Raw genomic sequence first — 70509 nt, 5'->3', positions numbered from 1 at the left:
ACTCATCGGATTTGAATATTATCATAATTACCAGGGCTTTTATTTTGATTATTCTATTCTGTATTTTTAATTCGTTTTGTGAATATTCATGTGAGATCATAGCCGGATCAATCTGCTGATTAGGTGAGGTCATCATTACGACTCGGACACCAGTGGTTAAATGGTAAAGGCTAGTAGTACAGCTTAAAACAAGTCTTCGTACACACACACACACACACACACACACACAAACACAGGCACGGGTGCGTGCACACACACACACACACACACAAACACAGGCACGGGTGCGTGCACACACACACACACACACACACAGGCACGGGGGAGCACACACACACAGGCACGGGGGAGCACACACACACAGGCACGGGGGAGCACACACACACACAGCACACATATTATAAATACTTTATCTGAATCCACAAATCATACTCGAGAAGGATTTCCAAGGTCTTTGTATGCATGGACAGAGAAACCATCAAATATCCAGGCTACCCATAATACACACCGACACCGAGAGTGGTAAAACAGCTTAATGAAGTGGTTGTTTTTTTTTGCTGAGGGCTATAACAGTAGTGTAATGTTTACCTGTCTGTGTCGGGGCCTCTACATCTCTCGCTCCTCCTGTTATGTGTTCTAGACGATTTACACTGGAGCCTGTCGCGTCACCTCGCTCACTGTATCATTCATTACATCAGTGCTGCCAATGCTTAAAGGAAAACTCTACCCAAAAACGATATTTTGGTATTCGTTTCATTGGTCCAAAAACTTTCCAAAAGATTCGTTTTGGGGTGGAATTTCCCTTTAAATAGATAGACAATCATACAGACGGACATGTTTTTCCAGTGACATTTCACCTGAAAGAACAACTAAGATTATCGCACTGCACAGCACCAATGGCTTCTTCTTAGACGGACAGTGTGTGGGGGAAAAACGTCATGCCGCATTTCATTTTTATGGGACTTCCTACGCTAGGCTAATGTCTGTGTTCAAAAGATAATTGCCATCTTTCTCATTCCCCCCGCATCCATTTGTGCTGTATCAGTTTCCGTCTCGTCTTTGAACTCCCATGTTGTTATTTTGCATTTCCACTAAGCCGCTGTGTGGCCTTCAGAAAGCATGACTCATCATTGCAATGCAAAACGCCAACCAAGCAGCAACAGTAGCAACTAGCAAAAACAAAAACAAAATGGCCACCTATAGAGAACCACATCCTGCAAGGTCAAGAGTCAAAGAGGCTCCTTATCCTTCATCACACAGCCCACACAGTATAATGCATTCCTCTCTCTCTCTCTCTCTCTCTCTCTCTCTCTCTAATGTACCTCAGCCTACTGTTATTGCTTTAGGAGGGAGGATTTAATTGTGTACCTATTGGCCATGGCGATAACTCATCTCCTCTATGCAATGAATGGTTGTATAAGGACGATCTCAATGGCGCATGTTTATTCACGGTAGTCCGTGAGGGCGAGAGAGAACAGTTAGAGACCCAGCTTTTACAACTGGAGGAAAGAAATGACAGTGATGTGAAAAAGTACCCAATTGTCATACATGAGTAAAAGTAAAGACGCCTTAATAGAAAATGACTCAAGTAAAAGTCACCCAGTAAAATACTACTTGAGTAAAAGTCTAAAAGTAGCCTGATTTTAAAATGTACTTGAGTACAGTGGTGGAAAAAGTACCCAATTGTCATACTTGAGAAAAAGATATACATCAGAGTGTATTATTTTAAGTCTGCTTAGCAGGGAAATTGTATGGGAGTAAAAAGGAAATATTTTATTTAGGAATGTAGTTGAGTAAAAGTCAAACAAAATATAAATAGTCAGAAAGTTAAGTACAGATAGCACATAAAACGACTTAAGTAGTACTTAAAAGTATTTATTTTACCAAAGTACGTTATACCACTGAGAAAGAGACTGACTGTCAAGGATCTTCTTGTTGGGAACACACGGTTCAGTCTTTAGTACAACATCTGAATGAATAAGCAGACACAGAGTTTCAGGGCGTAGGGTTGAAAAAGATCAACCCACTTGGTTAATTAACGCTAATACACAAAGCTATGGAGCAGCCTTCGGCGGTCTGGATGGCTGTGTTGGAGCCTGCAGATGGAGACCGGACACACAATTCAACGTCTGAATGAATATGCAGCTCGGAGAGATTCAGAGGGTTGGAATGGTCCAAGAGAACGACTTCACTGACGTACCTGGTTAAATAATGGCAATACATAGAGAAGTGGTAGCAGCCTTTCAGACGGTGGCACACAACATCTGAACGTACATTTTAAATAAGATTTAACACGTGTCTTGGTGACACTAGTATGGTTTCATAACTCCTATACCTCAGCCTGAGGTATTTCACAAGGACCTTTCCACTGTAAACTTGGCTGCTTGGCTGTTAATTGGTGTTTAGCGGTCATTGAGTTATTTCATTGCTCTAAACAACTTATATCTCACTGAAACACATTTCCTCCGGGTTGTAGTATACAAAGCCTTCCGCTTTCAGAAAATTACGCAAATTATGTTCTGAATCTGTCTGCAAAATCGTAATCCAACTTTCTTGGAAACCGGAGGCTTGTATGTATTTTGGTTCCAGGAACGGTTGTGACTGAGGAAAACATGAGTGATTTTAATCTGGTTCTTATTTATTTCAGTTCAGTTCAGGGCTCAGACACAAACCAATCATCAAACAGCTTGACTCCTTACGTTTCCCGGAGTTGACTTTCAGGGTGACGCTCAATGAAGCGCAACAGCGCCATCTAGCAGACCGTTTGTGGAATTGCTGCATGTGTCAGCAATTCCACAAACGGTCTCCTAGGTGGCGCTATTGCGCTGCATTGCTTTTTTTTTCTCACTTTACTCGAGCAGAGGTCTACGTCGCAAAAAACACAGCAATTTAGTATTGATCAGCCATTAAAGCACTAGAAGGCAGATGAGTAAGATATGCTGATACCAAAGCACTGTGTGCAGTCTCTCTATCTTTATCCCTCTTACTGACAGTTGTGGCTGCTTCATGTGATGTATTGTTGTCCTCTACCTTCTTGCCCTTTGTGCTGTTGTCTGTGACCAATAATGTTTTGTACCCTGTTTTGTGCTGCTACCATGTTGTGCTGCTACCATGTTGTGTTGCTACCATGCTGTGTTCTATATTTGTATTTAATTTATTAGTATCTCTATTCCCAGCCCCCGTCCCCACAGGAGGCCTTTTGACTTGCCTAGTTAAATAAAGATTAAATAAAGTAAATGAAAAGATATCCTGACACTGACCACAAGCAGGCCTAGCTCATGAGGACCTGCTCAACAGTAGGGTTAGAACCAAAACCTGCACACACAGAGCTCCCCAGGAGAAGGGCCAGCCCTGCTTAAGGCTACACAATGAAAGTGAATGTGTTCCCACTGTCCAGATACTCCATTAACTTCATCAACGCTCCAACAAGATCTGGGACAGATATATATATAACCACCATATATCTCCCTCTCTCTCCCTCCCTCAGTGCACCGCCCATCTCTCTCTCTCTCCCTCAGTGAACACCCATCTCTCTCCCTCCCTCAGTGAACACCCATCTCTCTCCCTCCCTCAGTGAACCCCCACTTCTTTCTCTCTCCCTCGTTCCCCCTCAGTGAACCCCCATCTCTCCCTCCCCCTCAGTGAACCCCCATCTCTCCCTCCCCGTCAGTGAACCCCCATCTCTCCCTCCCCCTCAGTGAACCCCCATCTCTCCCTCCCCTTCAGTGAACCCCCATCTCTCTCCCCCTCCCTCCCTCAGTGAACCCCCATCTCTCCCTCCCCTTCAGTGAACCCCCATCTCTCCCTCCCTCTCAGTGAACCCCCATCTCTCCCTCCCCCTCAGTGAACCCCCATCTCTCCCTCCCCCTCAGTGAACCCCCATCTCTCTCCCCCTCCCTCCCTCTGTGAACCCCCATCTCTCCCTCCCCCTCAGTGAACCCCCATCTCTCTCCCCCTCCCTCCCTCAGTGAACCCCCATCTCTCCCTCCCCTTCAGTGAACCCCCATCTCTCCCTCCTCCTCAGTGAACCCCCATCTCTCCCTCCCCCTCAGTGAACCCCCATCTCTCCCTCCCCCTCAGTGAACCCCCATCTCTCCCTCCCCCTCAGTGAACCCCCATCTCTCCCTCCCCCTCAGTGAACCCTCATCCCTCCCTCCCCCTCAGTGAACCCCCATCTCTCCCTCCCCCTCAGTGAACCCCCATCTCTCCCTCCCCCTCAGTGAACCCCCATCTCTCCCTCCCCCTCAGTGAACCCTCATCCCTCCCTCCCCCTCAGTGAACCCCCATCTCTCCCTCCCCCTCAGTGAACCCCCATCTCTCCCTCCCCCTCAGTGAACCCCCATCTCTCCCTCCCCCTCAGTGAACCCTCATCCCTCCCTCCCCCTCAGTGAACCCCCATCTCTCCCTCCCCCTCAGTGAACCCCCATCTCTCCCTCCCCCTCAGTGAACCCTCATCCCTCCCTCCCCCTCAGTGAACCCCCATCTCTCCCTCCCCCTCAGTGAACCCTCATCCCTCCCTCCCCCTCAGTGAACCCCCATCTCTCCCTCCCCCTCAGTGAACCCCCATCTATCCCTCCCCCTCAGTGAACCCTCATCCCTCCCTCCCCCTCAGTGAACCCCCATCTCTCCCTCCCCCTTAGTGAACCCCCATCTCTCCCTCCCCCTCAGTGAACCCCATCTCTCCCTCCCCCTCAGTGAACCCCCATCTCTCCCTCCCCCTCAGTGAACCCCCATCTCTCCCTCCCCCTTAGTGAACCCCCATCTCTCCCTCCCCCTCAGTGAACCCCCATCTCTCCCTCCCCCTCAGTGAACCCCCATCTCTCCCTCCCCCTCAGTGAACCCCCATCTCTCCCTCCCCTTCAGTGAACCCCCATCTATCCCTCCCCCTCAGTGAACCCCCATCTCTCCCTCCCCCTCAGTGAACCCCCATCTCTCCCTCCCCCTCAGTGAACCCCCATCTCTCCCTAGCCAAAATGAGCACATTTTGTTTTTGTGACAGAAGGATGTCCTCCATCCAGGTGCTGTCTCCTTTATAAACTCCATGGCAGCAGCTGCATGGTGTCCAGTGTGAGCGTGTGTCACCGTCATTACTAATTTATCCCATCTTTCCATACAGAGTCCTGACAAGCCACCTTTGCCACTTGTTCACTCGATATACCCAACATATCGGGTTCCTCCACCAAGATCCTATTCCAGTTTCTCCCACCTCTGCCATCATCCCAGGGCTGTGGTGACAGGACTTTGCTCTTGTTTTTCTACTTATTTGTATTGTCATTGGCTTTGTAATCCTATTTGAAGTGTGACAACAACAACATGACTTTTAGGATGGATATACTCTTTTATTTACTGTTGGTTGTCGGCAAGGCTGTTTCTAAGAAAGGTGAGCTTTTTCCATTTAATATATATATAACATTTGCCTCAGCAAATTCAGTTACAACGCTCACAGAGCCTTCGGGAAGTATTCAGACCTCTTAACTTTTTCACATTCTTTTTTTTTTACATTACAGCCTTATTCGAAAATAGATTTTTTTAAAAAATATATAATATATATATATATATATATATATCAGCAATCGACACAATATACCCCATAATGACAAAGCGAAAAACATGTTTTAAAAAAAAAAAACATCTTTGCAAATGTGTTACAAATTAAAACCAGAAATACCTTATTTACATAAGTATTCAGATCCTTTGCTATGAGACTCGAAATTGATCTCAGATGCATCCTGTTTCCATTGATCGTCCTTGAGATGTTTCTACAACTTGATTGGAGTCCTCCTGTGGTAAATTCAATTGATTGGACATGATTTGGAAAGGCACACACCTGTCTATATAAGGTCCCACATTTGACATTGCATGTCAGAGCAAAAACCAAGCCATGAGGTCAAAGGAATTGTCTGTAGAGCTCCGAGACAGGGTTGTGTCGAGGCACAGATCTGGGGAAGGTTACCAAAAACATTTATGCAGCATTGAAGGTCTCCCTCGGGGGAGAAGGGCCTTAGTCGGGGAGGTGACCAAGAACACGATGGTCACTGTGACAGAGCTCTATAGTTCCTCTGTGGAGATGGGAGAACCTTCCAGAAGGACAGCCATCTCTGCTGCACTCCACCAATCAGGCCTTTATGGTAGAGTGGCCAGACAGAAGCCACTCCTCAGTAAATGGCGCTTGACAGCCCGCTTGGAGTTTGCCAAAAGGCAACCAAAGACGCTCAGACCATGAGAAACAAGATTCTCTGGTCTGATGAAACCAAGATTGAACTCTTTAGCCTGAATGCCAAGCGTCAAGTCTAGAAGAAACCTGGCATGATCCCTACGGTGAAGCATGGTGGCGGCAGCATCATGCTGTGGGGATATTTTTCAGCGACAGGGACTGGGAGACCAGTCAGGATTGTGGCAAAGATGAACAGAGCAAAGTACAGAGAGATCATTGATGAAAACCTTTGGGACACATCTCTGAATGTCCTTTAGTGGCCCCGCCAGAGCCCGGACTTGAACCCGATTTGAACATTTCTGGAGAGACCTGAAAATAGCTGTGCAGCAACGCTCCCCATCCAACCTGACAGAGCTTGAGAGGATCAGCAGAGATGAATGGGAGAAACTCCCCAAATACAGGTGTTCGAAGCTTGTAGTGTCATACCCAAGAAGACTTGAGGCTGTAATCGCTGCCAAAGGTGCTTCAACAATGTTCTGAGTAAAGGGTCTGAATACTTATGTAAATGTGATTTTTTTTTTTTTGAGATTTTGAAAAATGTATAAAAACCTGTTTTTCTTTTGTCATTATGGGGTATTGTGATGTCATTATGGGGTATTGTGATGTCATTATGGGGTATTGTGATGTCATTATGGGGTATTGTGTGTAGATGGATGAGGGGAAAATATTATTTAAATCCATTTTAGAATACGGTTGTAACGTAACAATGTGGAAAAAGTCAAGGGGTCTGAATACTTTCTGAATGCACTGTATATGTGTGTTGTAAGTAACTGTTACTAATGTGTAAATTATAAACTAATACATAACAGTAAACTAATTACAAAACCCTCAGTCTACACTATATATAAAAAAATATATAATCTATAAAACTACACCTTTTACTCATCTAACTTATATTTCACCAAGGGGTGAAATGTGGTGGGATCCTCTCTGCCTCTTCCGGCAACATCTCCAGCCCCAACTACCCAGGTCAGTACCCGTACAACATGGAGTGTGTGTGGCTGATTGTAGTGGCCGAGGGGTCCTCCGTCCTGCTCACCTTCCACGACTTTGAGTTGGAGTATCACGTCACCTGCTCCTATGACCACATCAAGATCTATAACGGTGTATCCGAGGATGAGGGGAACCTACTGGGGACGTTCTGTGGTGTCATGTCCCCTCCTCAGTTCACCTCCTCCTGGAATGTGATGTCGATCATTTTCCACTCCGATCGTCATGTGACTCACAGAGGGTTCTCTGTGAGCTACAGGAAAGGTGAGCTTTTACTTTCTCACACAGGATAACCAAAGCCATTGATATGCATGTATGGCTTTGCTGAGTACAGCCACTCAAACCTCACAGTACCCACAACTAGGAACAAGACAAGGTCTTGAGTAGTTGAATCAGGTGTTTTAACTTAGAGCTGGGCTGGAACAGAATCCTGCACACCCTGTCTCTCTCTCTCTCTCTCTCCCACCAGACATGTGTGGTGGGGTCCTAACCGGTCTGTCTGGCATCATCTCCAGCCCCGGCTACAGTCCAGATACCCAGTACAGCAACAACGCCGACTGTTCCTGGACGGTCCATGTATCCAACCGCAGCGTGGTCAGTCTGGTCTTCCTCGACTTCCAGGTACGTTCTCTAACATGTAAAGACAATCGATGCATCCCAAATGGTACCCAATTTAATCAATATAGTTCACTACTTTGGGCCAGAGCCCGGGCACTATATGGGGAATAAGGAGCCAATTGGGATGCACATACTGGAAGTTTCTAAGTATCCCGACTGGGTCATAAATATGACAAAATAAAAATGTAATTCATTCCCTCCAGCTGGAGAACAACGAGGGCTGTAACTTTGACTTCGTGGCTCTCTTCGACGGCCCCACCATCACTCACAGACACCTGGGGAACTACTGTGGAGGGGAGACACCTCCTAAAATTGTTACTACCTCCAACCAGCTGCTGGTGGTGTTCAAGTCTGACTTCAACATCGGGGGACGAGGGTTCAAGGCTTACTACTACTCAGGTAGGTAGGAAGCTGGGAGTCGTATACTATAGGTTTACAGATCACTAAATCACTCCCTCGTGACTAAAATCACTCCCTCGTGACTAAAATCACTCCCTCGTGACTAAAATCACTCCCTCGTGGCTAAAATCACTCCCGCGTGGCTAAAATCACTCCTGCGTGGCAAAAAAAATCACTCACGCGTGGCTAAATCACTCCCTCGTGGCTAAATCACTCCTGTGTGGCTAAATCACTCCCTCGTGGCTGTCCTGTACTATACTGAGGTACACGGGGAGGGATTAAACTGTCCTGTACTATACTGAGGCCCACGGGGAGGGATTAAACTGTCCTGTACTATACTGAGGTTCACAGGGAGGGATTAAACTGTCCTGTACTATACTGAGGTCCACGGGGAGGGATTAAACTGTCCTGTACTATACTGAGGTCCACAGGGAGGGATTAAACTGTCCTGTACTATACCGAGGCCCACGGGGAGGGATTAAACTGTCCTGTACTATACTGAAGTCCACGGGGAGGGATTAAACTGTCCTGTACTATACTGAGGCCCACGGGGAGGGATTAAACTGTCCTGTACTATACTGAGGTCCACGGGGAGGGATTAAACTGTCCTGTACTATACTGAGGTCCACGGGGAGGGATTAAACTGTCCTGTACTATACTGAGGTCCACGGGGAGGGATTAAACTGTCCTGTACTATACTGAGGTCCACGGGGAGGGATTAAACTGTCCTGTACTATACTGAGGTCCACGGAGAGGGATTAAACTGTCCTGTACTATACTGAGGTCCACGGGGAGGGATTAAACTGTCCTGTACTATACTGAGGTCCACGGGGAGGGATTAAACTGTCCTGTACTATACTGAGGTCCACGGGGAGGGATTAAACTGTCCTGTACTATACTGAGGTCCACGGGGAGGGATTAAACTGTCCTGTACTATACTGAGGTCCACGGGGAGGGATTAAACTGTCCTGTACTATACTGAGGTCCACGGGGAGGGATTAAACTGTCCTGTACTATACTGAGGTCCACAGGGAGGGATTAAACTGTCCTGTACTATACTGAGGTCCACGGAGAGGGATTAAACTGTCCTGTACTATACTGAGGTCCACGGGGAGGGATTAAACTGTCCTGTACTATACTGAGGTCCACGGGGAGGGATTAAACTGTCCTGTACTATACTGAGGTCCACGGGGAGGGATTAAACTGTCCTGTACTATACTGAGGTCCACGGAGAGGGATTAAACTGTCCGGTACTATACGGAGGTCCACGGAGAGGGATTAAACTGTCCTGTACTATACTGAAGTCCACGGGGAGGGATTAAACTGTCCTGTACTATACCGAGGCCCACAGGGAGGGATTAAACTGTCCTGTACTATACTGAGGTCCACGGGGAGGGATTAAACTGTCCTGTACTATACTGAAGTCCATGGGGAGGGATTAAACTGCACATTCACTGACACCAGGACTGTATTCGGTAGGGAGAAAATGTTTTGAAACAGGAAGGTACTAGCAACACATTTTTTGTTACATTTTGGCTACTGTGTGACCTACTTAAGACAACCCTGTTTTGCCTCGTATGTCCATCTGTCTGACAGGTGAATGCCAGCAGGTGCTGTCTGTACCAAGTGCAAATTTCACCAGCCCCCACTACCCTAACATCTACCCAAACAACATCAACTGTCACTGGATCATCAACCTGGCCGGGGGCTACCGCATCAAACTGTTCTTCAACGCTATGGAGCTTGAGGACAGGAACAGCCTATCAGACGAGTGTGACTATGACTCTGTAGCAGTGCATGATGGGAGCAGGGAGACAGCCCCGTTGCTAGGGCGATGGTGTGGCTCGGAACAACCCGGGTCTTTGATCTCTAAGAGCAACAACATGCTGGTGGTCCTCAGTACAGACAGGAATTATGCTTATAAAGGGTTCTCTGCTTCCTATGTTGGAGGTGAGTCTGAACTGAAGCACGGCTGGCCGAAAGCTATCCAAACTATCAAGTTTATACTTGTTTAAATCATTCAAGAGACAAATGCAATTACAAACGTGTGTGTGTTCGTGCTTGTGTTACGTCTCCACCTCAATCCCAGTGGTACCAGTTAACATCAGCTGTACGAGGACAGAGTTTACCATCCACATCGCCCAGCAGTCACTGCCTGGGCTGGAACGTGAGAGTATCTATCTGGGGGACCGCTCATGTCCCGCCCAGCTGACACCTACCACCTATAAGATACTGGCACGTTTTGAAAAATGTGGCACTGCAGGCCAGGTAACTAACTACCCACTGGTTGATTCAAATTGTTTCCATTTTAATTCAATTGCATTGAGCCAACGTGGAATAGACGTTGAATTGTCATCTGTGCCTAGTGGGTAGAGACTGGCATGATGATGACGTCAGTTTATAGCGGTTAAAATTTTTCTTCTTAATTTGTCAATTTTATTGAAGCAACAAGACAGTGTGTAAGGGAATTAAGGATACTAGAGGATGTGACAAAATAGCAGTGGGACCGGGATTTGATCCCACACGGTCACAAGCATATGTTGTCTGTTTGTTGTCCATCTGTATAACCCTGACCCTTAACCTCTAACCCCTAACCAGCCACGGCGTAACATCACCATGCTGGTGAACACGCTCTACATCGACTTCTCCGACGGGAAGGGGAGGAGCATCCAGGAGTACGAGGTACAGTGCGACGCCCAGCGCAAGATGGCCACCATTCACATCGTCTCAGCCGAGGAGCGCCAGAGGATGAACGAGCTGGCCCGACGCCAAGCAGAGGGGTCTGGGGGAGGGGGAGGGAAGGAGGCAGACCCAGAGCCTCACGACCCCAGTGATATAGTGTTTATTAGCATCTGTGTGCTGGCTGTTGTACTGATGGTGATCGCTGTAATCTGGCTGGTACTGCTTTAGTAGAGATGGGGGTACGAGGAGGGAGAAGAGGGCAGAGGTGGGCGACGCAGTCTGTGAGCCAGGACACGTTGAGGTTTATAATGAAAACTGACAGATATATTTTTGTAATAAAATGTCTATATTGCTCATTTCAATTGTATCAAAACAATTATTTAATATTGTCGCCACTCTTGGCATTCATAACGACATTCAATAAAAACACAGGCAGAGATCAACATTTGATTTACTTCAATATATAAAATCTAAGATGAATACAAAACAGCTCAATTAAAAGAGGTAGGCCTAATTCATACGATTAATAACCGTGTGCTCCAACTGTCTTTCACCATTTTATAAAAAGGCACCAGTCCAGTATTTGCCAGAATGTCCCAGGTTTCCAGACAGGTGTTCGGGGCTAAGTGGCCAGCTATATATATATATATATATATATATATATATATACAGTACCAGTCAAACGTTTGGACACTACTCATTCAAAAGGTTATTCTTAATTTTTTACTATTTTCTACATTGTAGAATAATATTGAAGACTTCAAAAGCATGAAATAACACATTGAATCATGTAGTAACCAAAAAAGGTGTTAAATATAAGATTCTTCAAAGTAGCCACCCTTTGCCTTGGTGACAGCTTTGCACACTCTTGGCATTCTCTCAACCAGCTTCATTCTCAACCAGCACCTGGAATGCATTTCAAATAACAGGTGTGCCTTGTTAAAAGTTGATTTGTGGAATTTCTTTCCTTAATGTGTTTGAGACAAGGTAGGGGTGGTATACAGAAGATGGTCATTTACCAAATAGGGACAAGTCCATATTATGGCAAATAAGCAAAGAGAAACTACAGAAATTAATTACTTTAAGACATGAAGGTCAGTCAAGACGAAAAATGTCAAGAACTTTGAAAGTTTCTTCAAGTGCAGTCGCAAAAACCATCAAGCACTATGATGAAACTGGCTCTCATGAGGACCACCACAGGAAAGGAAGACCCAGATGTATCTCTGCTGCAGAGGATATGTTAATCAGAGTTAACTGCACCTCAGATTGCAGCCCAAATAAATGCTTCACAGAGTTCAAGTAACAGACACATCTCAACATCAACTGTTCAGCGGAGAGTGTGTGAATCAGGCCTTCGTGGTCGAATTGCTGCAAAGAAACCACTACTAAAGGAAACCAATAAGAAGAGACTTGCGTCGGCCAAGAAACACGAGCAATAGCCATTAGACCGGTGGAAATCTGTCCTTTGGTCTGATAAATCCAAACTTGAGATTTTTGGTTTCAACCGCCATGTTTTTGTGAGACGCAGAGTAGATGAACGGATGATCTCCGCATACGTGGGTCGCACCGTGAAGCATGGAGGAGGAGGTGTGATGCTTTGCTGGTCAGTAATTTATTCAGAATTCTTATCCAGCATGGCTACCACAGCATTCTGTAGAGATACGCCCTCCCATCTGGTTTGCGCTTAGTGGGACTTTAATTTGTTTTTCAACAGGACCCAACAGACCTCCAGGCTGTGTAAGGGCTATTTGACCAAGAAGGAGAGTGATGCATCAGATGACCTGGCCTTCACAATCACAATCACTTCTCAACCCAATTGAGACGGTTTTGGCATTTGTTTTTTTACCTTTATTTAACTAGGCAGGTCAGTTAAGAACAAATTATTATTTACAATGACGGCCTAGGAACAGGGGCAGGGGCAACATGGGCTTTGTTAAGGGGCAGAATGACAGATTTTTACCTTGTCAGCTCGGGGATTCGACCTAGCAACCTTTCGGTTACTGGCCCAACGCTCTAACCACTAGGCTACCTGCCATCCCAAAATGAGTTGGACCGCAGAGTGAAGGAAAAGCAGCCAACTAGTGCTCAGCATATGTGGGAACTTCTTCAAGACTGTTGGAAAAGCATTCCTCATGAAGCTGGTTGAGAGAATGCCAAGAGTGTACAAAGCTGCCATCAAGGCAAAGGTTGGCTACTTTGAAGAATCAAAATAAATTATTTTGATTTGTTTAACACTTTTTTTGTTACATGATTTCGTGTGTTATTTCATAGTTTTAATGTCTCCACTATTATTCTACAATATAAATAAAAACCCTGGAATGTGTAGGTGTGTCCAAACGTTCGACCGGTACAGTGTGTGTGTGTGTGTATATATATATATATAGTTCTAGGTGGAACCCTTTCACCCACAAAGAACCCTTTAATATATTTTTTCCACAGAGAAGGTTCTGAACAGAGTGCATTTACTTCTTGTGGGTGGACACCAGCTGGTTTACTGGGATCTTACTCTCCTTGACTTGACCCCTGACCTCTGGCTGGTGTTTGAGGGCGAAGACCAGCTTCCTGATAGTTCGCCTGTAGGAGCCGCTGACCAGCCGAGAACTCTGGTGGAACACCTCTCTCTCTATGTTCTCCGCCAGACCACTGTCTGTCTAATAGATCACATATAATGAGAGGGAGATTACTATATTGTCCAATGTTCTAGAATGTCCAACAGAAATTTGTGTTCTGTGAGTATGTGTTCTGTGTATGTGTTCTCCCAAAGACAGAGCATGAGACATCGAGACAGAGGGAGAGACCAAGGGATAGAGCAAGAGACACAGGCAGAGAGAGCGAGACAGAGAACGGAAGAGAGACAAAGAGACAGAAAGGAAGAGAGACAACGAGACAGTGAGAGAAAGAGAGAGATTGGTGTATTGACAATCCCAACACACAGTAAAAGCCCCCTCACCTCCACTTCCAGAGCTTCAGACAACATTCTCCTGGCGTTGTTCCTCAGTCCCTCAGTCTGCTTGTCACAGCGTACTTCTATGGAGGGCTTGTTGGAATGCTCTTCAATGAAGCGCCTCCATACAGTGTAAACTTCAGCCGCTAGGGAACTCACCTCAGGGTCGGGGTGATGCTTACGCATCTTGTTAACAGTGTGGCCTAAGAGGGAAAGAGACGAGCGGAGTTATCTGTGAGTGTGTGTGTGTTGACTGTGTTTGGTCGTATTTGTGTACCAGAATGAGATGAACTGAACATAGAAGACAAACTTTTAACAGGTGTAGGTTTTGAGGAAATGAATGAATACACTACTAGACTGTTTTGATAGATGAAGTGAATGGGGAGGGAAGCAATGCCATGATCCAAGTTCACAGACAGTGTGCTAAAAGACAACTAAGGAATGACTCTCCTTCCAGTTTGTGTGATTACCTCAAGTGAAGCGTCCCCATTGGTAACAGGGTTGTTGGACTTTTGCCTTACCTATTCTGGTTGACTTGAGCACCTCCTTGGACGGCATCTTCTTGTTGAGCTCTGCCAGGGCTAGTAGCAGATTCTCCTTGGTCTGGCCAGGCAGTTCCAGCATGGACTTGTACCTTTCAATGTCTTCAATCACCACCACTCTCTGGTAGGAAAGGAAGACAGATCATAGATGTGTACGCATGCTTATTAGGCAGGCCTAAGTGCACAATATATCATGTTTGACTTGAGAAGCGGTTGGTAACAAACACTTACGCGTAGAGACTCAATAGTTGCTTGTCGATACACCTTTTCTTTACCCTTCGTTTCCTTGGGTACTTCCCCGTTTGGTAGACGCACCACGAATTTGTCCATTTTCCAAGGTGTCTTGGATTTATTTATGGATGGGGGGGGAATCGATCATCGAAAAAGTATTTTATTTGTAATCATTATGAATAGTTCGTAAACGAACAGGGAAAACAACTCTTCCAAATACTTGTTCTCCTGCGAAGAAAGCGAGTTTTTTTGTTCGGTTGACAAGCGTCTTAACTAAGCGGCGCGAGTTCACGTACTACCTACCGGTAGATCGATTTCAGTGGCATTGACAATGCGTAAATAGCTCCAAATTCAGAGTGTTTTCTAGTATTATCCCCGTATGGTGTAAAAATAAAATAAAAACGCTTCAAGAAGATTGGTGGACTTTTATTTTCTCTTTGAAATCTGCGCCGCTAGGGACTAGTTGTAACATCCACGACCCAAACATCCCGAATCATGATTTTATTCTCGCGAGATTTCCACGAACGAGGAAGAAGAAGGAGCACTCGCTTGTTGTTTGTTGGGATTTTTCGCAGCAGGCTAAAATGAGGGCATTGAAGTCCTTTCGTGTGTTCGTGAGTCTGTGCTTCGTGCTCGCATACACCTCGGCAACTGCTGATGTTTTTGATGGAGTTTTGGGAAATACTGCGTCTTGCCATAAGACATGTCAAATGACTTACAGTTTGCACACATATCCTCGGGTGAGTTACTGCAAGCTAGCTAGTAACGTTAGCCGTTTTGCTAGCTAAGCAAGTCTACTAACCCCCCAAAAAGCTGGATAAGCTAAACTGTCATTCAGCAACCGAAAAAGGACTCTGTGGCACCTACAGTGTATTGGGCTGTTGTAGACTTCTGTCCTGTGCATGGCTGTAATGAGTGATTCAGATTGGAGGTGCCGAGTGGGCTTTTTTTTCCCCCCTCGTTTGTTTGTATCTTAACGTTACATTTTTAGTACGACATTTTTTAGAAGTACGTAGCGACCGTGGCGGGAGTAACGTTTAAAATGTAGATTACAGTAGTTGCTCAGCGAAATGAACGTACTTTTGACGTAACTCTTGTGGAGCTGGTAAATGGGAGTTTGAATCGGAGCTTTCTGAGCGTTAGAGAGAGAGAACACAAAAATACTGGTTCAGTCTTGTCCATGACTGTGTTCGTTTGTGTTTGTAGGAGGAGGAACTGTACGCCTGCCAGAGAGGTTGTCGCCTGTTCTCCATTTGCCAGTTCGTGGGCGACAGCGAGGATCTGAACCAAACTAAAGTCGAGTGTGACTCCAGTAAGATTCTCATGCAATGTCTTCAAAACAGATAGCTAGCAACATGACCAGTACTAAGTATATAGACTCATGTGCAGAAAACAGATAACACTATTGTAAAGGCAGTTTACAGTTGAACCAAAAGCTTTATTACAAGATTTCAGGGAGGGAGAAAGAAGGCAGAGGCAAATAAAATGTCTAACGGGCCTCTTGGAAACAGGCCCTTTATATTCTAATCAGAAAGTACCAAATGTCCCCTAAACATCAGCTTGAGAGGCTTGTACGAAGTCAGTGACTTTTCTAGCTGCTACAGAATCAGTGTTCGTAATGTCATCAATACAATAATAATCAGGGTGTCCTTGTCGAAGAATCTAAACCTTTTTTTTTTTTAAATGGCATGGCATGGGGGCCCACATTGATTTTGTTATCATCTTAGTTACTCAGATAGCCTAAACACGGCATAAGCCATAACAAAATGTTTAGAATGGCAGGAAATTAGCTTTAAAACTATAAAATTCTCTCTCTGCCCCCCCCAAAATGTGTCTGGGCCAAGAGGACAGTGCCATTGGCCACGCCCACTACCCCATTTTGATTCAGAAAACAACATAGTGACAAGTTACAACGTACATTGAGTATACCAAACGTTAGGAACACCTTTCCTACAATTTAATTGCTTTTTACCCCCAGAACAGCCTCAATCGATTTGAATTCGTCATGATATACCCAATCATGTGTCCTTGCAATGTCTGACTAAATTATAGAAAACCACCTATACAGTTCTTCACTCAAATTAGTTAAAATTACACCATTTAGACAGTCTTCTGGTTCCACGAGACAAGTGTTATCTGATCTGTCTGTAACCCGTTTTATTTTATTTTTTTAACTTCCTGATTCTCCCCAGCTTGTCATGAAGCGTACAGCCAGTCAGAGGAGCAGTATGCCTGTAACCTGGGCTGCCAGAGTCAGCTACCGTTTGCTGAACAAAGACAAGAGCAGGTAGTGTTCTACACCGCTCCCTCAAACACACTCAAGTGACTGCCATTGTTTTGTTGAAGACTGATATTGACAACAGAAATATTGTTGGTGAACTGGGTGATATGCAGGAAAATAAACTGGAGACAACCTATTGGAATAGAAATGTTGTTAACCAAGTGTGTGTGAGGAGCCTGGTCCCAGATCTGTTTGTGCTATATAGCCAAGTCTTGCACCATTGACCATAACATTTGTCAAAAAAAAGCACAAACATTTCCTGGTCCCAGATATGTGATTCCTACCTGACCCCATGAACAAGGGATGTGTGTTTGACCCTTGACCCCATAATACTATCATCCTCCAGTTGCTGGCCATGATGCCCCGTATCCACCTGCTGTACCCTTTGACTCTGGTGAGAGGGTTCTGGGATGATGTCATGAGTCAGGCCCACAGCTTAATCTCCTCCTCTTGGACCTTCTACCTCCAGGCTGACGACGGGAAGCTGGTCATCTTCCAGGTAGTGTTTTTTTTTTTTTGTGTGTGTGTGTGGAGCGACTTCATCCCTATTCATCCAAACTGGCACTCCTTTAGGATTGTTTTTCACTTCCTGTTGCACATTGCCACTAATTGACTAACGGAACTTATTTTTTTATTTTGTATTTAACCTTTATTTAACTAGGCAAGTCATAAACATAAGTTACCAAACAATTGACCTTTTATCAAAGTAATTGTTGGGTAACTTGAGTATGTCATTTTGTTTTTTGACAGACTGAACCACAGATCCAGTTTATTCCTGCGTTTGAGCTCCAGAAAGACGATGTCAGGGGAGAACCACAGAAGAGATGTAAGTCCTCTTTATCATTTTTTTATTTATTTATTTTTTATTTTTTTTTATTTCACCTTTATTTAACCAGGTAGGCTAGTTGAGAACAAGTTCTCATTTGCAACTGCGACCTGGCCAAGATAAGGCATAGCAGTGTGAACAGACAACACAGAGTTACACATGGAGTAAACAATTAACAAGTCAATAACACAGTAGAAAAAAGGGGAGTCTATATATACATTGTGTGCAAAAGGCATGAGAAGGTAGGCAAATAATTACAATTATGCAGATTAACACTGGAGTGATAAATGATCAGATGGTTATGTACAGGTAGAGATTGGTGTGCAAAAGAGCAGAAAAAATAAAAATAAATAAATAAAAACAGTATGGGGATGAGGTAGGTGAAAATGGGTGGGCTATTTACCAATAGACTATGTACAGCTGCAGCGATCGGTTAGCTGCTCGGATAGCAGATGTTTGAAGTTGGTGAGGGAGATAAAAGTCTCCAACTTCAGCGATTTTTGCAATTCGTTCCAGTCACAGGCAGCAGAGAACTGGAACGAAAGGCGGCCAAATGAGGTGTTGGCTTTAGGGATGATCAGTGAGATACACCTGCTGGAGCGCGTGCTACGGATGGGTGTTGCCATCGTAACCAGTGAACTGAGATAAGGCGGAGCTTTACCTAGCATGGACTTGTAGATGACCTGGAGCCAGTGGGTCTGGCGACGAATATGTAGCGAGGGCCAGCCGACTAGAGCATACAAGTCGCAGTGGTGGGTGGTATAAGGTGCTTTAGTGACAAAACGGATGGCACTGTGATAAACTGCATCCAGTTTGCTGAGTAGAGTGTTGGAAGCAATTTTGTAGATGACGTCGCCGAAGTCGAGGATCGGTAGGATAGTCAGTTTTACTAGGGTAAGTTTGGCGGCGTGAGTGAAGGAGGCTTTGTTGCGGAATAGAAAGCCGACTCTTGATTTGATTTTCGATTGGAGATGTTTGATATGGGTCTGGAAGGAGAGTTTAGAGTCTAGCCAGACACCTAGGTACTTATAGATGTCCACATATTCAAGGTCGGAACCATCCAGGGTGGTGATGCTGGTCAGGCGTGCTGGTGCAGGCAGCGAACGGTTGAAAAGCATGCATTTGGTTTTACTAGCGTTTAAGAGCAGTTGGAGGCCACGGAAGGAGTGCTGTATGGCATTGAAGCTCGTTTGAAGGTTAGATAGCACAGTGTCCAAGGACGGGCCGGAAGTATATAGAATGGTGTCGTCTGCGTAGAGGTGGATCAGGGAATCGCCCGCAGCATGAGAAACATCATTGATATATACAGAGAAAAGAGTCGGCCCGAGAATTGAACCCTGTGGCACCCCCATAGAGACTGCCAGAGGACCGGACAGCATGCCCTCCGATTTGACACACTGAACTCTGTCTGCAAAGTAATTGGTAAACCAGGCAAGGCAGTCATCCGAAAAACCGAGGCTACTGAGTCTGCCGATAAGAATACGGTGATTGACAGAGTCGAAAGCCTTGGCAAGGTCTATGAAGACGGCTGCACAGTACTGTCTTTTATCGATGGCGGTTATGATATCGTTTAGTACCTTGAGCGTGGCTGAGGTACACCCGTGACCGGCTCGGAAACCAGATTGCACAGCGGAGAAGGTACGGTGGGATTCAAGATGGTCAGTGACCTGTTTGTTGACTTGGCTTTCGAAGACCTTAGATAGGCAGGGCAGGATGGATATAGGTCTGTAACAGTTTGGGTCCAGGGTGTCGCCCCCTTTGAAGAGGGGGATGACTGCGGCAGCTTTCCAATCCTTGGGGATCTCAGACGATATGAAAGAGGTTGAACAGGCTGGTAATAGGGGTTGCGACAATGGCGGCGGATAGTTTCAGGAATAGAGGGTCCAGATTGTCCAGCCCAGCTGATTTGTACGGGTCCAGGTTTTGCAGCTCTTTCAGGACATCTGCTATCTGGATTTGGGTAAAGGAGAACCTGGAGAGGCTTGGGCGAGTAGCTGCGGGGGGGGGGGGGGAGCTGTTGTCCGAGGTTGGAGTAGCCAGGCGGAAGGCATGGCCAGCCGTTGAGAAATGCTTGTTGAAGTTTTCGATAATCATGGATTTATCGGTGGTGACCATGTTACCTAGTCTCAGTGCAGTGGGCAGCTGGGAGGAGGTGCTCTTGTTCTCCATGGACTTCACAGTGTCCCAGAACTTTTTGGAGTTGGAGCTACAGGATGCAAACTTCTGCCTGAAGAAGTTGGCTTTAGCTTTCCTGACTGACTGTGTGTATTGGTTCCTGACTTCCCTGAACAGTTGCATATCGCGGGGACTATTCGATGTTAGCGCAGTCCGCCACAGGATGTTTTTGTGCTGGTCGAGGGCAGTCAGGTCTGGAGTGAACCAGGGGCTATATCTGTTCTTAGTTCTGCATTTTTTGAACGGAGCATGCTTATCTAAAATGGTGAGGAAGTTACTTTTAAAGAAAGACCAGGCATCCTCAACTGACGGGATGAGGTCAATGTCCTTCCAGGATACCCGGGCCAGGTCGATTAGAAAGGCCTGCTCACAGAAGTGTTTTAGGGAGCGTTTGACAGTGATGAGGGGTGGTCGTTTGACTGCGGCTCCGTAGCGGATACAGGCAATGAGGCAGTGATCGCTGAGATCCTGGTTGTAGACAGCGGAGGTGTATTTGGAGGGCCAGTTGGTCAGGATGACGTCAATGAGGGTGCCCTTGTTTACAGAGTTAGGGTTGTACCTGGTGGGTTCCTTGATGATTTGAGTGAGATTGAGGGCATCTAGCTTAGATTGTAGGACTGCCGGGGTGTTAAGCATATCCCAGTTTAGGTCACCTAACAGAACAAACTCTGAAGCTAGATGGGGGGCGATCAATTCACAAATGGTGTCCAGGGCACAGCTGGGAGCTGAGGGGGGTCGGTAGCAGGCGGCAACAGTGAGAGACTTATTTCTGGAGAGAGTAATTTTCAAAATTAGTAGTTCGAACTGTTTGGGTATGGACCTGGAGAGTATGACATTACTTTGCAGGCTATCTCTGCAGTAGACTGCAACTCCTCCCCCTTTGGCAGTTCTATCTTGACGGAAGATGTTATAGTTGGGTATGGAAATCTCAGAATTTTTGGTGGCCTTCCTGAGCCAGGATTCAGACACGGCAAGGACATCAGGGTTAGCAGAGTGTGCTAGAGCAGTGAGTAAGACACACTTAGGGAGGAGGCTTCTGATGTTGACATGCATGAAACCAAGGCTTTTTCGATCACAGAAGTCAACAAATGAGGGTGCCTGGGGACATGCAGGGCCTGGGTTTACCTCCACATCACCCGCGGAACAGAGAAGGAGTAGTATGAGGGTGCGGCTGAAGGCTATCAAAACTGGTCGCCTAGGGCGTTGGGGACAGAGAATAAGAGGAGCAGGTTTCTGGGCATGGTAGAATATATTCAGGGCATAATGCGCAAACAGGGGTATGGTGGGGTGCGGGTACAGCGGAGGTAAGCCCAGGCACTGGGTGATGATGAGAGAGGTTGTATCTCTGGACATGCTGGTTGTAATGGGTGAGGTCACCGCATGTGTGGGGGGTGGGACAAAGGAGGTATCAGGGGTATAAAGAGTGGAACTAGGGGCTCCATTGTAAACTAAAACAATGATAACTAACCTGCACAACAGTATACAAGGCATATTGACATTTGAGAGAGACATACAGCAAGGCATACAGTAATCACAGGTGTTGAATTTGGAGAGCTAGCTAAAACAGTAGGTGAGACAACAACAGCTAATCAGCTAGCACAACAACAGCAGGTAGAATGGCGATAGATTAGGCAGAGAGGGTCGGATTAACTACACACAGAGCCTAAGTGCGGCTGGGGCCGACAGATAAAACATAAACAAGCAGAATGGATTACCGTGAATTAATGGACAGTCCAGCCTGCATCAGCTATGTAGCCAAGTGATCAGTGTCCAAGGGGCAGCGGTGGATGGGGCAGGGAAGCTGGACTGGCGAGTGTTATCCAGGTTAGAAAACTAACAATGGCTAAATAGCTTGTAGCCAGTTAGCTGGTTAGCTTCTGAAGGTTCTTGAGTGTGTTCTAAAAATGTAAAGATAATAGCGGTTCCGTATCACATTGGGTGAGGCAGGTTACCGGAAGGTATAAACAAATTAAAAATCGAAAAGGGATAGAAAGTAAATATGGGTTCAGTGAGTGTTTGGGACGCGGCGATTCAGATGGTTAGCAGGCCTGTGCTAACAAGCTAACAGTTAGTAGACGGTGCTAAACACGGTAGCAGTTAGCGGACCGGGCTAAACAAGCTAGCAGTTAGCAGGCCGAATTTGCAAGCAAGGAGATAGCAAGGGCTAGAGAGTTAGCCTTTGGGGACGTCGCGATGGGGGGAGTCTGTTTATTCCTCTTCATGCGGTGACATCAATGGACCGGTCGTGGGTCTGGATATTGTAGCCCAGGAGCTCAAAATGTTCCGTTTGCGATGGGAATCCGGAGGTGAAAAATAAAATAAAAGATAGGTCCGTTATGCTCTGGTTAGAGTCGCGTTGTTCGAACTGGCGAGAGCTTTCCGAGCTAAAGGTTAGCTGATGACCGGTTAGCTGACCGGTTAGCTGAAGACCGCTAGCAATGTTTTGCTGAAGCTGGTAGTTAGTTGGCTAGTTGGCTAGCTTCAGTTGAGGGGTTCCAGATCCGAAGTAAATATAAATACTTTAGGAAAAAAGCTACGTTGGGTGAGGCGGGTTGCAGGAGAGTATTTAGAAGAAGTTGAGGTTCAGCAAAAAGTTTTAAAGATATGTGAAGAAAAAAAACGAAAACGAAACGAAAACAAACGATATATACAAGGAACACGACAACACGTCCTACTGCTACGCCATCTTGGAACAATACATATTAACAGTCACTAGCCGGCTACCATCCGGTACTCTACCCTGAACCCTAGAGACTGCTGCCCTATGTACATAAGCCCTGGGTGTACAAAACCATTAGGACACCTTCCTAATAGTTGAACTCCCTTAAGAACAGCCTCAATTCATCGGTGCATGGACACTATATAAGGTGTCGAAAGCGTCTATGCTGGCCCATGTTGATTCCAATGCTTCCCGCAGTTGAATCAAGTTTGTTGGATGTCCTTTGTGTGGTGGACCATTCTTGATACACACAGGAAACAAGTGACGTCGATAAGGGATCGTAGCTTTCACCTAAGTCAGTCTATGTTATGAAAAGAGCAGGTGTTCCTAATGTGTTGTACACTCCGTGTACATGTACATACATAGTCATTGGACACAAGTCACTTCAATAATGTTTACATACTGTTTTACCCACTTCATATGTATATACTGCATTCTAGTCAAGGTTCATCCTATATAGCTACTGCTGTACACACCTATTTTATATTAATATACTGTATATACACATCATTATCTATATCATGAACGAATTAGGTGGACGCCTACTTGTTGAACATCTCATCCCAGAATCATGGGCATTAATATGGAGTTGGTCCCACCTTTTCTGCTATAACAGCCTCCACTCTTCTGGGTAGGTTTTCCACTAGAGGTTGGAACATTGCTGCGGGGACCTGCTTCCATTCAGCCACAAGCTTTAGTGAGGTCAGGGACTGTTGGGTGATTAGGCCTGGCTCACAGTCGGCAATCCAATTAATCCCAAAGGTGTTCGATGGGGTTGAGGTCAGGGCTCTGTGCAGGCCAGTCAAGTTCTTCCACACTGATCTCGATAAACCATTTCTGTATGGACCTTGCTTTGTGCATGGGGGCATTGTCATGCTGAAACAGGAAAGGGCCTTCCCCAAACTGTTGCCACAAAGATGGAAGCACAGAATGGTCTAGATTAGAATGTCATTGTATGCTGTAGTGTTAAGATTTTCCTTCACTGGAACTAAGGAGCCAAAACCATGAAAAACAGCCCAAGACCATTATTCCTCCTCCACCAAACTTAATGTTGGCAGTATGCATTGGAGCAGGTAACGTTCTCCTGGCATCCGCCAAACCCATACTTGTCTGTTGGACTGCCAGATGGTGAAGCGTGATTCATCACTCCAGAGAATGCGTGTCCAATGGCACCACTCCAGCCGAAGCTTGGCATTGCGCATGGCGATCTTAGGCTTGTGTGCAGCTGTTCGGCCATGGAAACCCATGAAACTCCCGACGAACAGTTATTGTGCTGCCAGAGGCAGTTTGAAACTCGGTAGTGAGTGTTGCAACCGAGGACAGACAATTTTTAGCACTTGGCGTTCCCGTTCTGTGAGCTTGTGTGGCCTACCACTTTGGGACTGAGCCGTTGTTGCTCCTAGACGTTTCCATGTCACAATAACAGCACTTACAGTTGACCGGGGACAGCTCTTGCAGGGCAGAAATGTAACGAACTGACTTGTTGGAAAGGTGGCAACCCAAGACGGTACCACATTGAATGTCACTGAGCTATTCAGTAAGGTCAATGTTTGTCTATGGAGATTGCATGGCTGTGTACTCGATTTTATACACCTGTCAACAACGGGTGTGGCTGAAGTAGCCGAATCCACTAATTTGAAGGGGTGTATATATGCAGCAATATTCCAACATCTAGTGGAAAACCTTCCCCAGAAGAGTGGATGCTGTTATAGCAGCGGTGGGGGGGGGCAAATCCATATTAATGCACATGATTCTGCAATGAGGTGTTCGACAGAGCAGGTGTCCACATACTTTTTGCCATGTGGTGTTCTGGACTGACATGGCTTGTTCTGATATTTTTTAATTTTGGGGATTTGTGTGTATTGTTAGGTATGCTGCCCGGTTGGTGCTAGAAACATAAGCATTAAACTTCACCTGCGATAACATTTGCAAAATATGTGTACTCTGCTGATTTTAAAATTTGATTAAAAAAATATATATTTATCAAATTGACAAACTGGAAAAACAAACTAAATGCTTTGTGTGCATTTAGTATTTACGTATGAACTGTTACACAATCACGATGTTTACTGTGTAATGCAAAAAAAAAACAACACACAATCGGTAAGGAAACATGTCCATCTCTCCCGCTCCAGATCCTGGCCTTGGTAGCCCGGTGTACAAGGACTACCAGCGTAGTTTCGTCCAGGAGAGGGACAGGGACATGTATGTGGACCGCAGCATCAACGAGGACAACTACAACCTCTTCAGCTGTCTCTCCAGGTCAGTGACAGAAGGACACGCCTTGTACACAAACTATTAGGTTTAGATGGGTAGGTTAATCAGGCAGTACAGCTGAGGAAGCAGGAGGCAAAGTTCAGGGTGCTAAAATAGAGTCCATGGTTTATATACTGAAGATTAAGATGTCAAGAAGGAATTGTTTATGGAAAAACACTGAGCTCCTGATTTGAATGACTCATGGATGTGTATCTGACATCCCTCTCTCTCCTCTCTCCAGGAACCCCTGGCTCCCAGGCTGGATCCTGACCACCACTCTGATCCTGTCTATTCTGGTTCTCATCTGGATCTGCTGTGCTACTGTGGCGACCGCTGTTGACCAATATGTCCCAGCTGAGGTAACTCTTCCCTCTAGGTCAAAAATGATGAAGGAATATTCTAAAATCCCATAAATCTTTGCAGAAATGCAAAGAAAATAAATAAAGGGACGATCTAGCAACGACACTGGTCCCACGAATCCCACTTAACCTGGGTACAGATCTTCATTTGTCACAGGAGGATTTGATTGAATATTTAGAATCGCCACAGGGGGGCAGCTGGCAGAGGTGTTTTGTAGGCTACACAATGCAGTACCTACCGTACCATAGTTTCTAAACCCAGGGGCGCAACATAGCGAGACTTCCAGGAACGCTTGTCAAGCAGATCACGCCAGGGTTTGGTGTTTGATATGTCAATAAGGGAAGTTATTATATATATATCATTCGTTAATTTTCTCTCAATTTTGAAAGGCGCAACCTAGATTCGAGCCATTTTCTTCAGTAGTTGAACATGTTGTTATTATTCAAACATCGTGGAAGTGACAAACTGACACGGTGTATCCTATAACTCAAATACATATGTAGGTTATGCTACAGTTAACACCATCTGCTATAAAATTCACTCACTTTAGGCAACGTCATTCCAAACAACAATGTAGGCTACTTTAAACACTATAATTAAACCAGATCTAAAGGCATATCCCCCCGACACAGCAGCCTGTACCCGTCTCCTATCCCCCCGACACAGCAGCCTGTACCCGTCTCCTATCCCCCCGACACAGCAGCCTGTACCCGTCTCCTATCCCCCCGACACAGCAGCCTGTACCCGTCTCCTATCCCCCCGACACAGCAGCCTGTACCCGTCTCCTATCCCCCCCCGACACAGCAGCCTGTACCCGTCTCCTATCCCCCCCCGACACTGCAGCCTGTACCCGTCTCCTATCCCCCCCGACACTGCAGCCTGTACCCGTCTCCTATCCCCCCCCCCGACACTGCAGCCTGTACCCGTCTCCTATCCCCCCGACACTGCAGCCTGTACCCGTCTCCTATCACCCCCGACACAGCAGCCTGTACCCGTCTCCTATCCCCCCGACACAGCAGCCTGTACCCGTCTCCTATCCCCCCGACACTGCAGCCTGTACCCGTCTCCTATCCCCCCGACACAGCAGCCTGTACCCGTCTCCTATCCCCCCGACACAGCAGCCTGTACCTATTCTGTTGGTCAACTTGTCCTTCTGTGCGATAAATAAATATTCCAAACAGTTGTGGGATGCGATAGATCCCAAATGAATACAACCACTAGCATTTTAAAAATAAATAATAATGATTGAAGCAGTGAGGCGGACGCAAAATGTTGATAAACCATTAGTTTCTTCACATTATAAGCGCAGCAATGTCACAGTAGGCTATTATCGCGAATGTTACAAAATGCAATCAATTAGCATTTGAGAACCGTGTTATCCTGCTGTCATTCATGTAATAATGCTTTATTATTGGGGTGAAAGTTGTCTTCACTAACGCGCTGCCTATGTTTGCCAGTTAGGCTCTACACCGGTTGTAAAGTTATTTGGCCACTTTAGTTGTGATACAAACCGTATCACAACATAGATAAGCCTTGGCTAGGCTACATGAGGTGTGCGACTATGATTTTGGAAAAAGTCCCCCCCCCCCCCCCCCCCCCCAAAAAAAGGCATGTACTGTTTCTTGCCTTTACTGCACAGAAGCTGGGCGTCATTCACAAGTGATAGACTAATATTGTCACCCATATCAGACTTCTTGATTTTAATCTTGTCTTTTTATAAATACTAAATAATATACTGTATGTAAATTAAGTTTTGATTTAGCCTGGACCTTCACCTGTCTCGGGAAACAGACGCTGGAGATAAATACACTTAAATAGCGAATGGAAGACACTTCTGCAGGGGTTTATTTTCATGCCATCTAGGTAGGCTATAATACTGCTTTTGTGAAGCGACGCAATGTGATTCATCAAACTGTATTTGTCACATGCGCCGAATACCACAGTTGTCGACGTTACCGTGAAATGCTTAGTTACAAGCCCTTTAACCAACAATGCAGGTTTAAGAAAATATTTAATAAAATAAAGTTGGGAAAAAAAGTAACACAATAAGATAACAATGGGGGTATGTATATACAGGGGGTACAGGTTAGTTAAGGTAATGTGTACATGTAGGTAGGGGGTAAAGTGACTATGCATAGATAATAAATGGTGAGTAGCAGCAGTGTAAAAACAAAGTGGGGGGGGAGGGGGTCGACGTAAATAGTTTGCGATGCCATTTGATTAATTGTTCAGCAGTCTTATGGCTTGGGGGGGTAGAAGCTGTTAAGGAGCCTTTTGGATCTAGACTTGGTGCTCCGGTACCGCTTGCCGTGCGGTAGCAGAGAGAACAGTCTGACTTGGGTGACTGGAGTCTTTGACAATATAGTATATGGGTTCTGGATGACAGGAAGCTTGGCCCCAGTGATGTACTGAGCTTTACGCATTGCCCTCTGTAGCGTCTTGCGGTCGGGTCAGGATGCTCTCGATGGTGCAGCTATATAACTTTTTGAGGATCTGGGGACCCATGTCAAATCTTTCCAGTCTTCTGGGGGGTGCGGGAGGCGGGCGTTGTCGTGCACTCTTCGCGACTTTCTTGGTGTGTTTGGACGATGATAGTTTGTTGGTGATGTGGACACCAAGGAACTTGAAACTCTCGACCGACTCCACTACAGCCCGGTCGATGTGGTTGGAGGCGTGTTCGGTCCACCTTTTCCTGTAGTCCACGATCATCTCCTTTGTCTTGCTAAATATTAGGAAAGTTGATCATAATAGTGGGCCTAGCCTATGGAAAGCTGATGGGATCCTCTCTTTAAGAGGGCATCAACTTTGTTTTCTCACAATTGCATAGCTCATGGGCTCTCATGCAGTGTTGGATTATATTTGCAATGATGTCAGAGTGATTAGAGGGACAATAGAGTGCTGAGTACCAGGCGGTTAGCCAGTTTGGTAGGTTACTAAGGACCATCAGCAGCATCGGAGCTTGGAAGAAGCCTAGTTACCTTGACTACACGGTCACATGGCATTCGACTGCCTCCATGACTCGTGACCGCCAGTGTGGCGGGTAATATAGTCACCGCAATAGCCTTAGTCCAGGTAGCTACTTGGTTAACTACACTGCTCAAAAAAATAAAGGGAACACTTAAACAACACAATGTAACTCCAAGTCAAACTGTCCACTTAGGAAGCAACACTGATTGACAATACATTTCACATGCTGTTGTGCAAATGGAATAGACAACAGGTGGAAATTATAGGCAATTAGCAAGACACCCCCCAATAAAGGAGTGGTTCTGCAGGTGGTGACCACAGATCACTTCTCAGTTCCTATGCTTCCTGGCTGATGTTTTGGTCACTTTTGAATGCTGGCGGTGCTTTCACTCTAGTGGTCGCATGAGACGGAGTCTACAACCCACACAAGTGGCTCAGGTAGTGCAGCTCATCCAGGATGGCACATCAATGTGAGCTGTGGCAAGAAGGTTTGCTGTGTCTGTCAGCGTAGTGTCCAGAGCATGGAGGCGCTACCAGGAGACAGGCCAGTACATCAGGAGACGTGGAGGAGGCTGTAGGAGGGCAACAATCCAGCAGCAGGACCGCTACCTCCGCCTTTGTGCAAGGAGGAGCACTGCCAGAGCCCTGCAAAATGACCTCCAGCAGGCAACAATTGTGCATGTGTCTGCTCAAACGGTCAGAAACAGACTCCATGAGGGTGGCATGAGGGCCCGACGTCCACAGGTGGGGGTTATGCTTACAGCCCAACACCGTGCAGGACGTTTGGCATTTGCCAGAGAACACCAAGATTGGCAAATTTGCCACTGGCGCCCTGTGCTCTTCACAGATGAAAGCAGGTTCACACTGAGCACATGTGACAGACGTGACAGAGTCTGGAGACGCCGTGGAGAACGTTCTGCTGCCTACAACATCCTCCAGCATGACCGGTTTGGCCGTGGGTCAGTCATGGTGTGGGGTGGCATTTCTTTGGGGGGCCTCCAGAGGTAGCCTGACTGCCATTAGGTACCGAGATGAGATCCTCAGACCCCTTGTGAGACCATATGCTGGTGCGGTTGGCCCTGGGTTCCTCCTAATGCAATACATTATTAAAGTGGAAAACCACACTACAGGCTGATCCAACTTTGATGTAATGTCCTTAAAACAAGTCAAAATGAGGCTCAGTAGTGTGTGTGGCCTCCACGTGCCTGTATGACCTCCCTACAACGCCTGGGCATGCTCCTGATGAGGTGGCGGATGGTCTCCTGAGAGATCTCCTCCCAGACCTGGACTAAAGCATCCGCCAACTCCTGGACAGTCTGTGGTGCAACGTGGCGTTGGTGGATGGAGCGAGACGTGATGTCCCAGATGTGCTCAATTGGATTCAGGTCTGGGGAACGGGCGGGCCAGTCCATAGCATCAATGCCTTCCTCTTGCAGGAACTGCTGACACACTCCAGCCACAAGAGGTTCCCTTTATGTTTTAAGGACATTACATCAAAGTTGGATCAGCCTGTAGTGTGGTTTTCCACTTTAATTTTGAGTGTGACCCCAAATCCAGACCTCCATGGGTTGATACATTTGATTTCCATTGATAATTTTTGCGTGATTTTTTGTTCAGCACATTCAACTATGTGAAGAAAAAAGTATTTAATAAGAATATTTCATTCATTCAGATCTAGGATGTGTTATTTTAGTGTTCCCTTTATTTTTTTGAGCAGTGTATTTATCAGTCTTATGGCTTGAGGGTAGACGCTGTTCAGGGTCCTGTTGGTTCAACTGACTGGTTTTAGTGAAAGGGTACTTAACAGTGGTTTATTAACACACGATAGCAATCAAGACAGAACTAAAATCTCCCTATCAATATTGAAAATCAAACTTTTACGTCTTTTGTCTTTGTAGAAACTGAGTATCTATGGAGACATGGAGTACGCCAAGGACCAGAAACTGCTGACCCCTTACCCAGCATCCTCTCTGGTCATCATCACCACCTCTGGGCAGGAGGAGGAGGCTGGACCCCTCCCTTCCAAAGTTAACCTGGACCAGTCCAACATCTAAACATCAAACCAGCTAGCCTGGGCACCAGTCGGTTTGTGCTATCTTTCCGCTTCTTGCCACTGGCAAGGACACAACCCGACCTTTACCCAGGCTACAAACCAACAGGGGGGAGATGATGATTAAGAGTAAAAGGCCTTTTTATGGAGATTTTCAAGACCTCGATTAATCTGGGTCCGGACTAGTGAATTGAAACATGATTGTGCAGGTTGAGGAAGGAAATCTAAGAAGATTTATGAAAAAGCATGCTAAATTAGGTGTTTTTCAGTCCAGGACTAGGTTTAATCTGGGTCTGCAAACTGAAGCTGGCCCTTGTTTTTTTTTTGTTCAGAAAGCCCAAGTCAGTCTTACTTTTTCACCCTGTTTAGAACCCGTTTTAGTCTAAAACTGCTTCCAGCACATTAGTTTTTGTATTGGCTGTTGTCTTGTCCCTCTCTCAAACTCTAGAGATTGGCATAAGAATTGGGGGGTGTTTGTTGTTGTTCTGTGAATTGGCATAGAGTGATGCACTATCACGACGATGGCAGCGCAGTTACATCAGCTTCTTTTTAAGACTTTCTTTGTTGGTGTGTGTATTCCAGACCCTCATTTGATGTGTTATTGAATAATAATTATTGTGTTTGAATTCTCTTCATGAGTCCCCAATGGCCCCCTATTCCCTAGATAGTGTTGTCAAAGAATACTGCACTATAAAGGAAATGGGGAGCCATTGGGGGATGTAGCACAAGTTTTATGTGCCGATTTTCATTTGGAATGTAGAAACCCTAAATACATTTTGGTGAAATGACACGGGTCAGTAACGGGCTATGTGCATCTACCACTACCGCTGTATCTATCCCTTTCTCTTGTTGTGGTTGTGTTTAATCTGTAGTGGTTGGGTGGAGGTTTTCTGTTTTATAAGCAGCTCTTTGTCACAACAGAGATTTTGTTTTCAAATATGATACAATTTAACGCTGATAAACGTGACTTCAGATTTGCTTTAGACATGACAGCGCTGTGGGTAGTTGTAACTTTACTTTTCTCCTGATGAGGAATGGTTTTGAAATAAACAAGATTGAAGCGGCTGTTTGTCTAGATGTTATTTTGACAGCGTGATACTTCGTATTCTTTAACTTGTAGTTATGTTTACCATATTGACCGTTTAGGTCTGTCCTAAATCCTCTAAATCACAGCAACATGGCAAAAAGAGAACTTTGGAAGGAAGGGGTGTAAGTATCCAAGAAGTGCCTGCGTCACCCACAAATGATTTCCCTGTCCTCCTCCCTCCCTCTCTGTCTCTTCACTCTCATTAGTCTGGGCCTCTCCTTCTTCCTCCTCCTCCCTCCCTCTCTCTGTCTCTTCACTCTCATTAGTCTGGGCCTCTCCTTCCTCCTCCTCCCTCCCTCCCTCTCTCTTCACTCTCATTAGTCTGGGCCTCCTTCCTCCTCCCTCCCTCCCTCTCTCTGTCTCTTCACTCTCATTAGTCTGGGCCTCTCCTTCCTCCTCCCTCCCTCTCTCTCTCTTCACTCTCATTAGTCTGGGCCTCCCTCCTCCTCCTCCCTCCCTCTCTCTCTCTTCACACTCATTCGTCTGGGCCTCTCCCTCCCCCTGTCTCTTCACTCTCATTAGTCTGGGCCTCTCCTTCCTCCCTCTCTGTCTCTTCACTCTCATTAGTCTGGGCCTCTCCTTCCTCCTCCTCCCTCCCTCTCAATTCAATTCAAGGGCTTTATTGGCATGGGAAACATGTGTTAACATTGCCAAAGCAAGTGAGATAGACAACATACAAAGTGAATATATAAAGTGAAAAACAACAAAAATTAACAGTAAACATTACACATACAGAGGTTTCAAAACAGTAAAGACCTCTCTCTGTCTCTTCACTCTCATTAGTCTGGGCCTCTCCTTCCTCCTCCCTCTCTCTCTCTTCACACTCATTAGTCTGGGCCTCTCCCTCCTCCTCCTCCCTCCCTCTCCACACTCATTAGTCTGGGCCTCTCCCTCCTCCCTCCCTCCCTCTCTCTCTCTCCACTCTCATTAGTCTGGGCCTCTCCTTCCTCCTCCCTCCTTCTCTCTCTCTTCACTCTCATTAGTCTGGGCCTCTCCTTCCTCCTCCCTCCCTCTCCCTGTCTCTTCACTCTCATTAGTCTGGGCCTCTCCTTCCTCCTCCCTCCCTCTCTCTTCACTCTCATTAGTCTGGGCCTCTCCTTCCTCCTCCCTCCCTCATTAAACGTACGCTTAAGGGAAGAAGGGAAACGAAGTCTATCGAAAATCAACGTTTGAGTATCTATAGGGATGTTTGAGCTCCAGAAAGAGGAATCACAGTTTATTTTTATTTAACTAGGCAAGTCAGTTACGAACAAATTCTTATTTACAACGACGTCCTACTGGGGAACAATGAGTTAACTGCCTTGTTCAGGGGCAGAAAGACAGATTTTTTTTTTCAACATTGTCAGCGATTCGATCAAGCAAGCTTTCGGTTACTGACCCAACGCTCTAACCACTAGACTACCTGCTCGTAAGGCCTCACTGTACCATTGTCCACACAAGATCAGAGACATTATCTAATAAATCATGACAATGTTGTATCGCAACAATTTGGATTTACTTAGTATGAATCTTCACTGAATGAAGTGAAACACAATTTTGATTAAAACGTTTCCATCTCCTACCACAATTCCAGGCTTGAGAAGCCGGTGTACAAGGACAACCAGTGTAGTTTTGTCCAGGAGAGGAACAGGGACATGTATGTGGACCGGAGCATCAACGAGGACAACTACAACCTCTTCAGCTGTCTCTCCAGGCCAATTCTCACAGGACACGTATTCTGCCATTGGGCCTTTGAGCAAAGCACTTAACCCCTGAAACTGCTCCAGGGGTACTGCAAACTAGCTGATCCTGCTCTTTCAATCTCTGTGTGTTTTCTGTTCTCAACCAGTAAAGCAGGGGTTGGAACCAAATACTGGGGGATTTTTTTTTTTTTTTAGAGAAACAGAATTAGAACCAGGAACAAATGTGTTCTATCCTGTTCCAGAACAGAACCGTTATTTAAAAAAGCATGGGAACCGGTTAATAACTTGATTTTACATTCCAGCCATTTTTTTTTCAGTCCCATAAAAAAATGCAGTGGGGTGCCAATTCTTCATCTTCACTAGGAACCACTGACTTCACTAGGAACCACTGACTTCACTAGGAACCACTGACTTCACTAGGAACCACTGGCTACACTAGGAACCACTGGCTACACTAGGAACCACTGACTTCACTAGGAACCACTGACTTTACTAGGAACCACTGACTTCACTAGGAACCACTGACTTCACTAGGAACCACTGACTTCACTAGGAACCACTAACTTCACTAGGAACCACTGACTTCACTAGGAACCACTGACTTCACTAGGAACCACTGACTTCACTAGGAACCACTGGCTTCACTAGGAACCACTGACTTCACTAGGAACCACTGACTTCACTAGGAACCACTGGCTTCACTAGGAACCACTGGCTTCACTAGGAACCACTGACTTCACTAGGAACCACTGGCTTCACTAGGAACCACTGGCTTCACTAGGAACCACTGACTTCACTAGGAACCACTGGCTTCACTAGGAACCACTGGCTACACTAGGAACCACTGGCTTCACTAGGAACCACTGACTTCACTAGGAACCACTGGCTTCACTAGGAACCACTGGCTACACTAGGAACCACTGGCTTCACTAGGAACCACTGGCTTCACTAGGAACCACTGGCTTCACTAGGAACCACTGGCTTCACTAGGAACCACTGGCTTCACTAGGAACCACTGGCTTCACTAGGAACCACTGGCTTCACTAGGAACCACTGGCTACACTAGGAACCACTGACTTCACTAGGAACCACTGACTTCACTAGGAACCACTGACTTCACTAGGAACCACTGACTTCACTAGGAACCACTGACTTCACTAGGAATCACTGGCTTCACTAGGAACCACTGGCTTCACTAGGAACCACTGGCTTCACTAGGAACCACTGACTTCACTAGGAACCACTGGCTTCACTAGGAACCACTGGCTTCACTAGGAATCACTGGCTTCACTAGGAACCACTGGCTACACTAGGAACCACTGACTTCACTAGGAACCACTGACTTCACTAGGAACCACTGGCTTCACTGGGAACCACTGACTTCACTAGGAACCACTGGCTTCACTAGGAACCACTGGCTTCACTAGGAACCACTGACTTCACTAGGAACCACTGACTTCACTAGGAACCACTGGCTTCCCTAGGAACCACTGGCTACACTAGGAACCACTGACTTCACTAGGAACCACTGGCTTCACTAGGAACCACTGGCTTCACTAGGAACCACTGGCTTCACTAGGAATCACTGGCTTCACTAGGAACCACTGGCTTCACTAGGAATCACTGGCTCGCACAATGGATCTTTCTGATCCTGTCTTTTCTGACTCTCATCTGGATCTGCTGTGATACCATGGCAACTGCTGTAGTTCAATACATCCCAGCTGAGGTAAGTCTTCTCCTAGGCCAAAAATATAAGTGTTAGTATTCTAATATCCCATAACTCTTTGCATAAAAATAAAAAAATGGATATGAACAAACAAAATTGAAAATGTTTCTGTTGTCTTTGTAGAAACTGAGTATCTATTTCTATTTATTATGGATCCCCATTAGTTCCTGTCAAGGCAGCAGCTACTCTTCCTGGGGTTTATTATGGATCCCCATTAGTTCCTGCCAAGGCAGCAGCTACTCTCCCTGGGGTTTATTATGGATCCCCATTAGTTCCTGCCAAGGCAGCAGCTACTCTTCCTGGGGTTTATTATGGATCCCCATTAGTTCCTGCCAAGGCAGCAGCTACTCTTCCTGGGGTTTATTATGGATCCCCATTAGTTCCTGCCAAGGCAGCAGCTACTCTTCCTGGGGTTTATTATGGATCCCCATTAGTTCCTGTCAAGGCAGCAGCTACTCTTCCTGGGGTTTATTATGGATCCCCATTAGTTCCTGTCAAGGCAGCAGCTACTCTTCCTGGGGTTTATTATGGATCATCATGTAGTTCCTGCCAAGGAAGCAGCGACTCTTCCTGGGGTTTATTATGGATCCCCATTAGTTCCTGTCAAGGCAGCAGCTACTCTTCCTGGGGTTTATTATGGATCCCCATTAGTTCCTGCCAAGGCAGCAGCTACTCTCCCTGGGGTTTATTATGGATCCCCATTAGTTCCTGCCAAGGCAGCAGCTACTCTTCCTGGTGTTTATTGTGGATCCCCATTAGTTCCTGCCAAGGCAGCAGCTACTCTTCCTGGTGTTTATTGTGGATCCCCATTAGTTCCTGCCAAGGCAGCAGCTACTCTTCCTGGTGTTTATTGTGGATCCCCATTAGTTCCTGCCAAGGCAGCAGCTACTCTTCCTGGGGTTTATTGTGGATCCCCATTAGTTCCTGCCAAGGCAGCAGCTACTCTTCCTGGGGTTTATTATGGATCCCCATTAGTTCCTGCCAAGGCAGCAGCTACTCTTCCTGGGGTTTATTATGGATCCCCATTAGTTCATGTCAAGGCAGCAGCTACTCTTCCTGGGGTTTATTATGGATCCCCATTAGTTCCTGTCAAGGCAGCAGCTACTCTTCCTGGGGTTTATTATGGATCCCCATTAGTTCCTGTCAAGGCAGCAGCTACTCTTCCTGGGGTTTATTATGGATCCCCATTAGTTCCTGCCAAGGCAGCAGCTACTCTTCCTGGGGTCCAGCAAAATTAATGCAGTTTATACAATTTTAAAAACATTACAATATATTCACAGATTTCCCAACACACTGTGTGCCCTCAGGCCCCTTCTCCACCACCATATATCTACAGTACTAAATCCATGTGTATGTATAGTGCATATGTTATCGTGTATGTGCCAATGTTTTTGTTGCTTCACAGTCCCCGCTGTTCCATAAGGTGTTTTTTTATCTGTTTTTTAAATCTAATTTTATTGCTGGCATGAGTTACTTGATGTGGAATAGAGTTCCATGTAGTCATGGCTCTATGTAGTACTGTGGAATAGAGTTCCATGTAGTCATGGCTCTATGTAGTACTGTGCACCTCCCATAGTCTGTTCTGGACTTGGGGACTGTGACTTCTCCCCATCTTAGCTACTACTGCATCAATATGTTTTGACCATGACAGTTTACAATCTAGGGTTACTCCAAGCAGTTTAGTCATCTCAACTTGCTCAATTTCCACATGATTTATTACAAGATTTAGTTGAGGTTTAGGGTTTAGTGAGTGTTTTGTCCCAAATACAACGCTTTTAGTTTTGGAAATATTTAGGACTAACTTATTCCTTGCCACCCACTCTGAAACTAACTGCAGCTCTTTGTTAAGTGTTGCAGTCATTTCAGTCACTGTAGTAGTTGACGTGTAAAGTATTGAGTCATCCGCATACATAGACACTCTGGCTTTACTCAAAGTCAGCGGCATGTCGTATAAATTTTAAAAAGCAAGGGGCCTAAACAGCTACCCTGGGGAATTCCTGATTCTAACGGGATTATATTTGAGAGGCTTCCATTAAAGAACCCCCTCTGTGTTCTGTTAGACAAGTAACTCTTTATCCACAGTACAGCAGGGGGTGTAAAGCCATAACGCATATGTTTTTCCAGCAGCAGACTATGATCGATAATGTCAAAAGCTGCGCTGAAGTCACCACAATCTTTTTATCATCAATTTCTCTCAGCCAATCATCAGTCATTTGTGTAAGTGCTATGCTTGTTCAGTGTCCTTCCCAATAAGCGTGCTGAAATTCTGTTTATTCTGTCAATTTATTTACTGTGAAATAGCATTGTATCTGGTCAAACAGCATTTTTCCCAGATGTTTACAAAGTGTTGGTAACAGGCTACTTGGTCGGCTATTTAAGACAGTAAAGGGGGCTTTACTATTCCTGGGTAGCAGAGTGACTTTAGCTTCCCTCCAGACCTGAGGGCAAACGCTCTAGTAGGCTTATATTGAAGATGTGGCAAATAGGAGTAGCAACATCGTCTGCTATTATCCTCAGCAATTTTCCATCCAGATTGTCAGACCCTGGTGGCTTGTCATTGTTGACAACCATTTTTTTCACCTCTTCCACACTGACTTTAACGGAATTCAAAAGTACTATTCTAGTCTTTCATAATTTGGTCAGATATACTTCAGATATACTTGGATGGGTAGTGTCAGTGTTTGTTGCTGGCATGTTATCCCTAAGGTTGCTAATCTTGCCAATGAAAAAGTAATTAAAGTAGTTTGCAATCTATGGAGATATGAAGGAACCAGAGTCATTCCAATATTGAAAATAAAGCTTTTCCGTCTTTGTAGAAACTGAGTATCAATGGATACATGGAGTACGCCAAGGACCACAAGCTGCTGACCCCTTACCCAGCATCCTCTCTGGTCATCCCCTCCAAGCCGGATGGAAGAGGCTGGACCAGTCTAACATCTAAACATCTAGGGGCCAAACCAACATGGTGGAGATCAGAGTTGGGCTCAACTCCATTTCAATGCCAGTCAATTCAGGAAGGATACTGAAAATCCAATTCCAATTCTCTGTTAATGCTCGTCTAAAATGTATTTTGATAGTGATACCTCCAATACCTAGCATTTCCTTTAAAGCCGTATTCCCGTATTGACTGTTAGGTCAACCGTAAACACTCAAACACACAGTAGCTATGGCAAAGAACAATTCAAAGGCTTTTAAGTTTCTAAGTGACTATAAACAAACCACTAAAACTGATTTAGAACTATTTCCCTATTCAGACTTCAGTCCATTGAGCCTTGGTGCCCAGTTTATGATTGACTGTTTAAGGATAGTCTGTTTACCTTTGTCACTGTGGGCATGTCTGAGCTGGTGTGAGGTGACTGAGGGGAAACTGTTGTTTCCACAATGCCTCAATGGTTACCAAGTAACTATCACTGAACCTATCAACCTACCTATAATTACCTACCATAATGGTATTATGCGACTAGTTTAGCTGTGCTTTAGTAGTGCTTAGATATGTTGAATAGGGAATATTGAAGAGCTATGAATACTAACCGGACCCACCCACAGCAGGTAATGTCTCAGAAGTGTCCGTTGGAACGGAATTTGGAACAATAGTGGTTTTTTTTTTTGTAAACATCCATGGAATCATTTTAATTTCATCAATACGGAAACAACGATTTCCTCCATGTTGGAAAATATTTCCTGGGACTTAAAATGTATCATTTTTCTATTCCATGTCAGAGACTGTTTGATGACCGTTCATTGGGGTCACCTGATGAAGGTAAGACAAATCATTTTGTCTGTCATCACCTAGAAATGGTGTGCTTTAATGTGTGGTACACGTTATGGTACACGTTATGGTACACGGTATGATAAACACAGGGCCTCCCAAGGAATCCCAAAAATACAGGGCTCTGGCCAAAATAAGTGTACTAAATGGAGCATAGGATGCCATTTGAGAAATAACTATAGACGTGTACAGGATCTGTCGCTGGACTGTGGTCTTTCTCCCGTCTGTCTGTCCACAGACTGCTGTGGAGAGTGCTGTCGGTGCTGCAGCAGACGAGCGGTCTGTCTCTCCAGTATAATACTAACTGTAGGAACAGTCCTGGCTGTAGTAGGGGTTATACTCACTCTGGTCTTTGGGATCCCCAAATCACCTCCTGGTAAGATAAATAAACACACGGGTCTTTCTCTGCTGGATCACAATTATTTAGGAGGGGACTGTGGATATGTCTCCGTACATTAGTCACACACGACGATATCTCAGACAGCAATAGCATGATTCTGGCGAAACTTGGGTGAATGGTGCATGTTTTACAAAATTACACTGATTGGCCAGATGGTGGCACTTTAATTAAGCAATAGGTCCCGGGGGAGTGTGGTATATGGCCAATATACCACGGCTAAGGGCTGTTCTTATACACGACGCAACGCTGAGTGCCTGGATACAGCCCTTAGCCGTGGTATATTGGACATATATCACAAACCCCCCCCCCGAGATGCCTTATTGCTATTACAAACCGGTTACCAACGTAATTAGAGCAGAAAAAACAAGTGTTTTGTCATACCCGTGGTATACTGATATACCACGGCTGTCAGCCAATCAGCATTCAGGTCTTGAACCACCCAGTTCATAACAAGAGATTGAAAATGCTAACTTTGAAAGGTCACACCACTCACCCCGTTTGAGTCATGAAATACCGTACATAAGTCCCTCTCCTCATGAGGAACACATTTGACTCAGGGACCCATAAGGTCCGCCATTGATGGATTTTCGCCATTTAGAATTTTGTAAAAAAAACACTTAAAAACGCGACTCTTCTGGCACTGAATGTCCAAACGGCACAAAACTTGATATGTGGCGTCTATGGACGAAGGTCTCTCAACGCAATATTTTCCAGACTAGTACTTAAAACAACATTCACGTTGGCGTGGTCTGGCACATAAAAAAAGTCAAGGATATTCATATTGTAAATACATTTGGTGCACATGTTGCATACACTGTCAAGAACATTCATATCAACCACACGGTGGCGCTATAACAGGCACGTGTTTATATCTCTTGATGTGTTTGACTCAGAGTGTTGAAATTTGGCGCACATGCTTAGGGAAACGAGACTAGCTAACCCATGTGATATCTCAGACACCACTGGCCTGGTTTAGACAACTTTGGTGAATGATGAGTCTTGCAATAGAGATCTGTCAGTTACAAAATTACAGTGATTGGCCCAAGGGAGGGGGGGGGGGGGGGCTGCATCATTCGTAGGGGACGACATGTTTACTGTTGTCTTGTTTATCCATGTAATGGAGTGCTATTGCATGCAGTTACTGATATCTGACACAAGATGGCAGTAAATACTACCTTTCAGTGATATCCTGGGTTTTGAAGGCCTATTTGTTGTGCAGACTTGGGGCCCTGTTCATAAAGCATCTCAGAGTAAGAGTGCTGATGTAAGATCAGCGCTCCCCCATTCTTTCATTATGGTCTGAAAGGTATAACTGATCCTAGATCAGTGATCCTACTCTGATGCTTTGTGGATACTGATCCCCAGTTCTAGTAATGAGGGTTTGTAAATGTCCCCTTGTAGTAAACCGTGTCTGCAGGACAGCGGACAATGCGACAGGCTTCCTGTGTGACGACAGACTGACCTGTATCCCGCCCTCTGACCTCTGTAACGGGGACGTGACCTGCCCCAAAGGAGCCGACGAGGACACACACATGTGCAGTTAGTCACTGTTCCAATAAAGTTCTTATTTATTTTCCATTTTAGTAATTAATTTTTATTTAACCTTTATTTTTGAAATTTTAGCAAACACGATCATAAAAAAAATACATTCATGGTAATAAGTGATGTGATGCACCGATATGACGTTTTCGGTCGATATCCAATATTCTTCTTGACAAAAAAAACCCAAATACCAATAATCGATATTTAACATTTTAGCGGCCTTTTAAGCATTCTAGTACAGTTACATTAGTTAAAACACACACGTACGCAGCAGTCTAAGGCACTGCATCTCAGTGCAAGAGGCGTCATTACAGTCCCTGGTTCGAATCCAGGCTGTATCACATCCGGCCGTGATTGGGAGTCCCATAGGGTGGCGCACAATTGGCCCAGCGTCGTCCGGGTTTGGCCAGGGTAGGCCGTCATTGTAAATAAAAATTGGGTCTTAACGGACTTGCCTGGTTAAATAAAAATAAACATTGTTTGCATCCATGAGCTAGCTAGCTTTTTTTTTTGACAAGCACTATAGGTGCGCGAGACAACGTTACTACACGTGATAGTGTAATCAATGTGTGATAACTACGTAAAAAAAACGTTAAATTATGTGAATATTTACATGAAAATCTGTCGCCAATTGGATGTAAACCTAGCTATTGTAAATTAAACCTTTCCTCAGTAAAGCAGCTATTAGCAAAACCAATGTTATTCATTTTCCTAAGAACCTTGGGTTAAGAACCTCAGGGGGACTAGAACCCCAGGTTGAGAACCTCAGGTTGAGAACCTCAGGGGGACTAGAACCCCAGGTTGAGAACCTCAGGTTGAGAACCTCTGGGGGACTAGAACCCCAGGTTGAGAACCTCAGGTTGAGAACCTTTGCTCTAAGTAAACATGCCCATACTTTTCCTTTCAGGTGATCTCCCCAACAACCTTCCAGGTGGTCTTGTGTTTCGATGTGGAAACCCTCAGTCCTGGCTCTTTACTGACAAGAAGTGTAACAACTTCAATGACTGTGGGGACTGCTCTGATGAGATTGGGCCTTGTGAGTTGTATTATTCAAATTTCAGAGTCAAGTTTAATGCTGTTTTCTTCGCCTACAGATTACCGTCATATTTATTTAACTAGGCAAGTCAGTTAAGTACAAATTCTTATTTACAAAATGACGGCCTACCCCGGGCCAATTATGCGCCGCTCTATAAGACTCTCGATCATGGCCGGTTGTGATACAGCCCGGGATCGAACCAGGGTCTGTAGTGACGCCTCTAGCACTGCAATACTAGGCAAGAACGGTTAGAAATAGGGTAGTAATTATTTAGGTCACAAGGGTCACCACCTTTGTGAAGGGGGGAGTACGTGGGCCGCCTTCCAAACCTTGGGGATAGTACCAGATTTATTTATTTATTTAATATATATATATAAATTGGCAGGTTAGCGGGAGTACATGTTACGTTCTAAATGGAACAAAAATGCTTGAGTTGAATGGTGCTACTCACTGGTTGTTTCCCCTGCTGTCCAGTAACCTCTTTGTACACAAAGGAGTGATTCTTTATCGTCTCCTTGGCAACCAGACTGAACTCTTGTTCTGTCTGTTTAGACTGTCACCATCGTATAACACTGCTATCTTAAGACACATGGGCTATGAAAACTGGTTCCAACCTGCTTTTATTTGTTTCAATGCTTTAAAAAAGGGAGTACAGCGAAGGAACCCTTATCGCTCACGTAAGCAGTTCTTTGTGTAGGTGATGTATATAAATGACTAGGTCGTAAGCAGTACTTTGTGTAGGTGATGTATATAAATGACTAGGTCATAAGCAGTACTTTGTGTAGGTGATGTATATAAATGACTAGGTCATAAGCAGTACTTTGTGTAGGTGATGTATATAAATGACTAGGTCGTAAGCAGTACTTTGTGTAGGTGATGTATATAAACGACTAGGTCATAAGCAGTTCTTTGTATAGGTGATGTATATAAATGACTAGGTCGTAAGCAGTTCTTTGTGTAGGTGATGTATATAAATGACTAGGTACTTTTATGTTCCTCCCCAGTACATCTGGAGAGTTAACTTCCTTGCAATTGCTTGAATAAACTCCTTAAAAAACAAATGGAAAATTATCTATATCTGATCCTTGGAATAAGTTTTTATTCAACAAGACATTATTTCAGTATCAAATTGTATGTAATAGACTGTGTTTACCAACCTCCTATATTCAGACACACACAGTGACGGAGAGGTGGCCTGTGCTTCTCATCTCCCCTCTACAGATGCTGGCTGTGCCCCCTGTGGTGTGTACTGGTGGCCCTGCATACCAGTGGACTTCCAGTACTGTTCCTGCATCCCTCGCTGTCTATGCCGTGATGGACGCCAGCACTGCTACGACTGGTCTGACGAGTACACCTGCCCCAAAAGTTTAACCTGCTAGACTAAGGTGACCAGATTTCGGAAATGAAAACCGGGGACATTTCCAGCTCGGCGGTCAATATATCATTAAAATATCCAATGTTATTATATATTATATATAATATCAATATATCATTAAAATATCCAATGTTATTATCTATAAAATAAAAAAGGGGAACAATTCCGGTTTCATGTATTTAGTCTAACAGGCACACTGTGATAGAGAAAACAACTATACTACAGAACCACTACAGACAAGACAGAACTGTCCGATCTGAACAGCCATTCAGTGGTCCTGCTAGTCTGGGTAGAACTGATCTGAACAGCCATTCAGTGGTCCTGGTAGTCTGGGTAGAACTGATCTGAACAGCCATTCAGTGGTCCTGCTAGTCTGGGTAGAACTGATCTGAACAGCCATTCAGTGGTCCTGATAGTCTGGGTAGAACTGATCTGAACAGCCATTCAGTGGTCCTGCTAGTCTGGGTAGAACTGATCTGAACAGCCATTCAGTGGTCCTGCTAGTCTGGGTAGAACTGATCTGAACAGCCATTCAGTGGTCCTGGTAGTCTGGGTAGAACTGATCTGAACAGCCATTCAGTGGTCCTGGTAGTCTGGGTAGAACTGATCTGAACAGCCATTCAGTGGTCCTGCTAGTCTGGGTAGAACTGATCTGAACAGCCATTCAGTGGTCCTGCTAGTCTGGGTAGAACTGATCTGAACAGCCATTCAGTGGTCCTGCTAGTCTGGGTAGAACTGATCTGAACAGCCATTCAGTGGTCCTGCTAGTCTGGGTAGAACTGATCTGAACAGCCATTCAGTGGTCCTGGTAGTCTGGGTAGAACTGATCTGAACAGCCATTCAGTGGTCCTGCTAGTCTGGGTAGAACTGATCTGAACAGCCATTCAGTGGTCCTGCTAGTCTGGGTAGAACTGATCTGAACAGCCATTCAGTGGTCCTGGTAGTCTGGGTAGAACTGATCTGAACAGCCATTCAGTGGTCCTGCTAGTCTGGGTAGAACTGATCTGAACAGCCATTCAGTGGTCCTGCTAGTCTGGGTAGAACTGATCTGAACAGCCATTCAGTGGTCCTGCTAGTCTGGGTAGAACTGATCTGAACAGCCATTCAGTGGTCCTGCTAGTCTGGGTAGAACTGATCTGAACAGCCATTCAGTGGTCCTGCTAGTCTGGGTAGAATAAGAGTAGAATAAAACATGAGCAAAGTTGGAAAAAAAAACAGACAATAGTATATGTGAAATAGTTAACAACATAATAAAGAAATAAGATGAAGAGATTGGTAACTACATAATATACTTATACTAACCTAATCTGTATATTTCTCAGAAGAATGTATCTTCTTCAGGATTGCTCTGTCTTTGGCCAGCTTCTCCATGAACTCCTGGCAGGGGAGGTTAAAGTTTGTCTTCACAATAAGCATGGCCTTGATGGTAGGAACAGTGAATCTATTTCTTGCTGCTGTCCATAGAGCATTCATTTGGGAGAACACTCTCTCGACTGGTGCATTACTTCCAGGTAAGCACATGACAACAGACGCTAATCTAGCCAGGTTAGTGTGCGGGATGTCGTTCTCTTTGAAGTGGGTAACCACCGTGCTCCATCTCTGACTAAGCGGTGTCTCAGATGTTTTCCATTCTTCAAGCGATCCCCCCTTTAGGAACTCTTGCAGGCCAGTAACCTCGTCACACAATGCATCCTCATTGATGGTCACATTGGGGCATTTTTCCTGCAGTGTGCCTGCTGCCTTCTGGATCTCTTCACGCTGAGGTTGCCTTTTTAAAAGGAGACCATGTAAATCTTTTAGATGATCTGTGTGCTTTCCCCATGCTTGCAAGTAGTTCACAGCCGTAGTGAAGAACGACTGGGATGTTTTGAGAAAGCTCTCTTTAGACATGGCTCCATTTCCCTCTAGCTCTCTCAGAAGTCCTCTGACCAAAACGGGAATGAAGTTGTCATCACATCTTGCAGTCAATTTTGCCTCAACGTTTCTCAGAATTGCAGTGGACTCCACAGCACAGTGGTCCTGGCCTCCAAGCATCTTGATCATGTCACTGAATACGGTCAGGTTTCCATGGACAAAGGCCAGCCAAAGTTCAGTCAGTGGATTTCCGAACATTGCTCGCAGGACAACAGGGCATTTGTCTTCAGAAAGGAAAAAGGATTTCAAATGGCACCTTTTCAGCACTCTTTCTAGAGCAGGGACATCCAGCGAACATTTGTGTCCTAAAATGTTATGGTACTCCTGGCCAACAAACTCACAAAGCCCTTCAGTCTTTCTACTCTGACGGTGAAAATATCCAAATATCTTTGTGAGCAGGTACTAATTAATCATCAAGGGAAATCATATCCAAAGCTGTTCTGGCCGTGTAATGAATGATGTGGGCAGGACAAGCCAATCACCTCCAGCTGCAGAGCATTTTCAACTTTGGTATGGACATTGACCCTCCCCAGCCTATTCAGTCATCCAAAGAAGGTATTTGTGTTGTGGGCAGAGAATATTTTCCAGGTTACATTTTGGGATGACCACCAGGACCTCAGCTGCGATCTCCTCTGCTGGTCTAGGTCCTGTGTTACCAAAGTAGTTGGCCATGGTGCTAACACGTTACTCACTATGGCGTCACATTTTGTCCTAGGACATGTAAACTTCGGCTCATAAAGCTTTCGTGTCAGTTGTGCTGTGCAGTCCACAGATCTGTAACTATGATTGTGTCGCATGCAAAGACACCCCTCCTGCACAGCTAAATCATATTCTTCTTGGGAAGGCGCTACCTTCTTGAAGAATGTGGTGACAGAGGGCAAACCAACACGGCCAATCAGAGAGGCTTTAAGCTTTTTTGTCTGTTGATGTTCTACCACTGCTGTTCTTCCCCCACTGCCAATTGAAAAAGAGGAATTACAAAGGGTGCAGTGAACCATTCTATCGTCTTGACCTGAGCGTATAAATGGAAATTCTCTCATGTTGTCAATAAAATGGCATTTCCGTTTCTGGGAAAGAGCCATTGTACCTCCGGTCTGCTCTTCACTCTCCTTGTGTCGTCACTCTTCTTACTCTCTTAACCTTTTCTTCTCCTCCCATCTTTCTCCACTCGTCTTCCTGCTCTTCACCTTTCCACCTCACTCTTCCACACTCTCCTCGCTTCACTCTTTTTTACTCCCTTAATTTTTCCTTCTCCAATTAATAATAAATAGTACACTATTAGATAAAATACTTTGGTTAACAGATTCCCATTGCTTGCCTCATTTTTGTATTTTATCTATAAAAAAAATGGTTTGCAATAATAAATTGGCAGTCTCTGTAATCATATACCTTTCCTCCTCTCTCTTTCACTCTTCTTCACTCTAACAGAAAACATTAATGTTTTCCATGAAAATGTCTAAATATATTTTCACACTACTTATAATGCCAAACCATTAAAATTGTAATGTACAAATAAATATTATCATAATTAATTGTGCATTAATTTAATATAATCATATTTTCAAAATAGCTCGTCCACTGCATGTTTACATGTGAACGTTTTTCTTTTACCTAGTTACCATGACAGTAGCTGGCTAGCTAGATAACTTAGTCGACATAACCTATGTAAAACCTTATAAAGCAGAGCATCTATCTATATAATAGTGACATTATAACATCATTAGTTAGTATCCCAAACAAGTGTAACTTTGTTTGTTTGTGGTGATGTTGTGGATTCACTTGACAGTTGCTAACTTCTGGCCGAGTTTTCCACAGCAGTTCTCTCTACAACTAGCGCGAGCAAGTAGTTAGAAGAAGAGTGAGTGAAGCTACTATAGTGAGCAGCCCCCTCTGCTGGACGAAACAAGCACAACGCGATTGAGACGTCAACCGGTAGGCTCTGCTGCCCGGTCTTGCCACGTATAATATTATTTCACTTTGCAGTCTGTTTTTAAACGCACAGTTAAAAACGGGGACATTTCCGGGGGCAGGCCACCAAAAACAAGGACTGTCCCCGGGAAAACGGGGACGTCTGGTCACCCTATGCTAGACTGACTGCCACATCCATCCCCTAATCTCTGAACCAAATCGAAGGTGTGTACTCTGGCTATGTGAACATTCTGTCATCAGAGACCGGATCCACACCAATGATCAGAATCTTGGAACAGTTACAATAATAAAACAATATACTTTTATTTGTAAAAAGTTTAAAACGTAAATAAGCAGCAGATTGACGAAGAAAACACTAAATGTTCCTCCAGCTAAAACAAAAACTAAAAACCAAAGCTAACCTAGAGGTGGAAGCTGAACTCTACTGGATGCATGACATCAGGAAGAGTTCAAATTGAGCAGTGCATTGTCGAAAAACACGAAAACACACCCCCACACACACACACACACACATTTGGAGACTGTGGACCTCGGCTACGGAGGAGACGAAGCATCAGTAACTGTTGAGTAGATCCAAATCGCCTGCTGTGAGAGCTGGTGATGAAGAAGCGCGTTTAACAGGAGGGCTGTGATGACCACTGTCCCCGACCTGGTGTTTACGAGGCCTCTTCTTGTTCTGTGAACAGGGTTTTACATGTCCGTTGGTGGACCCTGCGATTTCAACGCTGTCGAGTGACGAGGTCTTAATTTGTCCACTTTTAGTCCCTGTGCATTGGGTCTGATGTGTGTGTGTGCTTGCTGCTGGTTTATACAAATGTATCCTCTCCCTGGTTTTGTCTTGTTCTTTATCCTGGACCAGAGGTGATGCGCTCAGGATTCCTCTGACAAACTTCTCTCTGCCAACTGAAGAGCAAATAGTAATTGTCTTGTTTACAACAACAGCACCTGTATTGACAGCCATATATTGTATATAAAAACACCACCAAACTGGCCACTGCAGAGACAGACAAGCTTAGAAAATAGCCCGGTTCAGATCGGGAATGTGCTTATAGCCAATTCCCCTAACCTCTGACATGTATGGCATGGCTAAGATTGGGCTAAAGAACAGACAGATCCCGACCTGGTCAGCTTTAAAATGGTCTTTCATTAAAATAGTGATGTGTATATACAAAAGGATGTTAACACTTACAAAAGCGAATAGCTGATGTTCTTGACTCTTGGATCTTCTTTAGTTTGGGCAGTTCTGTTGCACTCAACTCCCACTGGTTTACTACCTGTCACAAACATACATGCCATACAAATAAAACAAGTTATCAATAAACTACTTTAGTACCACAAATGTGTGTTTTACAACAGGAGTGTTACCTGTTCTGCCCAGCCTTGTGTTTTACAACAGGAGTGTTACCTGTTCTGCCCAGCCTTGTGTTTTACAACAGGAGTGTTACCTGTTCTGCCCAGCCTTGTGTTTTACAACAGGAGTGTTACCTGTTCTGCCCAGCCTTGTGTTTTACAACAGGAGTGTTACCTGTTCTGCCCAGCCTTGTGTTTTACAACAGGAGTGTTACCTGTTCTGCCCAGCCTTGTGTTTTACAACAGGAGTGGTCGAAGGCCTCCAGTAGTTTCTCAGACAGGACCAACCCCATGGTGTTCCTCACGGTCTGCTTGAATGACGGGCCAACCTGGGAATCAAATAGTATACATTTCACCCTCAGTTCTGTTAGGGATCAGCGGTGCCATCTTGTGGAAGACATGTTACAGATTGGAAACAAAGGGGTCAGGATAGAATCTTAGCTATGGTCTGGTGCAGGGCTCCAGATGGTGCCAGCCGCACATTCTACACGGTCACCTCACTCAAAAAACATCTTATTTTATAGAAAGCTAAAAACATGGATTTGGTCAAACGAGTAAAGTGGTACATTATTCCTGTAATGAAAAAGTGTCTGTCTGTCCCTTTTCACTGGTGCCTGCTGCTGTGTACCGAGCGAGACACGCTCCCTCTCCCGGGAAATAAAATGCTCTGTGTTCTGATTGTATAACATTTCAAAATCCTATCCTACGGAAAACACGGCTATCATGTTGTCACCGTTGAAGAAAGGAGGTTCAGCTTTCTGTAGGTTATTTTTTTTACTCAGCTCTCAATGGCAACTATTTTTTACAACCAACATATTTGATATGGCTTTGAGATACGGACCATGTGAAATCCGCATAGGCCTCACTGGGATTGCATAGGCCTCACTGGGATTGCATAGGCCTCACTGGGATTGCATAGGCCTCACTGGGATTGCATAGGCCTCACTGGGATTGCATAGGCCTCACTGGGATTGCATAGGCCTCACTGGGATTGCATAGGCCTCACTGGGATTGCATAGGACTCACTGGGATTGCATAGGACTCACTGGGATTGCATAGGCCTCACTGCATAGGACTCACTGGGATTGCATAGGCCTCACTGGGATTGCATAGGCCTCACTGGGATTGCATAGGCCTCACTGGGATTGCATAGGCCTCACTGGGATTGCATAGGCCTCACTGGGATTGCATAGGACTCACTGGGATTGCATAGGACTCACTGGGATTGCATAGGCCTCACTGGGATTGCATAGGCCTCACTGGGATTGCATAGGCCTCACTGGGCAATAGGCTACAACATTTGAGCCATTGAAAATGTACTGTTAGATGAATACATGGCTACTAGCAGTGGGTAATATCTTTAGAGTTAGCGTCAGCGATCTTACTAATGTGTTTTTTGAGTTTTCACTTAATCAGGTGGTGAATTAGCCCCAATTAAAATGAGTCTACGATATCAGTGCACATTAAGATGCAGGCTAATTCATCTCTATTGAAGCAAAAAAACTAAAATAATTAGACATTTCTGGAGCTCTATTTTAACAGTAAAATATAATTTGTCTAATTTGTCAAGTCAAAATGTATTACAAATCACTGGATTATGTTGCACATTCAAATATTTTAAAATCACAACATGAAAATATGACAAAATGTATTTATTGTGGTCTACTACACTTTTTAATAAAGCACTGAATTACTTTATATACTAAAATGTTATATTATGTGCATTGGTTGGTGCCACCCAACTGAAAAACTTAAAGAGGCACCAGTACCACCAGGGGAAAATGTTAGTCTGGTACCCTGGTCTTGTGACAGGGAGAAGTACAGAGTCAAAACCTTCTCACCTTTATGTTAGTTCCTGATACATCAAGACCTTGTAACTTTGGGAGGCATGTGAGATATCCAACTGCCTTCTCAGTGATCGGGTTGTCTGTTGGAAAGAGAAGTGAAAACATCCGGTTTAGAGCTATGCTGTGTGTCCCCTGGACCATCTAAGACTTCCTGACCTTGTCTCCCCTCCCATCTTCACTAGCTGGAACAGAACAGGACAGATTAAAAATCACAAAACATGTATGGCATCACTAAGAAGAATCTGCTTTCACGATTCAGATTTCCTTCCTAGCTGTGCAAATAACTAAGGATGGGACTAGGAAGCCATGCTGTACTATTGAGATGCCCCCATAACAGACTACTCACAGGACAGGTCCAGTATATGTAGGTGTCTCAGCCCCCTCCTCATCATCCTGACAGGGGCTGTCAGTCTCTGGAGACCCTGGTCTGACAGGCTGTTACCACCCAGGGACAGCTGGACCAAGCTACTGAGAAAAAGGAGAGGAGAACCACAATTGGACCAGGCTGATGGGGAGACAGACACAGGACTAACTTTACAAGGAAGTGGATACACAGCACACACATCAAAATCTTAGGCCTAGAGACCTAAATTGGTTGAGGTTACGATTGGGGGTTATTTGAATTATAAAAAGGCAAGTTAAGAACAAATTCTTATTTACAATGACAGCCTAACCCAGACGCCGCTGGGCCAATTGGGCGCCACCCTATGGGACTCCCAATTACGGCCGGTTGTGATTACAGCCCAGAATCTAACCGGGGTCTGTAGTGACACCTCTAGCACTGAGATGCAGTGCCTTAGACCGCTGTGTCTCTCGGGAGCCCAATATGGTTAGGCGAACCACCACCCAGAACCATTTTAAATCTGCCTGCTAAAGACACATCAGGGTCAATCACACACGTGCAGCTCAGCCTCAGTGAATGAATTAGGCATTGTACTGTACGATAGAACAACAACACAATATATTCATACCTGGACAATGCATCTGATGTGAGATGTTGGAAGATGTCGTGGCTGTCTCCCAGTCTGCAGCCAAAGAGATCCAGGCACTTCAGACTATGAAACGTTTTTATCTCTTCCAGCTTTTCAGACAGCAAAGGAAACCTGTACGGAAACAAGGCAACAGGCAGCCAGCCCATGTATGAACTGTCAATGAAGTGCATCGCAAGTTCCTAAATTGGCTGTAGGTTGAAGGTTACATAATGTTGGTGGTACTACAAGGTGGGGTATGTAGGCTGACTACAATGTGACATGGAAGGTGTTTATAACCAAGCTCTGTCCTTACCTATGCCGTAAACAAAGTGACCCGAGCACTATGTCCCCGTATGCATCACTGAACAACTGCAGAGCCTTGGGGGCTGCATCAGGATCTGAAAATATCTGTTTTTCCTCCGCGGCGGCGAAGAGTCTGTCCCCTACTTGTTCAGGAAATCCTTCGAGAGAATCGACATGGTTGATGTTGTACGCCACAAACAGCAGAGATATGTCGTAGAGGGATTTGGCAGTGTACTTCAAACTGCCTTCTTTGTTATAGGTGAAGACGAAATGCTCCTTTTTCAACGCCAGAGGGTTTGTTGTTCTGTGTGATGATGAAGGCGGCTTCGTCTCCGCGAGCACAATGTTATTGACGCGACGAAGCTGTCCTCTCTCGCGCACATATACTATGCCAGAGTCAAGGTCGCCCATTTTATAAGACTTTACTACGAATTAACGTCTTTCCACACCATTCATCTAGCTACAGTAGCTAACCATCAAGTCGTGTTAACTAAGGAGATGTTCGATTCTGCCGCCAGCTTCCGTTAATAATTCTGGCTGAACTGGGCCTGTCTAAAACGACGTCTTGGGTATTCATTCGTCCTTCACAATAAAGGTCCCTCACGTTGATAACCTACAATCCATGAAGAAAAAAATATATATTTTGCTCCGTCAATTTAGTACAACAATATTTCAACATACAACAAAACTCACAAAAGACAATAGATAAGTTACTAAAGACAACAAATAAAAGAGGACTTAACTATAAACTAAAGTTGTATTATAAACTCAGTAATAGGTAGAAAAGTCAGTTGAAAGATTAAACAGTCATTGGGAAAAAAAGTGTTATGGGTGTAAGATGGCACAGTGATGCCGCCTGTTGGTAAACGTTAATTACTGCGATACCCGGAAGTGCAATGTACTGAACTGGTTACTCGCATCAATGCCTCTGCCTCGTCATTTAACGTCCAAACAGAAAGATTCTTATAACGTTTTTTTTTAATATAACTGAGAATAGGTAATATAGCTAAACATGACCTCAAGTGAAGTTTGCTATATCTACAAAAGAAAATGTATGAAAACTTAGAGGAACATTGGACTAGATCAGGGATGAGGAACTTTGATGGGGGTGGGGCCACAAAAACATGAACATATCCTCTGCAGCAGAAGTAACTCTGGGTCTTCCTTTGCTGTGGCGGTCCTCGTGAGAGCAAGGTTCATCATAGCGCTTCATGGTTTTTGTGACTGCACTTGAAGAAACTTTCAAAGTTCTTGAAATGTCTCGGATTGACTGACCTTCATGTTTTAAAATAATGATGGACTGTTGTTTCTCTTTGCTTATTTGCCATAATAAGGACTTGGTCTTTTACCAAATAGGGCTATCTTCTGTATACCACACCTACAGCACAACTGATTGGCTCAAACGCATTAAGAAGGAAAGAAATTCCACAAATTAACTTTTAACAAGGCACACCTGTTCATTGAAATGCATTCCAGGTGACTACCTCATGAAGCTGGTTGAGAGAATGCCAAGAGTTTGCATCACTGTCAACAAGGCAAAGGGTGTCTACTTTGAAGAATCGCAAATATATTTTGATTTGTTAAACACTTTTCTGGTTACTACATGATTCCATGTGTTATTTCATAGTTTTGATGTCTTCACTATTATTTTTACAATGTAGAAAATAGTAAAAACTATATTTTTTAAACTTGAATGAGTAGGTGTGTCCAAACTTTTGACTGGTACTGTATGTATATGTATATATAGCTATAGAAATGCATTTATTGATGTCTACATTCGTTTTTTAACACGTTTGTTATAGAACATACACATTAATGCATACTTTTAAACTATATTATGTAAGCTAAACATAAACATGAATATAAAAACAATTTTTTTTGTACTAATGTTACTGTCCCCACTACAGCAACTAAAAATATATGTTGTTTTGTCCTTGAAACATTTAATTGAAATACTGTAGAATTCCATTCATTGCTATGAAGGACTGCTCCTACTGAGGAGAGCCAATATGGCCGACCGGTGGCTTCAAAGCCTCTCAATGGCCAATACCTCGCATCAGCAGTTCAGGGTTTATATACATCATTGTTGCGGATCCAGTAGTGACGAACCTACCGATTCTACATGTAGAATAACAATACTTGTCGGTGGCCAACAACTTAACTTTGAGTTAATCAGGGAGCACAAACCCACACTTCGGGGAGCCCCCCCCCCCCCCCCAAAAAAAGAGAAAAGCACCACCACTTTTTTTTTAAATCTTCCATTTATCTATTTTTTTCTATTTATTTATCTATTTTTTATCATCAATGGATTAAGTATAGGATATGGATCAGCAGCTCAGACATCTTTAAAAAAGCTAGATGTTATCCAGCCCCAAGCCCTAAGAATATGTTGTGGAGCACTTAGGACCTCTTTGGTGGCAGCGATGCAGGTAGAGTTGGGAGAGATGCCATTAAGGTTAAGAAGGCAACAGCTAGCCATGACATATTACGTAAATCTACAAGGACATAAGGTTACACATCCTACAAAAAGTTGCTCCTAGAGTGCTGGGAACATGAACAAAATCTGAATACAATCTTTGGGTGGATAGGCAATTGCATGGCGAGAGAGATGGGGTTGTTTAACCCCTCTGTGGTTCTTCCTGCTATCCCACCTTGGTTTCTCCCTCAACCAAGGATAGACCTAGAGTTGCTTGAGAGGCTAAGAGCTATTGAGGAAGGAGTAGATTCAGTTGTAAGTGAACATTTAAGAACACAGTAACTATGCTTTCTTTAATATATTCACAGATGGATCTAAGGACCCTAAAACAGGAAAGGCAGGAGTAGCGTTTAGTGTTCCTGAGTTTAATGTGGCAGTGGCAAAAAGAGCAACGGATCATTTAGCTGTTTACACAATGAGGTTGTCGGCCTTTACTATTGGCTGCAGAGTGGGTGGAGGAGGTGTGGCCAGACAGGGTAGTCATCTGCTCTGACTCCTGTACAGCACTGATGAGCTTAAAGTCATGTGTGTCCCAGGGCAGACAGGATCTATTGTATGAGGTTTTTCAGTGCTTGTATAGGGTGAAACAGATGGGGGAATTTGTGATGTTTCTCTGGGTACCAACTCATGTGGAAGTAGAGGGGAATGAGGAAGTGGATATTATCGCCAAGAAGACTCTTAAACATCCTAATGTTGAGATGGAATTTTCAATCAGTAGCGGTCCAAAGATTATCTATTTTATTGACAAGATATTCGAGTGACCGCTCTAACAATGGAAATACATTTTGTATAGATTAATCAGAACATGACGACTATATCGACTTTAAATCTTAAAGTTCCTGAACATTGAAGGAAATACACACTTTTTCTAAATGGAACTTTAATCATTATCATGGCAGCAAATTTAAACAATCCTGAATGAGAATAAAATAACAATACTTTCTAATGTTATAGGCCTACTTTAAAAACGACACAAATTCTTAGCGTCACAAACTGGAATTCCAAAGGGAGGTTGAAAGTCATCAATTGATATAATGTAGTCATTATATAACATTAACACAAACTGAACCTGTAAGACAATGCAGTAAAATAAGCTTATATGTTGAGTTCTGATGGGGTATGACAGATGGACAAAGCTCATGAGGCGTTCATAAATTATTTTCTTCAAGAATTAAAGGGTATATTGTGACATCGTGACTTCCGGACTTATCTCCATGCTGCTGTGCTGTTTGTTGCTACTTGGCTACCTGCCAAACTTTAAAGTTTTTACTTTTAATAGTGCTAAACACGGCTGCTAGAATCTTGACTAGAACCAAAACATTTGATCATATTACTCAAGTGCTAGCCTCTCTACACTGGCTTCCTGATAAGGCAAGGGCTGATTTCAAGGTTTTACTGCTAACCTACAAAGCGTTAACATGGCCTTCCTCCTACCTATCACTCTGATTTGGTCCTGCCTATGTACGCTACGGTCACAAGACGCAGGCCTCCTTATTGTCCCTAGAATTTCAAGGCAAACAGCTGGAGGCAGGGCTTTCTCCTATAGAGCTCAATTTTTATGGCATGGTCTGCTCATCCATGTGAGAAACGCAGACTTGGTCTCGACCTTTAAGTCTTTACTGAAGACTCATCTCTTCAGTAGGTCTTATGATTGAGTGTAGTCTGGCCCGGCAAGGCACTGGAGTGACAAATCACCCTTGCTGTCTCTGCCTAGTCCGTTCCCCTCTCTCCACTGGGATTATATACCTCTAACCCCATTACGGGGGCTGAGTCACTGGCTTACTAGTGCTCTCCCATGCCGTCCCTAGAAGGGGTGCGTCATTTGAGTGGGTTGAGTCACTGATGTGATCTTCCTGTCCGGTTTTGCTCCCCCTCAGGCAGTGGAGGAGATGTTGGTGGGCTATTTTCAGCTTTGTCTGTTGGGTAATAAGTTGGTGGTCTGTTGATATCCCTGTAGTGGTGTGGGGGCTGTTCCTTTGGCAAAGTGTGTGGGGTTATATCCTACCTGATTGGCCATGTCAAGGGTATCGTTGGACGGGGCCACAGGAAATTTCAAAGTGACCCCGAACTTTTGAATGGTAGTGTACAGTTGAAGTGGGAAATTTACATACACCTTAGTCAAATATATTTAAACTCAGTCTTTCACAATTCCTGACATTTAATCCTAGTAAAAATTCCCTGTCTGAAGCAGAATACCATTAATCGGGGAGGTTATTACTCTCCTAAATTAGTTTTTTTTAATTGAAGGAATATGTTGAAGGTTTTTTTGTTGTTGAAGGAATATGCTCATCTTTTAGTATTTGTTGTCTTCCTTGCCTTTTGTAGAGGAAGATGGAGAACCCATACTGTGCAGAGGCAGGAACCACATACACGCACAAACAATGGTTACTGCTTTTATGTTGCTATTTAGACTAAGATATTTTGTGCCAATTATAATGACCTCTGTTTTATCTTTTGTTTAATTGAAGGAAGTTCTGTGACATCCAGTTATTATCACACACAAGTTTTCATTCCTGTTACTCAGCGCTCATTCCTGTTACTCAGCGCTCATTCCTGTTACTCAGTTCTCATTCCTGTTACTCAGCGCTCATTCCTGTTACTCAGCGCTCATTCCTGTTACTCAGCGCTCATTCCTGTTACTCAGTTCTCATTCCTGTTACTCAGCGCTCATTCCTGTTACTCAGCGCTCATTCCTGTTACTCAGTTCTCATTCCTGTTACTCAGTTCTCATTCCTGCGCTCATTCCTGTTACTCAGTTCTCATTCCTGTTACTCAGTTCTCATTCCTGTTACTCAGCGCTCATTCCTGTTACTCAGCGCTCATTCCTGTTACTCAGCGAGATCTGCATGGAGGAATGGGCCAAAATACCACAAGTGTGTGAAAACCTTGTGAAGACCTCTGTCATTGCCAACAAAGGGTATATAAAGTATTGAGATAAACTTTTGTTATTGACCAAATACTTATTTTCCACCATAATTTGCAAATAAATGAATTAAAAATCCTACAATGTAATTTTCTGGATTTTTTTCTTCTCATTTTGTCTGTCATAGTTGAAGTGTACCTATGATGAAAATTACAGGCCTCTCTCATCTTTTTAAGTGGGAGAACTTGCACAATTGGTGGCTGACTAAATACTTTTTTGCCCCACTGTATATAACAACGTTCCAACCTTGTTTAGCATCTAGTCCAAAATGTGACATTATTCCACTATTTGTATCAATTTGCATCAGTTTCAATGGGGAACTTTTATTTTGAAGGCAAACTGCAAACAACACTATTGTGGCTAATCCTTATTGGGGCTACAGTCAAAGGTTTGGCTCCAAGCTAATTGTCCAATTTTTTGTTACTGTAAATATTAGAGAAGTGAGCACCATATTTGCATGGGCAAAAATAGGAATCTTATATGTTTTTTTTTTACTGTCAACAAGTAAAACAGTGAACCCACAAGATTTGCATTCAGAATTTTACATTTATTAAAGAATACAACAGCAGATACGAAATAACAACGCAAACTTAAGAGTGCGTTTTTGAACATAGGAGTCAAAAAAAAATCTATCATTTGAACTACTCAACGAGTACGGTTACATGCACACAATAATGCGATTGTTGATCGTCTGATTAATATAATAATTTGATTAAAACGTTTACATGCTTTGCAAGAAGAGCCATTTCCCTAATAATCCTGTTTACATGGACATGTTTAAAATCAGGCTACCTGATGGCACTGATAAATGCAGAAAATTGACAAACATTCTACCACAGTGACCATGTTATTTTTGTGAGGCATATTTGATTCGAGTTCGGACATATAAAAGTTTGTGAAAACTACTTCTAAGACCCGTTGTTCCGAACTCACTTCACTCGTACTAAAGAGTGAGGCTCGCTCGGCTGGCGCAAGCTCATGTGCAGATCAAATACACAGGTAGAATGCTGATTAAGTCCAGGAACCACACCCTAACAGATATTTATTTTTTACACTTAAAACAACTTTAACTAGTTGAATGTAGCCCCAAATTATTTGTTTTACTAATATGCAAATGAGGCAATACATAATTAAATATGCGCATACAACATCAATTAATTTTTCTGGACACTGAATGAAGTCAGCCTTAATAATTTCATTTAATTTTAAGACAGTCCAGCACCAGACTTGTCCAGAGCAGATTGTGGATAAATATTTTTTTTTTTATCTTTCTATCAGTAAAATAAAGACATTTACATTTTTACAAATAAAATGTTACTTAGAATAAAAAATGTACAGCATATCAACAATTCCCTCTGGGCAAGTCTGGATAATATATATCTAAGGATAACCAAACAAAGTGGTGAATGCTGATGCTGCTGAAAAGGAGTTGGCATGTGGTAAGAGTCTGACTTTCAGGAAATGGCAGTTAAAGACGAGTACAATGAATTAAGAGTACCAAACACCAAAACCCTATTTAGACCCAATCCTCATCTCTTCAAAGTAAGTTACTAAATGAAGTACAGTTTTGTAACATTCTCTATGAAATGGGCTTGGAAATTGTGTAATTCAATGTGGTGAGCTTTGAAATGACTGACGCATGTCCGGTTGAGCTAACGTGCGCTAATATGATTAGCATGACATAAGTAACAAGAAAATTTCCCAGGACATAGACATGTCTTATATGGTCAGAAAGCTTAAATTCTTGTTAATCTAACTGCACTGTCCAATTGACAGTAGCTATTACAGTGAAAAACATAATGCTATTGTTTGAGGAGAGTGCACAACAACAAAACTATTAATCACGGCAACTGGTTTGATACATTCACCTCTGAAGGTAAATAATGTACTTACATTCTGTAATCTTGCTCTGATATGTCACCCTGAGAGCCCCAGAGATTAAATGTAGTATAGTTCTGTTTGATAAAATCAATTTTTATATTAAAATGTAGGAACTGGGTTTCCCACCATCTAGATGTGTGAAGGTTAGTGTTTCTGTAGGGAAGCTAATTATCCATCATTTATGACATTCCTGGGAGTGTGTAAACTTAAATTTCGTATTACCATATCATTTTTGTATTTTGTCTATAGTTATGTACTTGAAAATGTATCAATTGACCAATTTGGCACAGTTGGGCAGACTTGATACAACATTGTGAACAGTAATGCAATGGTTCATTGGATCAGTATAAAACTTTGCACATACACTGCTCCCATCTAGTGGCCAAAATCTAAATTTCTCCTACACTGCTAAGTGATATAATGGCCTCTTTCTTGCATTTCAAAGATGGAACAAAAAATAAAAATAGAAAAGTTTTTTTTCTTTGTATTATCTTTTACCAGATCTAATGTGTTATATTCTCCTTCAATAATTTCACATTTCCACAAACTTGGTATTAGGAATTTGCATATCCTTGCTTCAGGTACTGAGCTAAATAAAGGGAGTTAGATTTAGGTGTCATTTTAGGCAAAAAAATTGAAAATAAAAGGGTCCGATCCTTTTAAGGCATTCTAATAATTAGAACGATTACTCAGAAAACCATGTGTTTTAATCGGCGTATGCCTTCGATTTTGACCTTACGCCGATTAAGATAAACGCCTTACTCTGCTTACATGACTATTGCATAATATGCTTACTGACACAATCAGTTTAATATTGAATTATTACTGTGCATGTAAACATACCCATTGAGTAATAAACAACCCAACCATCAACGTCTTCATACAAAACAAATAAGATATGTAGCCTACATGTTAAATTGGATCATTGATCCATACGTTTGATGCAGGAAGAAAAGAAAGTCGTTGAATTGTTTTTCCTTAAAAACACCTTTTTTTCCCCCTCCCTTCTATATACATTATTGGAGAGATACCTGATGACAACTTTATAAACTAAGAACTACTAAAAATGTTCGTTTTTCCATAGCCCCAGCATTTGAATATCTTTAACATCCTTTGGGCTCCCGAGTGGTGCAGCGGTCTAAGGCCCTGCATCTCAGTGCAAGAGGCGTCACTACAGTCCCTGGTTCGAATCCAGGCTGCATCACATCCGGCCGTGATTGGGAGTCCCATAGGTCGGCGCACAATTGACCCAGCGTCGTCCAGGTTTGGCCGGATGTAAATAAGACTTTGTTCTTAACTGACTTGACTAGTTAAATAAAGTTTTTTTTTTAAAAACACACAAAATGTATTGGAAACAAATATGACATCTTATCACAATTTAGTTGGACTTCTAAACTGTTACCAATAGCAGCCAAGTGTCCCATACTCATTAACCGGTTTTGATGAGGACGAAACAACTTTCAGTTAGGGTGCATCCCAAATTAGAATCCATTTCTTACAGGGTACACTACTTTGACCTATGGTCTCTACAGTGGTGTTGTACTACAGTGGTAGTGTATGTACTACAGTGGTAGTGTATGTACTACAGTGGTAGTGTATGTACTACAGTGGTAGTGTATGTACTACAGTGGTAGTGTACTACAGTGGTAGTGTACTACAGTGGTAGTGTACTACAGTGGCAAGAAAAAGTATGTGAACCCTTTGGAACTACATGGATTTCTGCATAAATTGGTCATAAAATGTCATCTGATCTTCATCTAAGTCAACAACAAGAGACAAACACAGTCTGCTTCAACTAACACACAAAAAATGATATGTTTTCATGTATTTATTGAACACGCTGTGTAAACATTCAAAGTGCAGGGTGGAAAAAGTATGTGAACCCTTGGATTTAATAACAGGTTGACCTTCCTTTGGCAACAAAAACATTTCTGTAGTTGTGGATCAGACCTGCACAACGGTCAGGAGTAATTTTGGACCATTCCTCTTTACAAAACTGTTTCAGTTCAGCAATATTCTTGGGATGTCTGGTGTGAACCACACTTGAGGTCATGCCACAGCATCTCAAATCGCGTTGAGACCAGGACTGACTGAGCTACTCCAGAAGGTGTATTTTCTTCTGTTGAAGCCATTCTGTTGTTGATTTACATCTGTGTTTTGGGTCATTGTCCTGTTGCATCACCCAACTTCTGTTGAGCTTCAATTGGCAGACAGATAGCCTAACATTCTCCTGCAAAATGTATTGATCAACAGAAAAATGATTTTGCAAGTTTAAGCTGTCTAGGCCCTGAGGCAGCAAAGCAGCCCCAAACCATGATGCTCCCTCCACCATACTTTACAGTAGGGGTGAGGTTTTGATGTTGGTATGCTGTGCTGTGCCTTTTTTTCTCCACACAGTGTTGTGTTCCTTCCAAACAACTCAACTGCAGTTTCATCTGTCCACAGAACATGTTGCCAGTATCGCTGTGGAACATCCAGTTTCGCTTTTGCAAACTTCAAACGTGCAGCAATGTTTTTTTTGGACAGCAGTGGCTTCTTCCGTGGTGTGCTTCCATGAACACCATTCTTGCTTAGCGTTTTACATATCGTAGACTCAGATGTTATCAGATGTTCCAGAGTCTTCAGCTGACACTCTAGGATTCTTCTTAACCTCATTGAGCATAATGCGCTGTGCTCTTGCAGTCATCTTTGCAGGGACAGCCACTCTCTTAGGGAGAGTAGCAACTAGAGGTCGACCGATTATGATTTTCAATGCCGATACCGATTATTGGAGGACCAAAAAAGCGGGGTACCGATTAATCTGACTATTTTTTAAATATATATAAAACAATGACAATTACAACAATACTGAATGAACAAACACTTATTTTAATAGATCAATAAAATCAATTTAGTCTCAAATAAATAATGAAACATGTTAAATTTAGTTTAAATAATGCAAAAACAAACTGTTGGAGAAGAAAGTAAAAGTGCAATATGTGCCATGTAAAAAAGCTAACGTTTAAGCTCCTTGCTCAGAACATATGAAAGCTGGTGGTTCCTTTTAACACGAGTCTTCAATATTCCCAGATAAGACGTTTTAGGTTGTAGTTATTATAGGAATTATAGGACTATTTCTCTCTATACCATTTGTATTTCATATACCTTTGACTATTGGATGTTCTAATAGGTACTTTAGTATTGCCAGCCTAATCTCAGGAGTTGATAGGCTTGAAGTCATAAACAGCTCAATGCTTGAAGCATTGCGACGAGCTGTTGGCAAACGCAGGAAAGTGCTGTTTGAATGAATGCTTAAGAGCCTGCTGCTGTCTACCACCGCTCAGTCAGACTGCTCTATCAAATCATAGACTTAATTATAATATAATAACACAGAGAAATACAAGCCATAGGTCATTAATATGGTCAAATGCGGAAACTATAATTTCGAAAAACAAACGTTTATTATTTCAGGGAAATACGGAACCGTTCCGTATTTTATCTAAATGGGTGGCATCCATCAGTCTAAATATTGCTGTTACATTGCACAACCTTCAATGTTATGTCGTAATTAAGTACAATTATGGCAAATTAGTTCGCAATGAGCCAGGCGGCCCAAACTGTTGCATATACCTTGACTCTGAGTGCAATAAAACGCAAGAGAAGTGACACAATTTGCCATTTTCTTTTAACTAAATATGCAGATTAAAAAATATATAGTTCTGTGTATTGGTTTTAAGAAAGGCATTGATGTTTATGGTTAGGTACAGTCGTGCAACGATTGTGATTTTTCGCAAATGCGCTTTTGTTAAATCATCCCCCGTTTGGTGAAGTTGGCTGTCTTTGTTAGGATCAAATGGTCTTCACACAGTTCGTAACGAGCCAGGCGGCCCAAACTGCTGCATATACCCTGACTCTGTTGCACAGAACGCAAGAGAAGTAACACAATTTCCCTACTTAAAATAAACTCATGTTAGCAGGCAATATTAACTAAATATGCAGGTTTAAAAATATATACTTGTGTATTGATTTTAAAAGGCATTGATGTTTATGGTTAGGTACACATTGGTGCAACGACAGTGCTTTTTTCGCGAATGCACTTGTTAAGTTTGGTGAAATAGGCTGTGATTCAATGATAAATTAACAGGCACCGCATCGATTATATGCAACGCAGGACAAGCTAGTTAACCTAGTAATATCATCAACCATGTGTAGTTAACTAGTGATTATGTGAAGATTGGTTGTTTTTATAAGATACTTTTAATGCTAGCTAGCACCTTACCTTGTCTCCTTGCTTCACTCGCATAACAGGTAGTCAGCCGTCACGCAGTCTCCTCCTGGAGTACAATGTAATCGGCAATTATCGGTGTCCAAAAATGCCGATTACTGATTGTTATGAAAACTTGAAATCTGCCCTAATTAAATCGGGTCGACCTCTAGTAGCAACAGTGCTGAACTTTCTCCATTTATAGATCATTTGTCTCACCGTGGACCGATGAACATCAAGGCTTATAGAGATACTTTTGTAACCTTTTTCAGCTTTATGCAAGTCAACAATTCTTAATCTTAGGTCTTCTGAGATCTCGTTTGTTCGAGGCGTGGTTCACAGCTTCTAGTGAATAGCAGAGCAGCTCTAACCAACATCTCCAATCTCGTCTCGTTGATTGGACTCCAGGTTAGCTGACTCCTGACTCCAATTAGCTTTTGGAGAAGACATTAGCCTCGGGGTTCACATAATTTTTTCAACCCACACTGTGAATGTTTAAATTATGTATTCAATATAGACAAGAAAAATACAATAATTTGTGTATTATTAGTTTAAGCAGACTGTGTCTATTGTTGTGACTTAGATGAAGATCAGATAAAATTTTATGACCCTAATCCAGGTAATTCCAAAGGGTTCACATACTGTTTCTTGCAACTGTATAGGGAATAGGATGCCATTTGAAATGCAAACAAATACGCTTTGGCCCTTGATTAACCTGTATGAAGTCTCTGATGAGCTTTCAGGCTGCTCTTCTGAGTGAAAGTCTTACCACATATCTCACAGCTGTAGGGCTTCTCACCAGTATGAGTGTGCAGGTGTCTTTCAAAATGACTATGGCGATCAAAACTCTTTCCACAAAAGGAGCATATGAAACATCTATTTCTTGTGTCGTCTGTAGTGGCACTGGTTCCCTCTGTACTGTCAAAACTGTCTATGCCAAGGGCAAATAAAATCCCCTCTTGACTGTAGTTTGGTTCTGTGATGTACGCTCTCATTGCCGTTTCCTCCTCTACAGGTAGTGGTGACGGTGGTACCCGGTCCTGAAACCTAGGTAGTACTGTTCCATCACCATCCTCCCTGTTCCTTGCATGTAGAACCACCCCTGCATACTGCTCTTGCTCAATCACATCCAACCTGTCTTTCTCATCCTGAAAAGACAAGTGTTGAAGTTCCACCTCTCTAGAAGCTGACGTATAGAACCCGTGGTGGTGGTGCAGTCCATCAAAAGGACTGTGATGGTATTTGACACTGGGTGAAACAGGATGGGAGTTCTGATGCTTTGTCACATCGGAGGAGCAACCTGGATTTAGTGATCCAGACTCCATATCACTGTGCCTCTCTGTGAAAGATCTACACAGCTGACTCTCCCTCTCATCCATGACATACTCTGGGTCGTCCTGGTAACCTGGTCGCTCTGTGCTTTGTTGGTGTGGAGGTCCTGACTGACTGAGTATCTGGGATTCAAACTGCTTCTCTTTCTCTGCTCCCCCCACCAACCCCTGCCCCCTGCCCTCCTCCTCCTCACTGTGCCCGGAGCTAGGCTGTGCTTCACCAGGTGAGGGCTGATCCCTCGGTTCCTCTGGGTTCTCCGAGGGTCTAGGATAAACGTCAGGCTTTTTATCATCTAGCGGAGGTAGACCCGTTAGCATGTCAGCGCCGTCTGTTTGACAGGAGAAAAAAAGTATGGAGTATTTTAACAACATGGCAATTTAAACAATGAATTGTTTAACGTCATCTTAAACCACTGATAAAGAACAGGAAAACACTTCGTATCCATCCCAAATGGCACCCTATTCTGTATGTAGTGTACTACTATTGATCAGAGCCCTTTGGGTCCTGGTCAATAGTAGTACACTATAAAGGGAATAGGGATCCATTAAGGATGCAGCCTTATTTAAGCCTTATTTAATGATATAAAGGGCATACTGTCTGTTAATTACAGAATAATTGACTGATTTACACTCTTAAGAGAGTTAGTTTTTCATGCATTTAAAAAAATGAAAAAATATTAATATTATTCTAGTCTCTTACCTCTGTGAGTCTTCAGATGTCCTTTGAGGCTCCCCTTCTGGTTGAAACACCTTCCACATATGTCACAACTATACGGTTTCTCACCCGTATGAATTCGCTGGTGCCTTTCCAGATGACCAACACGCTCAAAAACCTTCCCACAGAATGAGCAGATGAAGCACTTCTTGTCCTTGGTGACTCCTTGGAAGGTTTTCACCTTCCTTTCCGGAAAACTGGAGAAGATGGGAGGATGGTTCAGAGAAGCCCCGTCCGTGACCTGCGAGTTTGGCTGTACTGTACCGTCACTTGCTATCAAGAGTGTGTCTGAAGGTCCATAATGTTGCTGTCTGAGCTGTAAAATCATATCCTCGCTGACATCTACATATGGTTTCCCTGGAGATGAAGCACTGCTACATGACGCTTCCACCCTTCCTAGGACAGGAAGTACAGGAGAGTGATCAGTGAGACACTGGGAGTTCTGACCTGAACTGGGAGGTACAGGAGAGTGATCAGTGAGACACTGAGAGTTCTGACCTGAACTGATGAAATATTCTGAATTGCTCGTCTCCATATTGTTGTCTGCTTGTGAACTGGACATCCACGGCCGGCCGTCTCTCCCGTACGTTGACAAGTCATCATCCAGTTGCTGTTCTGCTCTTCCTGCAGTCTGTTCTCCTGCTTTATGATCTAGTGTCTGGAATGCATCCTTCTCCTCCCCCGGCTCAGACTTCATGGGCATCTGAGGAGCAGTTTGGAAAACTTCGTACTTTCCGTTGCAACGCTCTTCCTCAGACTGACGTCTATCCAGGAGAGGCTTCTCTTCGTTGTTAGCTAGCCCGTCCATCGATACTGTGTGGAAAGATCACATTTGATTGATAAAATATTGATGCATCGGTCATGTCCTACATTAGCACCCTATTATAGGGGGTCTGGTCAAAAGTAGTGCACTACGTAGGAAAAAGGGTATCATTTGGCGTGTACATGGGAATGATCTGTTGTAAAATTGTGTGCTATCTGCCGTCATTAGCTAGTGATTCTAGTCTCTTACCTCTGTGAGTCTTCAGATGTCCTTTGAGGCTACCCTTCTGGTTGAAACACCTTCCACATAGGTCACAACTGTACGGTTTCTCACCCGTATGAATTCGTAGATGTCTTTCAAGATGGCTGTAACGTTCAAAACTCTTTCCACACAGTGTGCAAATGAAGTGTTTATTAACCTGGAAAAATCTCTTGGTCCTCGCTCTCCTTGCCGTATTGTAATTCAGGCCAAAACCGAATTCACTTTGAGGGTCTGGGTTTGACTTTACCGTGCCGTCGCTTGTTCTCCTGAGCGCTTCTGACTGCCTATGACGTTGTTGCTGTCGGAGTTGTAAAATCATATCCTCTCTGACATTTGACTCCAAATATGGTTTCCCTGGTAATGAAACACTGCTGCATGAAGCTGCCGTCATTCCGGAAGGTTCAGGAGAGTGATCAGGGAGACACAGTGAGTTTGTCTCCATATCATTGTCTTCTTGTGTACCGGGCATCCACGGCTGGCTGTCTCTCTCGTACGTTGACAGTTCAGCATCAAGACGATCCTCGTCTTTTCTCCTTGAGGTCTGCTCTTCCTGTTCACCCTCCCCTCCCGGCTCAATCTTGACCAGAGTCTCATCCGCAGGTCCAACGCCTTCATCCTTTCCATTGCCGTCTCCCCCAGGCTGCAGTTTCTCAACGGAGGTCCTCCTCACACAAGTGGTACCATTTTTACCAGGCCCTGTGGAAATATTCAGTCATCAATATCCTTCATTGTTTGTTTTAACAGTAATCCAAATGGATTTGGATTATACACACACACACACACACACTATTGTTATTCTTATCGTGTTCTTTTTTTTCTTTATTTGGTAAATATTTTCTTAACTCTTTTTAAACTGCACTGTTGGTTAAGGGTTTGTAAGTAAGCATTTCACGGTAAGGTCTACACCCGTTGTATTCGGCACACGTGACAAATAAAGTTTGATTTGAGGCTGTGGGCGATTGGGATCAAGGGTTGTAATGGTTTGTAAGAATAGATTATTTGACTTCACAATCCTACTATCATGATAGTGAGTAAGCCTCGTCCGAGCCAGGACGGCCCATAGGGCAAGAGCGTCCTGTTCCTATAGTGGGATGTACAAGTACAGCTAGGGGGCACATAGAATTTTCCACAGCAACCCCCCCCCCCCCCCAGTAGAATAGTTTACTTATTCAATTGTTCAGACCGTCTCATTCTATGAGACAATAGAATGTTCCTCTAAGGCTCCTTCAAATTGCGAGTGCGGCACAGGGAGAGAAATACGCCCAGTCGTTGTAGCCTACAATCTTAATACAGTTGCAGGGGGCAGTATTTTGATGTTTGGCTGAAAAACGTAGCCAAATGAAACTGCCTATTTCTCAGGCCCAGAATCTAGAATATGCAATATAATTGTCGGATTAGGATAGAAAACACTCTAAAGTTTCTAAAACTGTCAAAATATTGTCCGTGAGTATATGATATTGCAGGCGAAAACCCGAGGAAAATCCAACCAGGAAATGCTTCTTATTTTGAAAGCTCCCTGTTACATTGCATGCCTTCCCTCCATTTAAAGGGATATCAACCAGATTCCTTTCCCTATGTCTTCCACGTGGTGTGAACAGTCTTTAAACATAGTTTCAGCCTTTTATTCTGAAAAATGAGCGAGAACGATCACATCGCGTCAGTGGATGGCTGTGTGTCCCCAGAGTTTTGCATGTGCAACAGCTTGGAGCAGACACTCTCTCTCTCTCTCCTATTGAAAAAGCTACGGTCCGGTTTAAATATTATTGATTATTTATTGTAAAAACAACCTGAGGATTGATTATAAAAAACATTTGCCATGTTTCTACCAACTTTACGGAGACTATTTGGAATTTTCGTCTGCCCGTCATGACCTGCACGAGCCTGTGGATTTCTTAACAAAACGCGCCAACCAAATTGAGTTTTTTTGATATAAAAATGATCTTTATCGAACAAAAGGAACATTTATTGTGTAACTGGGAGTCTCGTGAGTGCAAACATCCGAAGATCATAAAAGGTAAGCGATTCATTTTATTGCTTTTCTGACTTTCGTGACCAATCTACTTTGCTGCTAGCTGTTTGTAATGTTTTGTCTGCTGAGAGAAATGTCCTCACATAAACACTTGGTTTGCTTTCGCTGTAAAGCTTTTTTGAAATCTGACACGCCAGGTGGATTAACAACCAGCTAAGCTGGTTTTGCTATATTGCACTTGTGATTTCATGAAAATTAAATATTTTTATTAATTTAATTTGAATTTGGCGCTCTGCAATTCAGCGGATGTTGACGAAAATGATCCCGCTAACGGGATGGGTGCGCCAAGAAGTTAAAAGACGATGATCACGGAGCCTTTCTGGTGCTATTGGGCTACACTTATTTCTCAAATCCCAATAAAAATGGTGTCAAATGCACCATTTTATGAACAGCAGCGTCGTTAGCAGGCGCCAACGGGCGTTGAATACAAAGGGCTAAATGAGACACGGGTCAGGTGTAACAGAGAAGCCTACAATATATTCACAGTACATGATCCTTGGGTTGGCTGTGCGCCAGCGGAACACTTTTTTGGGGACATTCGAATCATCAATATGTTGCTATAACTAGCAACAAGAGATCCTATGTTTAGACTTTAGACTTTGATCTAGCTAAAAAAAATGATCCCAGTGGTGGAAATGCAGATGGGAAACTTTCCGCCTATTTTTTTCTTGCCAATGAATGAAGGTGAAATGAAGGTGAATGAAGGTGAAATAAAATATATATTTTTTAAATACTTAAAATCAGTTGGTCTACATCATAATGCTTATTGCTAAATAGCACAGCTGCTTGATTTACTTAATTGAACCTTTATTTAATTAGGCAAGTCAGTTAAGAACAAATTCTTATTTACAATGACGGCCTTGGAACAGTGGGTTATAACTGCCTTGTTCATGGGGAGGAACGACAGATTTTTACCTTGTCAGCTCGGGGATTCGATCCAACCCTCTAACCACTAGGCTACCGGATATTGACCAACGTTATATTGGGCTCATTTCTTGAGGGGGAAATTATATTTGAGATGTCAGCATCCTGTTATGTTGGAGTAGGATTTCCTTCTAAAAAGGTCACCAGAACTGACTTTCTCACAGTCACCCCCCCCCCCCCCCCAAAAAAAAACTGTTAGGTTCTTCCGCAACCCCAAACTAGGAACCCCCTATCTCCCAAATCAACCACTGAGTACAACCCATGGACAGGATTCTTGTCTGTTGTAGGGCCTTACTCCCAATCCATCTCCTTAATGTGAGTGCTAAACAATCTGTGTTCAAATCAATGATTTATATATACACACTATAGATGACTATTAGGGGGTGCTGTGTTGAAGCCATCGCGCCTCCATCTTGGCTCTCCCCCACCATTGTAAAGAAATATTTTGGAAATCATAGAAAACGCATTTATTAATGTCTACATTCCTTTTTACAACAATAAAAATACTTAAATGAATGTAATTTTGTCCTTGAAACATTTCATTGAAATACTGTAGAATTCCATTCATTGCTATGGAGGACTGCTCCTACTGAGGAGAGCCAATATGGCCGACCGGTGGCTTCAAAGCCTCTTAATGGCCAATTAATAGCGTTTACAATCCAAGATTTATATATATCGTTTGTTCAAACCCTCAACCATCCAATCTCAGGGCGTAGGCCTGCACTCTAACCACAAGGCCACGGAGTTGGTTATAATGATAGTCATTGCTATATTCCTCTCCCATCCCATTGGGCAGTCTGAGATATGACTGGAGGACATGAGGCCTTCAAACTGCACATTTTTTTAGCCCAAGGCTAAATGCCGTGAGAACGTGTGTAGGCTGATTAAATAAGCCTAGTTACATTGTTTACCAACGAAATGGTAATGTAATATTGCTAGAACCCTGATGTGACTTGCACAGTTAACTATTGATAATTGATTGATAGTAAAAGTGAGTTAGTACCACTACTTCGACCCACCTTCTCTCCCAAGATTCTCAGCAGCGACTGATCGACCATGATGAATGCGTTTTCGAGGTTGAATCCCTCGAGCTTTTCGAAGCTCGCTGTCAAGTTGTTGTACATTATTTTTCAGGACGTTGATTTCATTTTCCCGTCGACACATTTCCACACGTAACACAACTATGCCATCGTCGACTACTTTGCTAATTTCTGAAACCGCAGCTTTAGAAAGTACCTCTATGATGGAAGCGATCTGAGCCCGGAGAGAAACACTGCTCAACATTTTCAAACGTTTGCGAAAACTAAACAGAGATCGGTCTGACTTCCGCAGAAGATTTAAACTTCGTGTCTAAGTAATATGCTAATAACGTTTTGAAAATGGTACATTTGCTAGCAACAATTTGATCCGTGCAGTTGTGAGCAGATAGCTACATGCACCGCTGTGAAGCAGGCAAGGATAACGAAGTACTTCCGGATCACGGATTCTCGGAATCCTTCAGAATAAGAGTCTTGTCATGTCTACTTTGTGAATTAATAATTAGGACGAAAATTATGGAAACTCTCCAGAATTATCTATATATCTTATTATTGTTATCATACAAAGAGTAATTAAAAATACTTATATTAGATATGTGATTTCTTTGTTTATTTTTTCAACCCGAAATTGTCAACAATGTTTTTTTGTGTGTACTGAGGAGCACTTCTAGTTTCCAAATCCACCCAGAGTTCACACCCAGAGCATTATCGGTGCTCATTTTGAGGCCCTTTAAGATCCAA

At 43.7% G+C, this 70509-nt stretch overlaps 6 protein-coding genes across 8 annotated transcripts; 3 read left to right on the top strand and 3 right to left on the bottom strand.

The window, feature by feature from the left end:
* Nucleotides 1–7116: 7116 nt before the first annotated feature.
* Nucleotides 7117–11660, top strand: cdcp2 (CUB domain containing protein 2; the record flags this gene model as incomplete). The annotated part of the gene is made up of 6 exons (XM_021614304.2): nucleotides 7117–7468; nucleotides 7674–7825; nucleotides 8026–8221; nucleotides 9818–10171; nucleotides 10311–10489; nucleotides 10820–11660. Coding segments are annotated over 6 exons (1545 nt in total), but the record flags the coding sequence as incomplete, so codon positions are not given.
* Nucleotides 11661–13166: 1506 nt separating this feature from the next.
* tceanc2 (transcription elongation factor A (SII) N-terminal and central domain containing 2) lies at nucleotides 13167–15030 on the bottom strand. The gene is made up of 4 exons (XM_021614101.2): nucleotides 14621–15030; nucleotides 14369–14510; nucleotides 13854–14050; nucleotides 13167–13554 (listed from the first exon to the last, which is right to left on the bottom strand). The coding sequence occupies exons 1-4, from the start codon at nucleotides 14717–14719 to the stop codon at nucleotides 13366–13368; spliced, it is 627 nt and encodes a 208-aa protein (XP_021469776.2). The 5' UTR covers nucleotides 14720–15030; the 3' UTR covers nucleotides 13167–13365.
* A 79-nt stretch (nucleotides 15031–15109) lies between these two features.
* Nucleotides 15110–31319, top strand: tmem59 (transmembrane protein 59). Its single transcript, XM_021614100.2, has 8 exons — nucleotides 15110–15360; nucleotides 15827–15932; nucleotides 16813–16907; nucleotides 17248–17400; nucleotides 17652–17727; nucleotides 24757–24883; nucleotides 25119–25236; nucleotides 30103–31319. The coding sequence occupies exons 1-8, from the start codon at nucleotides 15205–15207 to the stop codon at nucleotides 30256–30258; spliced, it is 987 nt and encodes a 328-aa protein (XP_021469775.1). The 5' UTR covers nucleotides 15110–15204; the 3' UTR covers nucleotides 30259–31319.
* Nucleotides 31320–39982: 8663 nt separating this feature from the next.
* LOC110530817 (low-density lipoprotein receptor class A domain-containing protein 1) lies at nucleotides 39983–43158 on the top strand. The gene is made up of 3 exons (XM_036986570.1): nucleotides 39983–40457; nucleotides 41368–41496; nucleotides 42718–43158. Exons 1-3 carry the CDS (start codon nucleotides 40292–40294, stop codon nucleotides 42873–42875), a joined length of 453 nt encoding a protein of 150 aa, XP_036842465.1. The 5' UTR covers nucleotides 39983–40291; the 3' UTR covers nucleotides 42876–43158.
* Nucleotides 43159–46992: 3834 nt separating this feature from the next.
* On the bottom strand, nucleotides 46993–51917 carry lrrc42 (leucine rich repeat containing 42). Of its 2 annotated transcripts, none has more exons than XM_021614096.2 (7): nucleotides 51196–51917; nucleotides 50883–51014; nucleotides 50258–50376; nucleotides 49906–49991; nucleotides 48280–48393; nucleotides 47904–47988; nucleotides 46993–47617 (listed from the first exon to the last, which is right to left on the bottom strand). In XM_021614096.2, exons 1-7 carry the CDS (start codon nucleotides 51594–51596, stop codon nucleotides 47268–47270), a joined length of 1287 nt encoding a protein of 428 aa, XP_021469771.2. In that variant the 5' UTR covers nucleotides 51597–51917; the 3' UTR covers nucleotides 46993–47267. The 2 variants fall into 2 exon arrangements, with proteins under 2 accessions (XP_021469771.2, XP_021469770.2); XM_021614095.2 differs by having other exon boundaries at nucleotides 50258–50379; nucleotides 51196–51904.
* A 10701-nt stretch (nucleotides 51918–62618) lies between these two features.
* Nucleotides 62619–70214, bottom strand: LOC110530814 (zinc finger E-box-binding homeobox 1). Of its 2 annotated transcripts, XM_021614094.2 has the most exons (5): nucleotides 69751–70214; nucleotides 65767–66474; nucleotides 65253–65567; nucleotides 64740–65150; nucleotides 62619–64368 (listed from the first exon to the last, which is right to left on the bottom strand). In XM_021614094.2, the coding sequence occupies exons 1-5, from the start codon at nucleotides 70013–70015 to the stop codon at nucleotides 63419–63421; spliced, it is 2649 nt and encodes an 882-aa protein (XP_021469769.2). In that variant the 5' UTR covers nucleotides 70016–70214; the 3' UTR covers nucleotides 62619–63418. The 2 variants fall into 2 exon arrangements, with proteins under 2 accessions (XP_021469769.2, XP_021469768.2); XM_021614093.2 differs by having other exon boundaries at nucleotides 64740–65567.
* Between the last annotated feature and the right edge of the window lie 295 nt (nucleotides 70215–70509).

Source organism: Oncorhynchus mykiss, chromosome 8 (genome assembly GCF_013265735.2).
Source record: "Oncorhynchus mykiss isolate Arlee chromosome 8, USDA_OmykA_1.1, whole genome shotgun sequence".
Lineage (NCBI taxonomy): Eukaryota > Metazoa > Chordata > Actinopteri > Salmoniformes > Salmonidae > Oncorhynchus > Oncorhynchus mykiss.
Note: the sequence above shows the minus strand (reverse complement) of the source record. Positions and strands in the feature narration are given on the sequence as shown.

Coding starts and splice junctions, on each gene's coding strand:
- tceanc2 (XM_021614101.2), bottom strand. CDS start 14,719: ATGGACAAATTCGTGGTGCGTCTACCAAACGGGGAAGTACCCAAGGAA. Junction 14,051..14,368: donor GCTCAAGTCAACCAGAATAG/GTAAGGCAAAAG, acceptor TTTCCCTCTTAG/GCCACACTGTTAACAAGATG. Junction 13,555..13,853: donor CTGAAGCTCTGGAAGTGGAG/GTGAGGGGGCTT, acceptor GTGATCTATTAG/ACAGACAGTGGTCTGGCGGA.
- tmem59 (XM_021614100.2), top strand. CDS start 15,205: ATGAGGGCATTGAAGTCCTTTCGTGTGTTCGTGAGTCTGTGCTTCGTG. Junction 15,933..16,812: donor TAAAGTCGAGTGTGACTCCA/GTAAGATTCTCA, acceptor GATTCTCCCCAG/CTTGTCATGAAGCGTACAGC. Junction 17,401..17,651: donor GGAAGCTGGTCATCTTCCAG/GTAGTGTTTTTT, acceptor GTTTTTTGACAG/ACTGAACCACAGATCCAGTT.
- LOC110530817 (XM_036986570.1), top strand. CDS start 40,292: ATGAGGGTTTGTAAATGTCCCCTTGTAGTAAACCGTGTCTGCAGGACA. Junction 40,458..41,367: donor CGAGGACACACACATGTGCA/GTTAGTCACTGT, acceptor TTTTCCTTTCAG/GTGATCTCCCCAACAACCTT. Junction 41,497..42,717: donor CTCTGATGAGATTGGGCCTT/GTGAGTTGTATT, acceptor TCCCCTCTACAG/ATGCTGGCTGTGCCCCCTGT.
- lrrc42 (XM_021614095.2), bottom strand. CDS start 51,596: ATGGGCGACCTTGACTCTGGCATAGTATATGTGCGCGAGAGAGGACAG. Junction 50,380..50,882: donor ACATCAGATGCATTGTCCAG/GTATGAATATAT, acceptor CCTTTTTCTCAG/TAGCTTGGTCCAGCTGTCCC. Junction 48,394..49,905: donor TATCAGGAACTAACATAAAG/GTGAGAAGGTTT, acceptor TTTGATTCCCAG/GTTGGCCCGTCATTCAAGCA.
- LOC110530814 (XM_021614093.2), bottom strand. CDS start 70,015: ATGTTGAGCAGTGTTTCTCTCCGGGCTCAGATCGCTTCCATCATAGAG. Junction 65,568..65,766: donor ACATCTGAAGACTCACAGAG/GTAAGAGACTAG, acceptor CTTTCCACACAG/TATCGATGGACGGGCTAGCT. Junction 64,369..64,739: donor ACATCTGAAGACTCACAGAG/GTAAGAGACTAG, acceptor CCTGTCAAACAG/ACGGCGCTGACATGCTAACG.